The following is a 72,089-nucleotide window of genomic DNA, read 5'->3' on the forward strand; positions in this document are numbered from 1 at the left end:
AGATATGGCCCAGGGACTACACAGTCTTATTTTTCTCCAAGCTGTTGAACCACCGTTCTTGGGTTTGAGACATATTAGAAAAGGCTGTGTTTTGGTCCCAGTTGCACGGTGGTCACAGGTTTACCAAATTAAACTCGTTATATCCCAACTTTCCACTTTGTTCAAGCAAAGGTTTACAGCTGTTGGAGAGGAATTTTCTGAAAAGCAAATAACAGAATAATTAGGCATTATTATGGTTTAGGTTTTCATGTCCTCTCCCCATCCTGCTCTGTAATAGGGAGAGCTTTGATCTTTTGTATAGGAAGTCGATCTATATCTAGGATGACTCTCCCTCAGTTTGAGCCTTGCTATCCTTAATGACAGTGACAAAATTTTAGTGTGAGAGTCCTTCTCTGTATGAAGAAAGATATATGCATATATAATGTATAAAACTGCACTTGCCCATAGCTTTTTATATGAACCCATATATGCATGTACATACACAGAAGTCACTCAGACTACAGAACTGCACCTCTGAAGGCATTCCTCAATTAATGTGAAGGAAAAGAACATTGTGAAAACATGGTCCATGTTCCTAAAGCACCCAAAATAGTCAATATGACTTAAGTGGGACAATTTTGGCTTTTCCATTAGGAACCAAAACAACTCTGGTCTCAGTGGATCTGCACAAGACACTGTCATTATCACCGGATCATTGACACGATAGACCAAAACAGCTCCAGTCTATCGTGTCAATGTGCACTTAGGGAGTCCTTAATCCATGGATCATTGGCATACGATGCTGTAAAATCTCTGTAGGAGATGTTATGGTGTAGCAAGTCAATGCACACTTAGGGACTCCTCCATTTGTGAATCATTTACAGTGCATCATGCCAGTTTATACTCATGGAGCCTTTAATCTGCAGGTTGGTGCTTATAGCATAGCCCTGTATACTGGAAATACTTGCAGGCTAGCTGTTGTACCGTAAACATAAAGTTCACTTACATACATTTTGGTTTGTTCAAAAAGGAGGTCCTGAAGGCATATGAATTTCAGTGGCACAATGATGTAACATGCCATGAAAATTTGTAGCTTGCTGGGGTTCTAGGGAATCTTTCAAAATCTCATTGTAAGAACAAAGGCCAAAAAAATGCTGCTGCTGAAACCTTTGTGGTTTTGACCCTCCTGTAAGTTTTTAAAAAATGCTTGAACCAGTCTTTTTAGCATGCTGCTTACAAAATAAATTAATCCCAAGGGCCTTCTGTGCTAAAGGATCATTGATCATTTTCATAAGAGCACAGAAAGTATCCTTTTCTGCAAATAATGAATGAGCTGCTGATCCAAAAATAAGACTATCAAGGCAGCTAAATATTTACCAGAATGATGAATTTTTTTTAATGGTCTTCAGTTCCACAATGTATATTTGACAACTTGCAGATGCTTACCTACCTACTGACATGTCTCCATTAAGCCTAGAAGGTATGATTGACTCCTGCAGGCTTGTGACCACTAGTGGGTCCAGTTACTGAAAGCAGAGAAAAGGAAGGCTTCCTTTTAAGTATCCATTCCCCAAGCCTTCATCCTGGTATAAATCACTGTCATTCCATTGACTTCAGTAGGTTTGTGCCAATTAACACCAGCTGACAACCTAGCCCCATATTCAGTAAAAGCTAGTTTCCAAGGCTAATGGGGTTGAGTCAAACGTTTTGCTTACCAGGCAGCTTTGCCACAGGGAATTTTTAAATTTTTTTCTCCCCAAAATGGCCGTAAAATTTACCAAACTCCAGTTCTGACTGCCTTGTTATTATGATCTCGTGGTTTCTTTTATGAGGACAAGGTAGGTCTACAAGGCCCTTTGCCAACATCCCCTCAGCACTGGTGAACACAAATGCTGTGTACCACTTGGTTACTGTCTCTCTTCCAGCTGCATGCACAGTTTGCATCATGCTCTGCCGCTGCACAGCAAAAGGGCATGGTAGGCATGCCAACCACGAACATGCCACCTCATTTAGAGAATCTACTGAAATGTGAAGCCTTTCTCTTCTGTTTGACCACAACAAAATGGCCCAGATGTTCAAGCTGGGATAAATGGGTGCCCTGGGCAGCTTTCCCTGCAAACTCGGCAGGACTGCTGCTGCAGACTTGCTGCAGGCAGGGCCATGGCATGACTGTCCAGGGCACTTGCCACTCATCATCAGGCAGCCCATGACACTCCATGTGTGCAGGCAGCATGGTGCACGTGGGCCAGCGTGGGAGCGCGGGCAGCAGCGCACAGGCAGCTGAAGCTGCCTGTTCCCTGACTTGGAAACAAAAGCTCTTGACAGGGGCAAGAGTGCAAGCACAGTAGAACTGGGGAGCCAGTGAAGCAGTAATCCAGGGAGTCAGTAGATCAGCTGTGGGGATGGGGGGAGAGCGGGGAGCAGAGGGTGGTGGCAAGGAGGGGGGAGAGCTGGCAGGTCTATTTGAATATCAGGCTCTGCCACACTCGAGGCTCCACTGACAACTTCATTACCTACACATATAAAAATGACTGCAGGGTAATGCAAATGGCTTTTGCGTTGTACACTCGCCTGCATTCTGCTTGCTGGCTGCAGGCTCAAAAGACCTGGCGATGGAGCCTGGAGGCAGATGAGCTTTTGTCCAATTTAATAGGATATCTCTTCAAGGCATAATCCTCCCCTCCCACTCCCCATGCATTATGGAGTCCGGTCACCTGGCTTTTCAGGCATGGGGAGAGAAGGGGGGCTGCCTCCATCTTGACCTCATCTGTCAATCACAGAAGAAAGAAAGAGCAGGGGGAGAAGGAGGGAGGGATGCCTATCTATCTATAAGAAATTTCTAATGAATGTTAAGCAAATTTCTTACAGCCTGACATAGTGATCTAATTAATATTATAGAAATGTCGACGGAATATCATTCTGCAGATAGGATTTATCACCTTGAACTGCTGTATAACTGATGGTGAAGGAATAGGCACCCCCATCCCCCCGATGCTGATTAAATTAGACATAAGCATCAATATGTTACTTATTGGAGACTAGAATTTCATGCTATTACTCTTCAGTTAATCAGAGAACTGTATCTTTTTTTAAAAGATATCAGACTCACAGTTCTGCTTGTCTGATAAAACAGATGAACAATTTGACTACGCAATGCTCACTGTGTGGGCGAAAAATTCAAAAAGAATTCCTACCTAAAGCAGGCTTAAAGGTCTTGCAACGACTTTGGGTAAGCTCATCCTGAATCCACTCAAAATTTGGAATGGCATTGATTCAAATGAAAGGAGCAGGAATATAATAATTATTGTCCCTTTATTCAGCATGAAGAGACTGTTGAGGAGGATGTCTGCCATTCATCTGCCCAAGGTGTTTGGAGACAAGTCTTTTCCTGCTATACAAGATGCACACAAGCCTTATTCCCTGAAGCAAGGCACCTGAGAGTGCCTGAGAACACTGGGCTGCAACAGAGTTCTGCTGCCTCTTGCCTGAACCAGTCGGAACCCACTGAGCTCTGACATTTACCTATCTACCAAAACCTCAAAATACAGAGTGAGCCTTAAGGTCTTCTTCTGAGGAGTTTAATCTTAATTATTTTTTGTTAGGGGACTCATGTGTGAGCAGCAAACTCCTCTTTCCACAGTAGTACATAACACCTGAAGTTGGTGGGTTTTTTTCCTAGTCTTCCCTTTGTTCAGCCTTTATCATCCTTCCTCAAAGGATGTGTGCAGAAAACTCTTCCTCTTGGAGCAACTTTGTTCAGTGCTGAATGATCAGGGCACCTCAGCACCTGAACATCACCAATAATGATACCAGTGGTTGAAATAACTGACTTTTCCTTTATGTGTTTAGTGGCCAGGAATCATTATACAAAAAAAAAAAAAAGGCAGGCAGGGAGGATGATGCTAGCTCTCATTACGTTTTGCAATGATGTGGCTATGAAAGAAGGTAGAGCTGTTCAAGAATGTGTAACTAGGCAAAAAGGGATGAGTCTAAGCATAGGAAAATTGTGACAATATCAGGAAACATTTCCTCACGGTGAGGCCTTCAATTGTGTAATGGTCACCCCAGGGAAGTGATAGAAGTCTTGGCACTTGAGTAATTTAAAATTAGAGTGGGTAAAGCACAGGGGAATATCCTGTTGGGAGCAATCCTGTATTGATAGTTGAATAGGCAGAGTCACCTAATTGGTCTTTTCAGGCAGAAGTGGGAGTCTGTGATGACTGATCTGTCCCTTAGGCATTAGGTTGCAGAATGACCATTTTGCATCACTAAATGCCTGTTCCCGATTTTCTGGTTGGACAGTTTAATGCATTTCTAAGCTTGACTAGCAGAGATGAATATTGTTGCATCCTATATGGGGCATAAAAATGTTAAGCTTGAAAGAAGCTCTTACGGCAGATAAGAGGATTTGTGATTCTGATCCAGAATGTTGTGATTAAAATCTAACAGCGTGATACAAAATTTAATGAATGGCTGTCAGCATCCTTTTGCTCAGGGTTCAATTTCACAATCCGTTTAATTTTGCACTGCTACCAGCAGCAGCAACCCTGCCACTTCACAACACTGGCAACTGCTGCCTTCCCATCTTCTTTCTCCCTTGTGCCAGCACTAGTGACTGTGGGGCTGCGTGGTCAGCTAGATCTCTAAAAATGAAAAGTTACCCTGCGACACCTCCCAAAGACTTGTGCTCAGCCAAATCAGCTCTCAAAGCAGCTGCCTGCTGCGCTATGTGGATGCTGAGGCCAGCAGAAGCGAGGGATATGGATATACAGTTATGCAGCTTCAGGTTGGGGGCTTTCAGTGACAGCCCAGACTTGGGTCAGCCTCTGCTGATCAGCAAATCCAGTCTTTTTTATTTTAATGTTTTGGAGAAATAAGGCACAGCCAGCATAAGCACTTTGCTGTGGTTGCATGGTCAGTCTCCAAGAGCTTCAGTTACCTTGGGGTCATCATGTCATAACCTTCCCTTTAAGATCATGGGTAGAAGTCAGATACAGCACAGATGCATAGTGTGGGATTCAGCTCATCTCATTTAGTTAGTTAGGCTTCCAGTATCAGCTTTCTGCAGCCCAAGAAGAGACACAGCATCTCCAGAGAGTGATTCACCTCCTGTATCTTAGGCTTAGCCTCGAGCGCCAGTTTCAGGCTGCGATGAATCTCAATGAGTGTAGAGGGAGCCCAGATGACTAATTCAGACTAGATATCTAATTTTCCACAGCAAAAGTGAGCTGGGGTGAATGCCTATCCTTGGATATAGAGAATTAGCCCATGAAGTGCTTGTGATAATGATAAGCTTCAAAATGATATTGAAATATTGTTTTAAATATACATTTAGCAATCAAATATTCTTTCAGAGAGGGAGCTCTGAAAAGTACCTTTTGGGATTGAGAAATGTTCTTTGTGGTCCCACAATGACAGTTCTCTGTCTCAAACAGGTGTTTCATCTCTCTCAGACATTTTTCTCAGACCCCAGAAGGAATAAACTCGCAGATTAATTTTGTTTTGTTTTTTATTAACTAGAACCATTTTCCCCTTAATCTGCAAAAAAGCAGAAACAACTTGATAGCAAGCTAAGGCAAAGGGGTGGTAAGAGTGACATGGGACATAGTCCCATTGTTAAAGCCTATTAGTGTGGCTTGTATACTCCTGGGTCCAGGCGCAGCCACACAGCTCCTCGCTCAGGTCACCACCCTTGGCATTAAGGTTTGTGATTGTGTGGACCACACAAATCACCCATGGCCCAAAAAGTACTCAGATGCACCACTTCACTTGTAATAGATGGTCTCACAGTTGTTACAACTGGCTACGAACTTGGACCTTTAAAAGCTGAGCTTTTCTAATACATGTATGTTCTAGGCAGACACATTGTGTGAAGACTATGGCTGTGTGACTTCTGCTAATGCAGGAGATGACACACAACACAAATAAACACGGGCTGGATCACCCACCATTTTGTGCTGTCTATGTCCTATCCCCCTTACAAATGTACAGTCACATTTGTGGTTGTGTATAAGCATTCATTCATCACCCTTAGTCCTAAAGTACCAGGAGGCAAATACAGTGCAGTTCATCCCCTTTAAACATATAGGAACTCCTGTGTCCTAAGGAAAGCAAGGCTGGGGTATAACATTATGGGCTTTAAATTACACAAAGCTGCAAAATCCCTCTACTTTGATAGCTGTCTGTTTGCAGAGTGATGACAAAGTGCACCTTCCCAGCACAACTTAAAGACTGATCTTATACATTTACAGCAGAGATGAGGAAAATATATAAGGATTTACTAACATTCTGAAATGATGAAATGCAATAAGAGAGGAATGATAACTTTCCTTTTCAGCAACTGCTCTAACCTACACTAATGAGTAGACTGTTAGGAATTTTCTTCACTTAGCATTTCTCATTATTAATAAATTTTGCACTGACAACTATAAAGTGAACACTCTGGATTTATGCACCTAACCTAATTACATATGCTGCATGTACGCATTTCATTATTTACTTGACAGATTCATTCCTTGATACCATAAATAATTAAAGAAGGATCAAATATTAACAATCAGATACATGTTAATTCTCCTCAAATCTGGGGAAACAAACACATTTTATTTTCCATCCAATAAAAATGAGGTAAAATAAAATGCTTTCATTAGAAGGATTTAAAAAAACAGGTAAAGTTCTAAAGTGTCATTTTTATTTTGTATAGACTGAAAATTAAAATGTCCAGCTGCTCTCTAGTTCCTTTACATGAACACATATAGCAATTTTAATAAGTATAAAATGTTAGTAATTCCTTTTTGACAGTTTCTAAATGAAGCATTTGGGTTTAGTGTTTGTCAGGCAATCTCAGAGCAAGGCAGCTTCAAATAAAAAGTCTGATCCTGTCCCCATGAATGTCAACAACAAATTTGTACTGAACTTCAGGTAAAACGGCATCCATTCCATTATTTCCTATGTATTAGAGGTTCATTTCCTTCCAGACTGGAAAGCCAAACTTGCCCTCTTCCACCAAGCACTGTCAGCTGAGCAAGTGCCTGATTCTATTCACTGGGGAGGGCCGACAGTGCCCAGGGGTAGCCAAGAGCCCAGTGTGTGCAATACCTCTGGGATTCAGCCCTAATGTGAATAAAAGGGGAAATTCTGCTCCTACCCCTTTCTGCTGCTGTGTTACATCCTCTCTGGAAGCATCCTGCTCTGATTTGGTGGCATTTTCTGTAGAGGGTGTTGCACAGCAGGAACCAGGCAAGGCAAGGAACTATGTGGCCCTTCTTGTGCCAGCGATGGCTGGGGGGCAAGAGCTGCCAGACAGCCCCAAGAGCTGTTCAGGGCCTCCAGAGTAAGGGCTCTTCTCAGAAGAGTTACTGCTTAAGCTTTGAGTTATAATTAAATCTGCAGGCGAATTATTTGTGACGGAAAGCTGCTCCCAGTCACAAACCCGTACAAACTGTCTTGCCTGCTGTGCAATTTAAATTGATGTTTAAATATTTTTCTACACATTATTCAATATCTCCATTTGATCAAAAATATTCTCCAATTTGAACAAATTTACTTTTGGATATCACATCCCACAATTTTATCATTTTAAAGGTGTTAAAAATTCATAGATTGCCACATTATTCATCATGCAAGATTAATGCCAGCCTGACAGGTTTTTCAAAGATGTGGGTTTTTTTTTCCTAAGTGCATATACCATATCTGTATGAGATGTACCATGGTTGTTGAATATTGATTATTCACATCCCCTTTCTTATTTTTGATGCTAAAGAGAGAATATTAGGGTGTGATTGTCAGGGTTAGCGTCTCTCTGACCTACACATGTACTATTAATAATTTATGAGTTGATTTGAAATAGATCTCTGCGAAATGAGCTGGCAATAAGCAGGGCTGTCTAAGATGACAAAGATTCAGAACAGGCCAACTCATGTACATTAGCTTCCTGGTTTCAGATTTTCAATCTGAAAACAAAACGAAACAAAAACTAAGTGTGGCTTATGCAGTAGTTAGGAATTTATTATTTGAATACACCAAGAAATATCAGTGCTACATATTAAAAGCTAAGTCTGGATGACGCAGCTGATATATTGATCGAACATTCTAAAGTATTACGCTTGTTCAACTGTATAAATATATATATATGATGCATGAAGAAGCAATAAAAAGTATGGCAATCTGTTGGTCAAGTGGATGAGCATCAGCTTACAAATACAGAGCCAGCTCATAGACTCCTAATTCCATTTAAAAGTTGTCTCCTTGAACCCAAAGAAGACAAAAATAACAAAGGTCAAGACCTGCAAATGCAGCTGCTGGATTGGCTTGCGGTTGCCAGCATCTAATGGGAGCTCTTCAAAGATTAATATCACGGATTTTTTACTTTAGAAGCCTTCTTTCTTTGCACTTTATCTCTTAATTTAGAAAGCAACCCTGCTTATGTCCACAGACTTACTGAGGATGCCCACATTGCATTTAAGGGGTGTCCTCAGGAGCAGACCTGGAAAAGGCAGCCTGTCCCCTTTCACTGATGTCAGGCACACCCTGACAAGGTGCCTCTGGCAGAGCTGAACCCTGCCACAGCTCTCATGGAGAGGAGGGTGAACCCTGGCAAGGGACAGTGAGAGCACAAAGTGTCCCACCAGAGCAGGGCAGGGGTGGCCACACTCCAGGACCTCCCAGACAGGTTTATGTGTGATGGCAGCAAGTGAGACATGGCTAAGAAACCACAGCAAGGGTGCCCACTGCTTTCCAAAGGGCATTCCTATCAGTTTTGTAGTAAACAAGTAAATTCGTCCAGCTCCCCCAAAAGAAACAGATCTAGTAAATGTCAGGCCTCATCACCTGACATTGGGCTTCTCTACGTCTGCCTTTTTTTCTTGTCTACTAGACTAAGTGTTTTTGTTACTCACTGACAAAGTGTATTTCTGGTTTCCTTGTCACACACACTGATGTGATCCTGAGCCCTTAACCTGCATGGAAATATAGCACATAAGGTTGAAGTTGTTTTTAAAATGTGATGCAAAATCAAATGGCAAAAGCAGAAGTCTAGCTGACCTGAAAAGGAAGGATACTGTTACTTAAACCGCTAACAGCCAACAGTTAGGCAGAGGGAAACTAGTTAATACCTTGTTACAATTCTAAAACAAAGATGTTCAACCAAGGAAATTACATTGAGCAGCACAAGCTAGAGCAGCACAGAGCAGCATGTCAAGAGTCACAGGAGTGCTGCAGTGACGCAGAGACAATGAAATGGGATGACACCAGCTCTTCTCAGTGGGAGGGTTTTCTCCATCTGTCTCCTGGGAGTTTTGCTACACATCCATTGCAGGAAACCTTTCCACCAAAAGTGCCAGCAAGCCTTTTGGGAATCTTATTAATATTCTTCCTCAGTGCTGTAAAGTATGCTGCAGACAGGAGATGACAGTTGCCTTACCATGAGCAAGGGAAGAGCAGGAGGCTAACACCAGCGCTGACATACTCCAGTAAAACTGCACTGCTGGTATCTCGAAATAAGAAATGAATCAGGAGGGAGAATTGACTCATAAGCACAAGCCCAGCCAGCAGCTAAAGTGGTTATTTATTATTTGCAGTATGGTGCACTGAACACGTGCTTCCCAGACAAATCGCAGGGCAAGGTCCTTGCCCTGAAGAACATACAATTTATGGAGCCGACCCTGCAAGATGCTGCAGGCCCTCCCGGGAAGACCAGAGCAATTTCATCTCAGGATCATTTTGGCACATCTTGGGAGGTCTTGCCTCTCCTGCTAACACAAATGGTTCTTTTGACCCCAGGGGATGACTTCTGTAAGTGGGGGTGATTTGGTTGTTAATCTGTGATTCATGAGAAGTAAAATCTTTTATCTGTCTGTAGAGTTTCTGCATGTGCACAGTATTAATACCTGCCTAAGTGAGAGGGAAGCTTGAACTCTCCAGATCTATCATGGGAGCTGCAAAGAGTCATGCATTCAAGTGGCAGAGTTCAGCACATGTCTCTCAGCAGACCTCAAAGCACCATTTCCTGGGGGGAATCTGGGCAGGGTGAAACCACATCAAAGTGGTGCAAACAGGGAATGAGCAAGAGAAGTGACTTTCCTGCTGCTGACATGCCTGACACTAACCCACAGCCAAAGAAGTCTCCCTCAGCTGTGGCAGGAGGGTTTCATCCAGGGGCTCCTCCTTGCCTTCCCAGCTATGGCAAACAGAGAAACAGAGAACTGCTGGAAGATCCTTCTCTAGGAACTACATTTCACTTTACAAAGCCAAATCTTTGAGGTCTCTCCTTCTTGAGCTATTCCCACATGGGAATTTGGACACTGCCTGCAAAGAAATTTCAGGGCATGCAAAAGTTGATAGTTATGAACTAGTGCAAGCACATCACCACCACGGTCATGAACTGGCTCTCCAAATTATGTTTCACTAAATTTAACATTCAGGACTCTGCTTCCTTGTGTTGCATCCAGAAAAACACCAAGAACTTGGTTCTCAGACCAGCAAAATTCTTTGTGGAATCCCAAGCCCTGAAGTAGCCCAGAATACTCCTCTCCTTACAGGATGCAACACATCAGGGCACATCCAGCTCTTCAATACAAAGCATCAATGAGTTTGCCATCTTCAGAAGGAAACATAAGCCTCATCTTTTTACAATGGCTCCAACATTATCCAGGAACAAGGAGAGACAAACTAAACCAAGGAATTTCCTAATGGCTTTCTTCTGTGGGAAAGAGGAAAGATAACATTGTACTTCTGGCTTTTGGAAAGGACAAAACTTTCTTATTTACAGGCAGTGGCCTGTGCTGATAAATGCATTGTAGGAAGCCATTGTGATTAGTAAGGAACAAAGTGGGAGGGAAGATCCAGTAGCGCTCCAGCACAGCACAATGCCCTGTCCTTGGCACAGTCTTCGTCTCCTTCTCAGAAGTCATTGACTCTTTCTACAAACAATGCAGAATTAAGGATAGGCTTGCAGAGACTTCTGGTGAAGTGTTTCAGTCACCAGCCACCTCAAGAAAAAGATCTGCCCAGAAACTAAAATATGAACCTTAAAAGATTCTTCTTGGTTTTAATTAAATGAGCTTTTGTAATCTAAAAAAATTGTATTTACCTATAATGCTTATATTTTAAGTCAATTTTTGAGACTTTTTTTACTTATGAAAGGTCAGACCATACATCCCATCAGCAGAAGAAATTCACACCATGAGGATATCTGCTGGAATCAGCTGAACCGGCAACACAACTTTGGTAAGGGAAGTTTGCTGTGCTCATTCACACAAATGGTCTTCACTCATGCTAGCGGCTCCAAATTGTTTTAGTAAGTACTGTCATGGATGGATGAGTAAAGACTGAAAGATCTGGCCAAAGTCAATCTTTCTTATACTTTTCAGTCAACATCAGCTCCACTTCCTTCAGTCCAGTTCCAACGTTAACACCATCTGATGGCAACAAAACCACAGCACTTCTCCAAGTATCCCTCAGAGAAAATCCTGTCAGTGCTGCTTATTTAACCAAGCTAAACAAGGTACCCTAATTGCCTCTCTTCTCTCCTCCTGATTTTTTAATTAGTGAGAAGACTGAGTAACTCTCTTTTTACAAAACAGACATAAATTTCTGTTCTGAACACTGCAACCCCAAAGATAATTAGCCCAAAATTTTCAAATGCAACAGATGCCAGAGGGAGTTTGATTTCCAAGTGCTGGCGCGCACAGTGCTTGGAAGTAAAAAAAAAAAGCCTTTCAGGTGTTTTAAATCAAACATCAATAACTGGGACCCCTCTGCTACCTCTTAGAAGTGCTTCATGCTGATAGCTGGGGTGAGATTTTCACAAAGAGCATGGCACTTTGTCTTTCTCATCAGGTAAAGCAGCGGAGCCCAGCAGCAGGAGGAACACTGTTCTTCCCTTATCTGTGAGAGATGCCTGGTACATCATTGTGGTCACTTCACTGTTCCTCAGTTTCCTCAGCTGTAAAATAGTAGATCCTGTTTATTGTAAGGATGAATTAATTCCTCATCACAAAAGGCTTTGAAACTCTGGATGGGGAAGCTTTATCCTAAACACAGACAAATTATTAACTTCCTATATCCAGCCCACAATGTGCTGACTCTGGTGCCAGGGTGGAGCTTTGACTTCCCAGCAAAATTCAAACCATCCAGGATCAAAACTTGCTTTTATACTTCTTTTTGTGCGTGACCAAATTGGCAGCATTTTTATGGGTAGACAGTCGTATCCCACCTCCTCTCCCACTGCTTTAGATCATTACAAGTAGCAAGAGTTTTAGGTCTTTTGGAGAGCAGAAAATAGTAATAAAATAGAAGATTCATAGAAACAGCACTTAAAAGGCATTTCTTGCCATGCAAAAAGAAGCTATCCTATTACTATAAACAGGTTACTCTTCCAATGAAGTTATTTCTTGTAGCTAAGTACTACTGTTCCAAGGTGGACATTCACACGGTTACTTTTCTGTCATAGGACTGGGTCTTGAACATCAAGACCCTTGAACATCAGGGGTGTGGTGGGCTTCTTCAGGGAATGAGTCAAAGCAAATAAATTTGTTTAGGAACCAATCTCCCTAAGCCAATGTTAACTTCTGAGAAAAGCTCTGCCCACATTTTTAGTGCTTCAGTCTCATAATTCAACATGCAGAGCTTTCAAATGATCATTGGAAGTAAAAGGTGGTGTGCAGACACAAATGGGAACACAGGAACCCTGGACCTTGTGGGTTAACTCCTGTCCCACATTGAGATCTCTCATTAAAGCCCAATTTCAAGGGATAAGCTGGATCCAGATCAAGTTGTATCTTACTACCTGACAGCCATTGCCTTCAAAAAAGCAAGAACTGGGTCAAACCAGCAGTTACTGTGACTCTGAATCTGCTTTCAGACAGGGGCCACCAGCAAATGCTGAAAATAGACTGCAAGGGCAAGACAGGAATAGGGAGAAGCCTCCCTCCTGGGAGACCTGCCCGTCTCTCAGCCCCACACTGACTGTTTTCATCCCCACACAGGGATAAATACACAAGCCCAAAATTTGGGAAAAAAGCCTCCAATAAGTAATCACATATCCAGATGAACACAACTCAGGGAGTGAGCTGCTAAAATATCTCAGAGCATCCAGGCCCAAGTGAGAAGTGCTCTGAAGAACTCAGGGCTGCATTTTCAAGTTTTTAACACCTTCATCCAACTCAAGCTTTTAAGATGTTTGGCCACCTATGGCCGCTGACTGCCTTTTCCTCACAGAAACCTGTTAAGAATGTATTGCTTAAATAGGAAATAAAACAGAATCAAGATTCCTGATGCTAAGCTCAGAGGCGTGACTTCAGAAAAATCACAAGTACTCCCTTTCTGAAGAACAAGCAGATACTGTCTTTTGAAACAGTTTTCATTACCTGTTCAAGTAACAGGAAACAAGAACCTGTGAAAGGTTTTAGCAACTGGAAATACATGGCACTTTAAAAGCACAAACATACAAAAAAGAAAGGATAAACTTCATAGTCCACTTTATCATCACTATTATTGATCAGTTAGGACAAGGGGTGATGGCTTTAAACTTAAAGAGGGTAGGTTAAAATTTGATACTAGGAAGAAATTCTTTACTGTGAGGTGGTGAGGCACTGGAATAGGCAGCCCAGAGAAGTCGTTGACGACCCATCCCCCAAGTGTTCAAGGCCAGGTTGGATGGGGCTTTGAGCAAGCTGGTCAAGTGGAAAGAGTCTCTGCCTGTGGTAGGGGAGTTGGAGCTAGATGATCTTTAATGTTGCTTTCAACCCAACCCATTCTATGATCCTATGATACCACACATTGAAGACTCATGACTTAACATAAGCATAAGTACACCAAAAATAGAAAATAAATCCAGAACTTCATCTACTACCTATTATCTTTCACAAACAAAAAATGAGTTTGCACCATATTTGAAAATGATTGTTTTAAAATGTTGTCTATTTCAAAGCAGACATTTTTCTGTTTTGAGGGAGAAATTAACTATAGCACATTTTAAAAGGCCACCTATTTGTTCAAACAAAAATGTCATTTTTAATCTGAGTGCCTTTCAGAAGATAGAATGTTTTCACCCTCAGCATAAGAAGCATGAAGTTTTTACCATTGACTTCAACTGAACCAGCACTTGATATGTCTTAACCAATTCTACTGTGAAATTTGCATTTAGTATTTGTACTGGTATTGTTGTAAGTTACAAAATATCTGAAGCAAATATGTTTTTATTCAGAAGGCTTAACTGTTTTTTTTTTCTCTATTCAGTTTTCTGTATCATGTTTTCGCTTTGTTTTCTGATTACCCACGAAAGAATGAAAATAACGTAAGAATCTGACAAAATATTCATCTCAGCTGATGACTGTTTTCTTACTTACAAGCAAAAAAAAAGAGAAGACACTACGAGTAATTTTGCAAGCACTCAAAATCATCACTGCCACAGGAAAGTTCTACCACTCAGGCATGTTTTAAATATAACCATGGGAAAAAATCAGAGAAAGTGCAAATACTTGTAATTACAGCATCCATTTAAACTTTACAATGTATTTTATTGCTGTTAGAAATAATTCTAAGCTCAGGCATATGCTGGCACATTTAACATGGAAATTAGTTGTGACTGATAAAAATTTAGTACATTTTAGTAAAACCTATAGCTGCAGCACTACCTGAGTAGTTTGCTCCTCCTGATCATTAAAAAAAGCAAAGATAAACTGAGCGAGACAATGGTTGAGTTTGGTGTACCATCACAAAAGATAAATTATTCCCTACCTTTGGGGAAACGTGTGATAGCTGACACGTGTGAAGATTTTTTAATTTATCAGGAGACAGTAAAATAAAATACATTCTTTGAAGGAGCACAATCAAATTGCAATCTCTTGGTCTGGATTGGGTTTTATTGTTCTTTTGAATGGAGGAGATTAAAACTATGATCCAGATTATTAGCTGACAACTACAAGAGCAATGTGAAGTGTACAATGGAGCTAGATCTATATGCCCAAGACACAGCAGCCCTTCTTCAAAGAGTTTACAATGTGGTGAGGACTCCAGCACTAAGCGCTTAACTCTTGGAAGATTCCCAAATTTAGGACTGAATGCTCAAGTTTTGGTACTGTGATTTGTGTAACCATTCCAATACAATGATGGACAACAAGACAATATGTATATGGCCAAAGATGTCCAGAGGACTCAAGCCACATAGGCCTTATTAGTTGTGTTTTATTTTTAATCTGCATTTGCCCTTACAGTCGTTGCAAACAATTGTGGTTTTACTGTCCAAACCCCTGTTTTACATCTTTTCCTTTCTCCACAGAAGCAAATGGCAGATCTAAGCAATCGTGAAGGGGAAATGTTCAACTATCAAATGGCATAAAGAAAAGAAACAATAAGAAAAGGAAAAATACCCCTCCATCTCTGCATAGCATTTATCACAAGAGTAGGGAAACACTTAGCATGTAGAAATATGATGATGCATCCTGAAAACCTTTTAATGTCTTGGCTAACAACTGTATTCACTACCAGGGCAGTCATTAACAGGTTGCCAGGAGAGAAAATAAAAGCTCCTAGACTGTTTCCATACTGTCTGCACTCAATATTATTACTATTATACCAATGCCAAGAAATTATAATGGGATGAGGGCCCGCCCCAGCCAGGCACCATGAAAAACCATACTGAGAGGTTGTCAGGAACCAGTGGACAAAGGGAGTTTTCTTACTCTTGTCTTGAAGTTGAGGCATATCATGTGCAGAGCCACCCTTGCCATGGCTGCATGGAGGCCTGTCCTTGTCCCTGGACCTGGTTCTTACCCACCCTGAGCATCCTTTTCCCCACTGGGGAGGGAGTCACAGTCCAGGCTGAAAGAGAGGTACCTCCCACTCCTGCCTTCCCCAGTATCATGACATCTCTATCTCTAAATCCCTCCAGCTCTTGGCAGCCTAGACCCTGTTACCAGAACCTCTGGCACTGCAGTCAGGTGCTTAGTGGCTCCCAGGAGACTCCATCTGAAGGTCTGCCTGAGGCAGCAAGGCCCATGCTGATGCTACAGACCTTCAGGTACTTTCCCTATACATCATCCCAGGGCTGCCTTTGTGGCATTTTCATTGCCACGGAGCTGGGAAAATCCAACTCTGGTGCCTGTGCTCTCCAGGATATATCCCTCCTCTCCCTCCCCTGCTTTGCTCCATACATGAATACATTTCTCTCTCTCTTTTTTTTTTTTCTTTGGGTATTTATTTTTTTCCTCTTTCCCATTACCCCTTTAATGCAGAGCAGGGCTGTTGATTACAAAAGAGGCAGTTTGACTTGAGCAATAGGTCTTCTTCACTAATCCTCACTGTCATGGAAATTCCAGCTGCTACAAGAATAAGAGGCTCAATCCATATTTGCCAGCTCTAATATGAAATCTGTCAGGGCCCAAATTAATGAGTTCCAAATTCCTTACATCACGATAACAGGTTAAGACTGGTCAATTAATTACATAAATCCTTCCCGATTCATTGTGCATTTTCAGGAGAGATTGTGTCTTACATAACTGGGTGACACAAGGCCTTTTGGTTCTTGCTGTTCCGCAGAAAGGCCTCCATTTAAGAGCCGCCTGCCTGCCACCTTTGCTCTGCGCTGCGCCCTAATTGCTTTTGTATAAAAATATAAATAAATAAACAACATGTAAAATATATTTTAAAAACACAGCAGAGCCGTGGGGGGCAGGTGCAGCCCCTCCCTACCCCGGCTGCGCCCCATCCCCAGCGCGGTGGGCACCTCCCTTGTTTCGCCCGATTGCGGAGCTGCGCGGCTGCGGGAGGGGCTCAGGGGTGGGGGGCTGATGGGGAGCATAAAAAACTAGAAATAAAGGAAAAAGGCTCGGTGGCCCCCGCGGAGGGCCGCGGGCTCGGAGCGCGCACGGAGCGCGCAGCGCGGGGCCCCGCCCGGGCCGGGCCCGGCGGCGCGCTCCCGCTGGCGCACAGCGCCCCCTGGTGGCCGTGCGGGTGGCGGCGGGGGCGCGGGCGCGGGCGGGCTGTGCCGCCTTCCTTCCGCGGGGCCCTCGCCCCCCCCGCCGTTGCCATGGGCTGCGGTTGCCACGAGTTACCGGATGGAGGCTGGGAGGCCCCGCTCCCTGCCTGGCGGGCGCGGGGCGGAGCGGGGCGGACAGCGCGGCGGCCCCAGGTAAGGCTCTCGCCCCGCTCCGCGTCCCCCGGGCAAGGCAGGGCAGGGCGCGAGGAAGGGCCGGGCCAGGGCGCAGCGGGGAGCGCGGTCTGGGATGCTGCCTGCCTGCCTTTTCCCTTTTTTCCCCCTGTTGGTTGGGTTTTTTCCCCCCTCCCTCCTTTTTTTAAGTCCTGCCCCGCGCTCACCGCTCGCACCGGCGGCAGAGCCCCGCGGGCAGCCGGCGCTGCCGCTCCCATCCCCGCCGGTACGGATGCTACGGGCGCCTCGAAGTCAAACCCGCGGGATTCGAGCCCAAAGGCGAGAGTTCGATTTCTGTTTTACAAGGCCACTTGAATTAATTTCTAAGGAGGTTTTGTTCCAGAAGGCAAAGAAGCGAGCTAAACCGTTATACAGCATTTTTAACGCCGAAGAAGAGAATAGTTGTGTCTTTCCTAAAGCGTTTAGGCCTTTCGTGAAAAGAATCAGTCTGAGACTGGAAATCATTATTTACATTTTTGCAACATTGTAAAAGCTAGAGAAGAAGGGTAAAGTCCCGTCCTTCGCCCTGTGCCTAGTCCTGCAATTACAGGGAGACGACACAGGAACATGGAAGGTTTATTCTTTTGACTTTATCTGCACTATGTAATTTACAACAGAGCGAGTCACAAACACTGTGTTTTAATAATTCATAATAATTATAAAAATTTAAATATTCCTCTGGAGAAAAAAAATATCGGTATATCACACGTCAAAAAAAGACCTGGACACTGAAGTTTGCAGTGAGGCATTTTGAGCATAATTTTTTCTCAATGCTACAGCTCTACATTGCTACTTTAACATATTTCATTCCCAATACACCATCTTTCTCATCTTTCTGGTGTTTTTTTGCTGTTCTTTTTGTAAAAATCGAAATGAAGTGAAAACCCAAGGACAACAGTGTGGGTGTGTGTATATACACAGTGTGTGTATCTTTCTCTCTCTCTCTCTCTCTCTCCACACACACATATATACACACTGTATATATATAGCGTATTTACATATGTGTGTGTATATATATACATATTACAAAAATAATTGAAGAGTAAATCACACATGGTAAGTCATAAGGTGATTAGGATATTGATATTGAAATAAAGGAAAGCTCACTGTCAGGTTTAAACATGAGCTAGAAAGTAGTAACTTGTTTTATTTAATTACTTAAAAGCTTTTAGGAAATCATCATAAAAATGAGGATATAAAGTTCTAAGCAAAAGATAAAGCACAGCTTTTGAGGGCAGAAATACTGCAATTAGATAGAATGTAATCTGATTACTATTTCTAATTTATAAATTAGATATTAGCCTGTTAAAACCAAAATAAAACAAACTAGCAGGAAATGTCAGCATTATTTAAAACTAAAAAATGAGAATCAAAATACCAGTGATCAACTGACCAAACTGCATGCCAGTGCTGAGAAATCACCAAATCACTGAGGTCACAAAGGACATTAAAAATCTTTTTTTTAACATTTAAATTTGTAATAGTTATATTTAATGTTCCAAATGAAACAAAATGTCTTAAAGCATTTATATGCCATTACATACAGCTGATACGGAAAGTGGACACACTAGAGAGCATGGAATACTTTTCCTCACCCTTTCATACAAAAAATTCCAGCAATACTAGCTACATAAGCAACATTCAAAAGATAAATATTTAAACAAATCTCTGGCAAAGCTGAGAAGAAAGTTCTGTTACAGTAGTCTTAAAATTTTTTAACAGGGTGACGAGAAAATAACAGAACAACAATAGAGCTATTAGAAAACAAATATTTATTTCAGAAACATCTTCATTTGAAAAACACTCACTGGCCTACAGATAAGCTCCTAGAATTAAAAAATCAAAAAACTACCACAAAGGCTTTCCAAACCTTGTGTTTCTGTAATTTTTTGCAGATCTTGAAGATGTCCTAGGAGGCCAGAACTGTAAAGTGCTTCAACAGTTTAGCTCAGTCTTTTAAAACAAAAGAAAAAACCACACTGTGTTAAATAAAAACATTAGTATCCTTCTCAGACATTATTCCAGTTTTTGTTTTTATATCCTTCCCATTTTTTAAATAAATTCGCTAAACAATTTTTCTTGTAATGTGCCAACTTATTTAAAAAAAAAAAAAAAGAAGAGAAGAAAAGTCAAGAAATCAAAATCTGTGCCTGGCAATAACAGCTATTTTTAAGCTACTTTTTTATGATAACTTGTTGCTTTAATTGTTATGACTTTTAGATTAAAATAACATTGCTGCTAACTCACACACAAGCTGAGAAAGTGAATAGATACATTTGTGCAAATCAGTAAGACCAAAGGAAAAGAAACATGGATATTTATCTTTAAAAAGTGCTGCCATCAACAAAATACAGTGGCTTAAAGTAGTTACCTAAGAGATGTTATTCTCAAGGCTATTAAAACACGGTTCTAAAATTACACAGATTCCCATCTGGATGCTTTAAAAAAGCATGCCCACACATGTCTATGCTAGCCCTTATTAGCTGGCCATTTAATAATCCATTGTTTCTGTAATTCACAGGTTTAAAATGTTCCTTCTTTGAAAGTAACCACATAATTCTTACCAAAAAAAAAAAAAAAAGCAAGCATGTATTTATATCCATTTCTAGGCCGGTAACTACAGCACTGAAGTTAATGGAAGCTTTGCTAGGGTGATCAGACCCCCTAGCTCTTTTTAATAGCAGTTAAATGTCAAATATAAATACAACACCACAGTGAAACATACTCCTTTGACAGAATCTGGGACAAGACACTACGCAGCTGCTGTGAACAATAAAGAGCAAAACTGACATTTAATCAAAATAAGTGTTGGTGGTTACGAAGTTGTGTTTAAGCCTGCCTTTTGTTTGTGAAAAAGTCAATATTCCAACGTGTTAACTACAGCCACAATGAAATAAGCAGCTCCTGTTACTCCCAAAGAGTGGAGAGGACAACATCCGTACAGCGTGTTATAGCTATGTGATTATCATCACCTCTCCATTTCAGCTGCTAAACTAAAACATCTCTCCCAGCATCTTCAAATATAAGTGCCAAAAGTAAAACATGTTGGGTGAAATCCTGGCCTTAGCAAGGTCAGTGCAAATTTCAGCCATCGGTTTCAATGAGCCTTATCCAGGATTTTCACTGAGAATGAATATCCATAATTCCCTGGGAACTGAGAACCTCCATCAAGCCTAGAAATTATGTAATTTTTATTTATATTTCTAAACTTCTAAGCAACCATACTCGAAAATTTTTTACCTTCAGTACTCGCACATGATAAAACCAGGCTTTCTGTAAACACTACAGAAAGACCATGGAAACATGTATTTATTTATATCTCAAATTGTCAGCAGCATATAGTTTGTATGAATGTTGTTTTGCTGATGTTGCTGAGCTACTTTAAAAAGTGAGTACCTTGGTGGGGTGTGTAATTTCATCACCAGTGTTAAATGACTTCTAAAGATGAAACTTCTCTGCTGCAAATTACAAAAAGATGCTTTGAATATGTTTAATACGATATACCAACTTTTAAGATGAGGAATTAAGTTATCTTTATTTTTCTGATCCAAGACATGCACTCACTGAGGGAAATATTTTAATTGCCACGTATGCCAGCAAAGGACTTACCCAATACTGAGATTTTAATAGTCACAAAAACATAAACAGGTAACATGTAGACCTGAATCAAGGTACATTAGAAAAAAAAAAATCAACAAAAAGATAGTATCAAGGTCTGTTTTGACTATTTCGTAAGGACATATGGTTGTATTGATGATGGGTCTTTTAGGTACGCGTTACCAGACAGCCCTGCTTATGTGGCACACGTAACCAGTAAACAGAGCAGGAACAGCTTTGTACTGTCCTTAAGATAGTAATAGAGGAATGATTTTTCATGATTCTTCAGAAGCTGGGCTTGCTTTACATCCACATGAAATGCTGTCATCACTAGGTCGGAGCCCGGAGGATGAACTGCAGAAAAGGGGAGAGGGGGGGAGAAAAAAAAAAAATAAAAGGAGGAAATTGGTTTTCACAACACACTCAAAGCCTGAGTAACAGAGGAGAACTTTAATTATCTCCAGTCACAAAGAGAGACAGGAAATTTGGACTTTTAATTAGCCATTTGGAGTGCAGTTGGATATTTTTTTAGCAAGATAATTTAAACGCGAATAATTCAAGTCTGACTAAATGAAATTCACATAATCAGAATGCAGATAATTGAATTTCTACTGCATTCATTAATTCAGTGTGGAGGTGTGTGTGAAGACTTCTATGATGAGCTGTCACAGCTCAATAAAATCTCAGTCAATTAATTTTTTCATTATCTTAGTATTACATCAACAAAAAAAGTGAAGCATGCGCGTGTGTACGTATGGATATATAACCTCAGAAAGTAAGGAAATACAGAAATCACCTCTCTGAATCAGAGTCTGCATCATTTTTTCCTTTTTTTCTCTCTTCATCTTCTATAGGAAAACGTCTGTTCAAAGAGGCGAACTCGTGAATCGCATCAGCAACAGAATATTTGGTCTGTCCAGACACACAAGCCTCCATATCTTCTGGGCTAAGCTGAGTCTGTAAGAAGAGGTGAAGTCTACTATCTGAAAGTAATAATGCGTCTTGTAGGACCCTGGAAAAAGAAAAAAAGGCAAATGTTTATATATAAGCTGCGCACAGACACACATATTCTAAACTGTTTTCTCAGAACAAATTCTAAATTATGTCCTGCTTTTAAGTTTTCAGATGAATCCTAAATCAGTAACAGAAGGTAACGAACATATTAAAATGATTAGGTGCGTGTTACTTTCTTATTGCATTATTTGGAATTTTAGGTGAGTAAAAACACGAAGCTAATAGTTAGGCACATCTGCTATTAGAATAACTTCAAGGACATTTCTTCCATTTAACCATCTGTTATTACCACATGGATCAATTAATGAATTTTAGGCAGTTGGAGGCATATACTCTTACGAAAACTTGGTCTTTTTTGTTTGTTGTTTTTTTTTTTTTCTTTTAGTAGCTAAACTTTTATAAAAATTACAAGTCATCAATTTGTTTGGTGGAATAAAGAAGTATGTAGAGAGACTGTGTAGACAGAACAGATTTCATATACATGCAACATCAAGACTTTGGCATACCTGTAAACAATAGAGCCAACATTAGACAAAATTATTTACTCTGTTACAAATATGCATATATTTAAGCTAGAATGAAAATGTTAATACTGAATATCGATTTTAGTTTACTTGCAAACAGTTTTCAGGGACTCTTAAATTTTATTTCATTCCAGCTATGATTTTTAAAAATCCATTTTAATATTTGGTTCATATATATTTTAAGTCTCCAAATAAATTTAGCACAGTGTATTTACTTAACACACATGAGAGTAAACAAAATACAATCCATTCCAGTAACACAGAAAGTTGCAGAGTTACTTTTTCAAAGCCTCAGAATTGAGGATCATCATCAGTATTTTGAAAAAAAAAAAGATATGCAACTCTTCTCCAACATTTCTTTACAGAAGGAATTCTTTAATATGTAAATCCTAGAATGATTAACAAGAGACTTCTTTTATATGTGCATGTAATTTTACTCATGTAATAAAGACATCAGAACCTATGACCATGCCAAAGAGTGCTCCACAGAAAATTATTAAAATATCTTTAAACAACTCAAAACTATTGTCAGTCAATATTTACCTATTTCTACCCATTTAGGCAACAGTTTTTACCAAAAAAATATTACTATGCAATAGGAAACAAGAGATGATATTAATGTAAGAACTAGTAAGAGCAGAAAGAAATATTGCATTTTAAAGGTACTCTGACTAAAATAAAAAGTATAACTGATTAGTTCCTTTGCTTGAATAAGATTAATGGTGTGTTTGGACTGTAATGTTTTAAAACACAAATACGTTCTGAAAACTGTTCTCTAAAGTGGCCAACATTACAATAGTGTTTAATAAACACACAAAAGGATTTTTGGCTTCATTCAAGCCTATAAAATCTGTCAAATTAAAAATAAGTAATAAGAGGTATCCGCTTGAAAACACGAGATACTTGCACACATGCACATTTCACTGGCCTAGGTAAACACACACACACACACACACACGCAATCTCAAACAAATAACTCAAACTCTTACACCTTCCAGTGAGGAAATGTCTGCAATGACCCTAACGATCTACCCAGGTACTACTGAAATTCAGTCTCAGAAAGACCAGATTTTGCTGAAGTTCAAAATAAGCACACACTCATACCTGGAGAAAGACTTTTTAATCCAATCTAAATTCTCGCAATTTTACTTAAAAACAAACATAGCAAATAGACGTGTAAAAATCAAAGCGTGTAGTGTATTAATACACAGAAAAACTTTGTAGTCTAGAAGCCAGCAAATGCTGTGTAAAAATGATTCAAAACACAGAATTTAGAGGTCCACACACCTTGACAGCAACAGCTTCATGATTACAGTTTGAAAAGCCATCATTCGGCAGCCACTAAAAGAGGATTTCAGCCTTGACTCTTGATAAACACACATTCCAAACAAAGACAAACATTGCAACAAAAAGTAAAAGTATCATTCCAGACAATAAATCCACTTTTACAGTTTATGCAATCGGGGCAATAAATATCCTCCTTCCTCTTCCTTTCCCCTCAAAAAGAAAGAAAAAAAAAGAAAAAAGAAAAGAAAAATATCATGCTGGAGTTTACTGTAGAGTAACTCTACTGTTACTGTTTTTCACAGGCACCATGAGGGGATGCACATTTCTGCAATTCTAACATTTGCGTGTCTAATACCAAGTAACCAAGCAAAAAGCGAAGTCATTAAATTCTGTGGATGGCATTTAGTTTCACAGATTTTCCTCTTGCCGTACCTTCAAAAGTTTCCTGCCAACCAGCAGAAACACAAGTAACTAACTGTTCATGAGATTACACTACACTTACAGCTCTGTTGCTGTTTGAAATGTATTTTATTTTCTTTATAAAATAACGGCTAATCTTTAAAATTGATTTAAGATGGTTTGAGGCATTACACCAGAGAAGTAATGAGCACTAATGTCAATGATATTGGACACAAATTCATTTTAGCTTTATTTCATGTCCAGTACAATTCTGCTAAGCCTTGAACTGCTAAAGCACTGTTATTAACTCGGCAGTAACCTAACATATGGAACAGCAAACAAAAGTGATAAGAGTACAGACTGATCAGGACCTCAAGGCTACTTTCCTTTTTCTGCAGCTATAATTCAATTTCCAATTTTACTTTACATTGGACTCATTATTTCACAGTAATTTTCTTTTCTGCTTCATAGTGCCATCTGGAGGCGAAGGGAGTGAAGAGAAACCAAGGCGAAGAAATGGAAAGATCTTTATAAAGCTAATCACACACACACACTCATATATATATGTGTGTGTATGGGGGGTACATACATATATATATGTGTATGTGTGTGTATGTGTTCACAATGTGACCAAACACTCAATGCATTTTGCAAATCTTTTAAAACCATCCTGAAAGCAAATATATGAACATCTTTCACCTGGTTGTACTCTTGAAGCATTTCTTTTTTCTCTTAATTAAAAAATAACTCCTGCTTTTCCCACCCCATCTGAACCAACAGGTTAGACTGCTTTTTAATTGCATTCTCCAAGCAATGAAAATGAAAAATAAATTCTGTGCTCCCCATAAATGTTATGCTTTCCTGTTCAAAATATTCCTTCTTCAAGGAAATAACCATATATTTGTCACCAGATGGTACTAGTAGCATTAAGTGCTGGTATAGTAGTTGCACTCTGGGGCTTTCACTGTCCTGGGGACTCACTGTGTGAAGGGTTGTACATCTGAAAAACAGATTTGGCTCCAAGGACTTTAAAAATCAAAATTACAAACCACTACCTAACAAATTAAAAAGGCAAGAGGAAGGGAGGAGCATCATAATATTAATATTGGGATGTCTTCACAGAGGCTGAACGCGTGCGCAGTCTCAACACGACCAGTAGCACTCCCAGTGCTTCTTCAACACTTTTATTGCAGCCAGTGTCAGCACAAGGCTATGGTTACAGTGATGTAAATCAGCACTCGCTGCCGTTGCGCTAATGGAGGAGTCACGGCTCACGGTCATAATTCCTATAAACTGACTGAGCATATTTAGGAGAACAACAGACCTTCTATGCAAGCCTGGAATAAGAACGAAAGGCTAAATCCTGCAAGTCTTGATCCCATCAGTAGTCATTACTTGTCAGAGATCTCACTCCTCTTGGCCAGATTGCTCACATGCATAATGACTGCTTATGTGATTAAGAGGGCTGCAGGATAAGGCTCTACATTAGAATTAGAGATAATAAAATCATTTTTTATTCACAGCCTGTGAATCTTTGTTTGTAAGCTTTCAGTAAATGCTCATGATCTCTAGACCTTTAAGGAAGCAGGGCCGAAAAATATCACTTCACAACCAGAAGAAATAATGTCATTTTTGAGGAAATGCTGGATACTATACAAGGAATATTTCTCTTTCCCTGTGTTATGGTAAAAATATTTACAAAAGACAAAACATGTGTTTTGTCTTATTTGGATAAGGTCCAAAATCTGGTTTTCTTCAACATGATTTTATTAGGTATATTATACACTGTTCTGCTGGAGGAGAACAACATATGGCTGAACAGTACAACTTAATCCTAACTAAAGATTTCCTGTATCTCCTGTAACCTAATACAATGACAGATGCATGCTTGCATGTGTGTGGAAGGTTAACACTCTGGTTTTGTTTTCGACAAATTTACTCTGCCCATTTACATCATATCACGAGAGCAGGGTTAAAAACCAAGGAGCTGAGAGGCGAGGGATGACGGCCTGTGCTGTGGTGCCCTCTGTTGAGCATCCAGCCCCTCAACCCCAGCCCACACCAAACAAAGCCCCAGCTCCCACTTAGAAAAAAGCCGACTCTGTTTCCTCCTTCATTTTTTATAAGGGAGGAAATGTTACTGATATCAAGCAACTGCGAAGCAACTGTTGGGTATCTGATAATGTGTGCGTTGAGGAAAAGATTAAGTGACACATGCCTGCTAGACATTATTCACTCACCAGATAGGAAATACTAGCAAGGCTCCACTGGAAAGAGGCAACCACCACTTGCCGAAGGAGATCCACCTGCCCCACAGCTGCTGACACTCCTGCCTGAGCCCCTGGCAGGAGCAAGCTGGCATCCATCCCTTTTGGAGCCAGCCTCCCACTTTCCACATCCCTGAGAGAGCACCCAGTGGAGACAACTCCAAAAGAAACCTCTGATCCTGTACCAGCTTCTGCTTGTGGGATTGCAGTGGGGAAGGCAGGGAGGTGGGAAGAAAAGGGCAAAACACCAGCCACCTTCAGGGAATAGCTCTGCCTTGGGCAGCCAAATTTTGAGTGGCTTGCTCAATCCAGTATCAAGCAAGCCCAATGCATGGCCCTCTGGACCACCAACACTGTGGATGTCCTTTATCTCCTGTGGATCCAAGCACTTCCTTTCTCAAAACTCCTGCTATGTCTTCCACCCCATCATAAACTGCATGTCTGAAAACTAATTGAAGAGTACTCCTTTTTCCTAAATCACTTAATTTTTTGAGATCCAACTATATTCAATTAAAAAGAAAATAAAGTCAGTGATTGAACCCAACTTCATTCAAAATATCTTTGTTAATTAGTTTTCTCATAAGCAAATCCAAATGATCTTCTGTGGGGGTAATCTAAATCCCAAAGTTAAACCTGTACAGCTACAAAGGGATGAAAGCAAAGAGGATCTTACAGAACCTAGTATCACAAGACAGTGTTTTAATATTGACCTCTAGTTTAAGAATAAGCTTTTCCTGTGAATTTACAGGCATCCTTGAAGTATGAGGATACTTACCAGGAAAAACACATAATTTTCCTTATTCTTACTGAGTAATTCATAATTGAAAAGGGGCTAGCTGACTTCCGTTAATGCAAATGGCCTCTTGAAATATTAAATTATGCCAGACAAGAAGTGAGCCTTACAGCTCTTCATCACTCAGAGATAATAACCTGTAAGACAAGTAGGTCTTACCCTGCATTTGCGCAGCAAAACCAAATCTAAATGGGACACCTGTTTCCAGATTTCACCAAAATCTAGTGCTTTGCTTAAGTTTCCAGCTGTTGGCCCAATTCTTATGCTACTGTGCTCAGCACAGAGAGGCTTCACAAAGGCTCTAAGTATGCACCTTGCCCTTTGCTAACTTTGTCCTGGACTGAGATGCCAAGGAGGACAAGAGAATTCTGTAGCCATCCACATACAGGCAATATGGAGGTGTTCCCAGGGCCAGAAGCTGAGTACTAGAGAGCCTCCAGCTGCTCGATCCTTGCTCCTCAGGCACATGACTCCTGCATGGAGATACTACAGTAACCTGCTCATGCAGTAACAGGCAAGGGGCACAAACCAAGACTTTGAAAGATCTAACCCCCCTTTTCAGAGATGGCTTGGATCCTGATAACATCAGAAGGCACCTAGTGCAGAGACGAGCTGGGATTCCTGCATCGCATGCGGGCATTTAAAACTGTTACCTGCAAACGTCTCCCTTGACAGGTCCACATAGGCTCGAATCCCATTTCTTCCTGCTGCCACAAAGAAACACTGGTGGGACTGTGAGCTTGTGCACAGTGACTGCTGGGGCGAATGGAGCTTTCAACTTTGCAGTTTTGGGTTACACCGCCTTTCCAACACATCAGAGAGGTTCTGCTTCACCTGGCATGGCCACACCACAGAACGTGCAGCATCCAGACCCACAGCTTCAGTAAAGTCAAGTGCATATAGATATATAGATATATATATGCATAATATATGTATATTATACCTATATATTATATATATGTACATTATATATATACACACAGTTCTTAAGGAGTCCCACAAATTCAATTTCAGAGAAAGAATCATCCTTTGATTCAGAGTCATAAAATGGGGGCGGGGGGGAAGCATCATGGCAGCACGGCTGAGCCACTGGAAAGATGCTTCCTGTGAAGAGCAGCAGCACGCAGGTGCCAGCCAGCAGAGGGCAACGGTACAGCATGTAAGGTGCCAGGCCAATTCATCACAACACAGTCTCTGAAAATTCCTTCCAGTTATTCCCCAGGGCTGAGAGAAAGCTGATACCTTTCTAGTAGTCACATTCAAACATTTAAATCCTTACTTGACAACTGAGTTTGCCTTTTTTCCCAGTCCTGGACTAACAGCAGCAAAGTGAAATGCTCCACATGCTGCCAGTACCCACTTCAACTGCAGACATCCACAAAATTGGAGCATGATGATGTGTTTTAAGAGACTCTACCTCTCTGTTTTGCCTTTTAAAGCACTGACAGTGGTTTTGAACATTTCTGATGCTGATATACTCTACCTTGTTACCAGATTGGCCTCTTTGCTATTTTAAAATGAGAGTGTTTTTTGAAATGCACTACTCCATGGGGCAAAACAGCTAAGCTAGACCTGCTCGGACCCTGGAACTTGAGCTACCACACCCTTTGTATCATCATTAATATGCTTCTATGAGCACAGTCATTCCATTTCACTGTTTTTCTTTCCTGAGATGCAGAAAAAAACCTCTGATCATTTTCTGCTTTCCCTTCCCTGTCTCACATGCCTTCAACCAGTATTTATTGGCTGACCTTTTGGCCACAGATCCTATATAACTGTATACAGAATCCTATTCCTGCAGCAGTTAGCTCTCCCTGCCTTCAGCTGTTAAGCCTAACAAATGTAGCTCAGGACCAATGATTTGTAATCTGTTAGGGAGGCTTATAACACATTGACTGGAAAGAAGATGAATAGTCTCTACTTGCAGTGTTCCACCATGCCCTTACCCCAAGCAGCAGCGAGACAGCCTGCAGATGTATGCACAGTTCCTGCCCCAGCAGCTGTGAGCAGCTTGCTCTCATACCAGCAGTACCAGGGCACTACAAGAATGGCAGAGAAAAAGCAGAAAATTACACCAACAGGGTCTCTGCCACTGCAGAAGGTGAAGTGGTTACAGCAGTGGGACTGAAGGATGCAGTACTGAAACTCACAGTACTGCCTTGTAACACAGGTCAGGCTCCAGCTAAGCCTGATGAATGATTTTAGACAGATTGCAGCTATACTGAAAATCGTCACAGCTGCTAGAGGTTGCTTATATTAGCGGGACTGGTAAACAAAGTAATTTTCATTATGGAAAAGCTCTGTGTTAGGAGATCTCACTTGAGAATTTTCCCAGGTTCCCAGGGGTTTAGCCCACCAAAGACACTGATTTTCCATGAACATAAAGAGGGAGACTAGTCTGCATCTTTGCATGAGAATATCTAGCTCATTACTGAAAGCTAGAAACACACATCACAGTGAAAGATCTCCCAACCTCAGTACACAATTGCAAAGTGAATTAAATCCAAAGCATTGCATTTATAACCAATGCAATGAAAAGGAACGGAAAAGCCCCAGTTGATGCTTCCTTATAACCAATAGAGCTGAAGTCACATGTATGAAATATGACAGTGCAAATAAAAAATATAACCAAATGTGTAGCAATACAGATGACCACACGGTGGCTCTCAAGTACCAGAGATGAGCTATTTTGAACCAGAAATTGATGACCTCATAAAAATTCCAACATTTCTAAGATAGGCTGTACTTACTTTTCCAGGAATTCTTGCAGGCCCTGACGGCGATGGTCCACGTGATGAGGATTGTTCATATTGAAAAAGGGAGTCTTAGATGGCAGTTCAGGTAGCTGTCTTTATTAACAGGAAGAAAATATGCAGTTAAAACCAAATGTGAAACAGCAGAGAAAAATGCAATAAGCAAATGCCAACGCCAAGCTGGTGAAAATCATGGGCCATATTCCAGAAGCTCTTGAAATCAATTTGGGAACACAAGGTTGAGAAACTGGAGGGCTTCTCACACACCTCAAAGGGGAAAATAAATTAATCTGATTTTTCTGGTCCAGTTGTTAAGCCTGCATGCATGTCTGGCTGGGTCTCTTATGGTGCTTGCAAAACCTAAGCAGACCCAAGAAGTGCAGAGAGGAGGTGCAGACACCTATGCTAGATTGCTATTTCTGCTACCTGTGCACAGCAAAAGAAAACACAGATCAAATCTCTTACAAATTAGAGGGGACCTCACCAAACAAAGGCTATCAGTACAAACCACATTCTTCTGGGTTTAAAGCACATAAAATGCCTTGTACAGAATGAACTTGTCCAAGTAAGAAACACAGGACATTTTTCAGATCTGATTTCTGTGGTTCTCAGAATTAAGATGAAACAATCCTACCCTTCCTTGCCTGACAGATTATGCAATAGCCATGTATAAAGTTGCTCACATAAGCACCGCATTGCTCTGAAGCCTCTGACGAAGCCAAACAAATTCTCTAAAGCGACGTCTAACACAGGATGTTTTCCTTGTAAAGCACATACTGTTTGTCTGTTGGGAAATAAAAAAAAACATTTTATTTTGTGAATCAGTGCAGGCATGGTATTAAAAACACATCTGAGATTCTACAGTAATGCCCAAGACACAAATGGAAAGCTTGACATTAATTCAGTTTATGTTAAGGACTTTGCTTTATCTCAGGCAGGACTGGTGACAGTTTCTACTGCAGGGAAGTATTTTTCATTTGCTTCCTTTTTAAAAGGAAGAGATTTGGATTACTGTACAACTTACACTAACAGGAACAAAAAGACCTCAGAAAAAAAGTTTCAGCAGATAATGTCAATCTTTGCAGGGGAAAAAGATCATCTTTAGCTATTCTAGTTATAATCCTGCAAACAGCTACATAGAGGTCTTCCAGTGTGCAGTCTCACTTATATCAAACCAAAGAAACCAATGTGACTGCTCTCTGCAAGTAGCAGCATTTGGAAATTTTCCCAAAGAACACTCTTAGTTCACTGGAAAAATGACAATTCATCAAAAGAGAAACAATTTGTGGAAATTAAATACTTTTGTCAAATTTTCCCATGGAGTATACATTTAGCTGAAATCCCACCTACCACACAAGACTCCATTAGAAAACCACCAGCAGCCCAACCTACCCTCCTCGCCTGTCAGGAGCCATAGCTCCAGAAGATGCAGACTCTAGAGGGCACAAAGATGACAGCTTTCTGGAATAGAGGAGTATCCAGGATATCTCACAGTTTAAGAAGCCAAATGCTCTAGGAGCTGGGTAGAACAGGAACTCAGCTGGCTTAAGAGCATGGCAGATACAATAACTTAAATCCACTGAGAAGTCTGGATGGTAGGACTGACCTAGGGAGTTGGTCTCCAAAAGCCCTGGCATTGTGATGGCAGGAAGCTGAGCTGGTGCTTAACAGCTTCACAGATGCCCAGTGCTGGAGAGTTAATTTTCTTCACAGTAGCTGGTATGGGGTGTGTTTTGGATCCATGCTGAAAACAGCATTGATAACACAGGGATGTTTTTGTTATTGCTGAGCTGTGCTTGCTTAGAGCCGAGATCTTTTCTGCTCCTCATCCGTGAGCAGGCTGGGGTTGCACAAGAGGTTGGAGGGGACACAGCTGGGACAGCTGACCCCAACTGACCAAAGGGATATTCCATATCATATGGTGTCATGCTTAGCAATAAACTAGGGTGGAGGTTGGCTTGGGGCCGCTGCTCAGGGACTGGCTGGGCATTGGTTGGTTGGTGGTGAGCAAATGTTTCCATTTGCATCACTTGTCTTTCTTTGGTTTTATTTCTCTCTTGTTTTCCTTTTTAATAATGATGATGATGATTATTGAAAATTATGAAACTGTTTTTATCTCAACCCATGAGTTTTCTCACTTTTACCCTTCCAATTCTCTTCCCTCCATCCTGCTGGTGGGGCAGGGTGGGCAGTGAGCAAGCAGCTGTCTTGTGCTTAGTTACCAGCTGGGGTTGAATCACGGCACACTGGGTCTAAATGCAATCTCCCCAACTTAGCAACTGCAGAGAAAACCAGTAACACACTTCTATTCAGAGGCACCAGTGCCAGTGAAACTAATATAGCATTCACCCTGCCAAATCCACAGAATTTCTATTTACCAGAAATCAAAAATATAATTGATTTGGAACCAGCACTTGAAGCAAATTGCAAAATGTAAAAGTTTCACAGTTCTGATTGCTACACAGGAGAGAAGTACTTGTCACACAGACATTTAATAAGTCATCATTTGACTGCTTGCTTTCATTACACTGAATGCTTAACTCTTCCACACAGGAAGGAAATGCTTTTGGTATTGTGCCAAGCATTAACCATGTAACTTGGTGCTCTCCAATTCTTTACCTTTAGTAGATATGATTCACAAAAAAATTATTTTACACTGCAGTTAACATCCCTGGATCTAGATTTGGTAAACCAGGATAATGCCTTCCATACGTCATCCACCAAAGAACAATCAAGAAAACAAAATTAGGTATAGGACAGATTTAAGGCAGACAAGAACCAAAATTCTAGGTGCACTTCCATTACATATGGTGGACTACAATCATAAACCCCAATGCAGTTATCTGACACATCCAAGCACAAGTAAACTAGCATAATATGAATGTCAAGGTATGCTGAAAACAACCACCTTGCGGCAACCAAATAACTTGGCAAAAAGAATTGAGGAGAATTTGAAGTACAAATAACCAAATAATTACTCTAAAAGAAAGATTTTTCCCACCAATACATGAACATCAACATTGTTCTATAATGGTAAGATGTCACTGACTCTGACAGTCTTCTGGCTGATAAGTAAAGCTAAGAATCATCTCTGTTGCAAGACATAGTGGAATGCACACGTGAACAAAACAGGTCCAACTTCCAACCCTCCCAGACCTACTACATGGCTATTGGTCAACTCACCTTACCTGTTTCACTGCATCTCAGTTGCTGAAAGGACAATAATAGCCTCCAGCCTTCCAGAAGTAGTATACAGAAAATTCCACTAATATCCCAAAGACAACCCTGGCTTGGACAGAAACAGCAACAAGAGCACAAAGAATCTGTGGTGATATTTTTATACTTACATGTATAAATATCTCATAGTCTATGTAAGAATGCCATGAGTCTTCTTTCTGTGTCCTGGGGTCTCTCACCAAGACAGTTACAAATTCCTGCAAGGGCATAATAAAAATCAAGCAATTAATTTCAGAAAGCAAAGGCAGACTTAAAGACTCTCTTGATTGTTCTCCTGCTCCACAAACTACTGTGCTCAGATTAAAAGCTGAACTGCTGTTTTATTGAATTTTGCAACCCTATAAATGGAGAAGCAAAAAGCAATGAATCATCTAAGCTACACCATGTGTCTGGGAAATTCCCTGCCAAACTGCTATCTGAAAAGGAGTATTTCAGATTAAGTAATACTGTGAAAACTCATACATGTTTCATGCATGGGAGATGTGTCTTGGTAGCTACAAACTAAAAACCTAACATTCAAAGTTGCACATGTAAAGGAGAACTATGCAGGTACTTTAGGCTTTCCCCACACTTGTAATCAACATTTACAAAGAGACGAAGATGCAGCACCTGGGCACTTCTGTTCCAATCTGCCCATCCACCTGTCCAAGGAAGCAACACAGCTGCACTGTAGAGCATAATTCCCCATTTCAGGGGGACAATGATATAGCGTATTTGTTGTAGAAGTTGTCATATCTTGTCTATTACCTTGTAATTTCTACATTTATATAATAACTTAGAGGGATTCCAAAAGAGAAAAAGAGGCCTGTGTGCATTACTGTAATGTAACTGGTCATACCTAATGGGAGTGAGAAGAGACTGAAGAATTAAATGTTCCCAAGTATCATCAGCTAATGATCAAAACTTGTATTTTAGAAAAAACAGAAAATGAAAACCAAAAAGCCTGATAAATCTGTATATTCATACTAAGATGGAAAAGACTCCTTTCAAATACAAAGGTCAAAACTGTGCTTAAGTACCCGTTATTCCAAAGCAAACAAGCAGGCTGCCCTACTCCAGTTGCTTACATAAGTTTTTCACCCAAAAAGCTAAGCCAACCACTTAGCAATGACTCAGTTAAAGAAAAGCATATCACTTTAAGCTGTAGATACACTCCCTCCCAGAGAAAGGCACTGCACAAGATCTCCAGGTACAGGATTCAGCTGTGGGAGGAATGACAGTGTCTCTGGTAAATAACATGCTTTTTTAGTACATATTTGCATAAATCAAGAAATCTTGAACTAGAAAGCTCTCAAAATGTGTCTTCCCATGCCCAAACCAGAGACATCAAAATAAAAGCTTTTCTCTTCAGACAAGTCTTCTGCCCCTGCCACACACTTCAACACATCACCAATGGCAACCTTCAATGGACCAACAGGGCAACAATGACAACCTTGAAAGGAAAAGATATATTTTTCCCTGAACAGCCATTGCACTCAGTACATGGCAGGGAGGTATTCAAGGTCTGGATTAAGTTCTTTACTACTCTGATTTCCAGGTGGTACTGCTTCAGGCTGTGCCTGATGGCTGGACACAACCCACAGTTTTATGTCACTTAGTCCAGCTCCTAGTCACAGCAGTGCCATCTGTATTATTGCTGGATACCATCTTGGTGAGTAACATGAGTACCTTGCCAAAGAAAGACCATTTGAAAGGCTCCCAAAACCTCTGCTGCTTCTTTCCTCACCGAAGAGCACTGGAGGGCCAATTCTCCTCTGCAGCTTTTAAACCCCGTGCCAGTGTGAGACAAGAGGAACAAATGAACAGAGTTGTAATCATTTCTACCAGCTGAGGGTCATGCCTTTACTTTTACGAAAACACCAGTGGGAGACATGAGGAAGTTATTCCCACTCCTGAGATGATCATGAGCAATGTGCTGGACACGGGAGAGATGACCATTTTTTTGGTTGCTTTTCTCCACCTGCCTCACTGTCTATCATATTTGGCGTGCATATATAGACAGAACATACTTTCATACCCACTGTAACATCTTTTCATATCCAGAGTCTGAGGTTCTCCCAAGTTTTTGTCTTCCCCAAACTTCTATTTCCCTGTGTCCCACTCCTCTCCAGAGCTACAATCACTTCTAAACATACTGTCTTTTCTTTGCTGAGCACTAAATGCATCAGTCCTGCAAGAGGAAGAAGAGGAATTATGCCAGGAAGCTTCCAACAGGATGCTGCTTTCCTCCTCCCTTCAACTGCTGCAGCCCTGGAGTCATAGCTGCAGTCAGCCTGCTTATAACCTGATCTCAGTCCCTTTCCTCTCATCTACTGCTGTATCAGCTTCTTGTTGACCTTCCTTTTGACCAGGTTCCCCAAATTACTCCATTTCCATGTAACCTTCTATAACCCTGTCCTTTGTATATAATCAAAATAGTCTTTGAAGTAAAATACTTCTTTCAAACCTTTATTATACCGAAGTTGCTATCGGATATGCTGTGGGTTAGCTATGGCTTACCTTGCAAATCATTCCAGACCACAAGATTTACACGAAAAGTTTTGTACTCTTTCAACTCACACTTAACTAATCACTGAATTTCAATACAGAGGAAGTTAAAGCCCTTCACACTCTACCTACTAAAGAAAAGAGACCTGCTGTAGGCACTCTGGCAGGCAGGTGTCTAAGCAGTAAAGCACTGAGCCACGAGCAAAAATGATCTGCAGAACAGCAGAGCACCTCAGCGAACTGCAGTCCTCATACAGTCATTGTCAGCTCTGATTTAACACACCAGGATTTCAGCAGAAGTTCCTTTTTCCCCTTTATTTACCAAAGAATGTTAATACTAAGTTTAGAATGAAGCAAGATAAACATTAGGCAACTAGAAATAAAAAATAATGTACAGCCTTTCTCAAGATCTAGGGTTACTTCCCCTAGAAACCTCATGAATCTAGGAAGTGTTAATCCCAGTTCCTCTTGCAAAGGTTCTGCTGCTCTGAAACGGTGTCATTGCACATGTAGACTACTCCTTATCTTTTGACCTTTAATTCTTCTCCAGGATACAAGATCCCTCAGGGAAAACAGTATTGATTTAATCAAAGCAGACCTAACTGTCCAGTATAAATGACGATCCACTCACAGAAAAGGTGCTTATGCTTTTGCATCCCTAGAAAAGTAGGCTTGTAAAGACCAATATTCACATATAGACTGTGTTAGGGTCCAAGCAGAGTCAGCTGGCAGAATATTCCTCTGTGAGATTGCTGTTTTATGCTCAGTCCATCCTGCATTCACTACTCACAAACAATCACAAGATTACAGCAGTTCTGCGTAATAATTGCCTTTATCCTCTGTATATACTCCACTCCCTCCCTATCTTGCTATAAAAATTAGGATACTCTCAACAGACACATCTATCCTCTGTCCACCTGGGGGAGGTGATGCTGACCTCTTCCTCCCACAGCCCACTTGAAGACTAACTTAATTATTTGTCACAAAACTGGATTGCAGACCAGCTGTACAACATGGGAAGCTCAGCCCAAAGAGAGACAAGGTTTCAGGGACTTTTTACTTTTGCTAGCTGCAATCCTTTCCAAGGTGCCTCCTTCTCCTGCCTAGTGCTGCTTGGTTTTTCCAGAATTGCAGATCTAGTTATTATGCAACACTACATATACTTTCAGTTTTGTTTGGGGTTTTTTGCTTGATTGTGCTGTTTTGCTTTTTCTAATTGAGGGGCAAAACACATGCATATATATCATGCATTCGAGAATGATATGCGACCTGTAACACTTCAGTGCAACAGTTCTCTCAAACCAGAATTTACTGCTGACACTTCAAAGTGTCCAAGCTTGGGCACAGAGGCCTACTGCACTAGGCACAATATAGACTCAACAGAAAGCTACTGAAGTGTCATCTCCATTTATTCCTTCTCCCTGCAAACTGCTAAATTAAACACAAAACATTTTCTGTCCAAACTGCTAATGCTATAGCTTTGATACGGATCCCAGCAGCCATGCTGGCCTGGACATCCTCATGAATATTCAGAATTTTCAAATCTGCAGCAAAAGTAGTCATAACTACTTAACAAGCAGGAATTGCAGAGCAGTTTCTTTGACTGGATGTGCCTTTTAATTCCTGGCTAAAACAGCCAGTTTAAGCCTGGCACTGATGGTATTTTGCTACCTTGTCCTCAAGGTTGGGAGTAGTCCAAGCAGTTAGCGTCACTGACAAAATGGCCAAAGTGACACCTAAATCTCGTTTACACCTTCTCCCTCATGGTTATAGATCTGTGCAAAGAACATGAGTGCTGATAGCAGAGTAAAAGGGCAACACTGAGGTCACATAGACACAACCATGGAAAACCGAAACGTTCCCCTTTGGATTTGCCTCAAAAGGAAGAACACACCAAAAAGGCAGCTGAAGCAAACACAAGAAGTCTTCTCTTTTAGTTTTTGTCTTTTTTTTTCTTCCCCCTCTCTCCCTTCTCTTGTTGGATATATTTCTGCAAAATGCAATGAATTGCTTAGAGACAAGGGTAAATCAGAAGCTTTATTATATAGAATTTGACCACAAAACTTGTCTTTCTGAAAAGTCTCTTTAACATTTTCCTACTAGGAAATAGGAAATCTGACATGGAAATATCTATTTTTAATATGAGGGAAAAATCTAACACAAGGAGGTGGAATAAAAACCGTCTCACATTGGTTGATTATTTACATTAATCATTCCAGCTGCATTTTAATTCAAATCTCTGTGCTCGGGACTGTATCAGGTGATAACCTTGTGCTCTTGTTACACATTTGATTAGTCAATAATCCCTGAAGAGTCATTTTCCCCAAAGCTTCCAAGAAAAATAGCATATCCCATCAGGTTTCCTGACAGTAAAAGGATCAGCCACAAAGGACATGAGGCTTTTCGCACTGGGGGTGTTGGCATCTTCACTCCACACGTGCTGTGTAATAAGGCTGATAAGAGACTATAAGATGAGATAAAATAATTTGTTGAAACTTTTGGTGTTCATTGGAATGAGCAAAATAGAACAGGCAAGTATGATAATTGTGGTCCACACAGCTGGTAGTCAGAGTTCAGACCCAGCTCCAACCATTATGTCCTAGAAAATATCTAAAGACTGATGAAAAAAAGACTCCATACAAGTCCTTCTCTCCTGTCACTGTGTCTGAGCCCCTTATGCACAGTCACTTGCTCTGAATGAATATCTGATTCTTCCATCAAACTTTAACACAAGGAACTGGCACTGCATCACTTCAGAATATTCTGTATCCTGGCAACTAAAAGGATGAAGAATGCAGCCAATTTTCTCTGATCCACGTGAACCTTAATGAAGTTCAATCCACAACTGCCAAACTTCAACCCTTTTTTATTAAAGCTTAGACATGACTTACCTGTTTTTCATGTTTTGGTGTCATCCTCACTGGTACGTAGCAAAATAAAAATCAACCTGAAAAAAAAAAAACAGAATAGACATTAGATTGGCATTTAGTAGTTTTTTTAAGGTCATTTTGCTACTTACTAGTAGACTGTGGAAAGAGCCAGGCTTAGTGCCATATATACTAGAAAACATGCTTGCATTAACTGAACCTCAGAAAGTATTCATTTTTTTAAAAATCCCACTTTAGAAGCACTGGGCCCAGTCCCTTTCTGTTTGTATTTGTCATACATGACAGTCCAGGGATGCCTGTCCATCTCTGAAGTCACTGCTTTTCTTCATTGCTCCAAGAGCGCTCTCAGGGCTCATCCTTGCACCCACCTCCCAACATCTCCGCACAGCCAGCGTTCCCAGTGCACAAACACAGCTGAGGCAGTACTGCCTGAGCCTCATCCCAGGTGCCCAAGCACAGGTCTGCGTGACCGCAGCTGAAGCCCAGAGACTCTAAAACATCTGAGTCAACAGAATCAAATGCCCCTCTCAACCATTTCCCTGAAATGGAGAGAACTGGAGAGACAAACAGGCTAGCTAAAACCCAGGCTAAATTTCACAGTGTCTGTGGTTTTAAAACCTTCATGTAGGGAAGTGTATAATTAGATCAAATCAAACCATCCTGTCATTAATTCAAGTTTTAAATCTACTCTTTCACTGAAAATCCCAATAAATTTTTAACTACCTCTGCAGTCCAAAAAACCAGACAGTTTGCTTAGGACAGATATCCACATGGGAAGACCGGGACAGCTTTATTTACTTGCCAGCTTACATACACATCACTTGCCCCAAAACAACTGCTGTGGGAAAAGGATTTCCAATATATTAGCAATTTGCCTTTACCCATTACCTCTCCCACATGCCAGCCAGCCACTGCCAGCTAACACCTACACTGACCCCCAGCTTTAGAAATATCCCATTGCCTCCTCAGCTGTTAAAAGTCAACCTCCTCTTTCCAAACTGACCCAAGCAGGATCTCCCTTTCACTTCAGGATTATAACTCCCTACACTGATGCCACGGTCAGGATGGATGCCGCTCGAGTAGGAGAAGTTGAGCAAAATCCTCCTGCACATCCCTCCAGGCAGGCACCTCGCACTGGAAAAGGTGAATTTGCAGCTTTCTTTAGGCAATCCCTAGAGGTGCTCTCAGCCACCTGCAAAATGTTCACATGTGCCAAGGCAGACACACGGCTGTATTTTTGGACATGGTTATCGTTAAGGTTTAGTGATACAAAGCTTGAAGACGCTCTTGTTATTATACAACTAGATATTTAGGTCAATCCCAGCTAAGGAGTGCTGGACACCCCACCACTGCCCAATGCCTCTTATAAACAGCTTAACTTTCAAATTACAAACTCCACTCACTTTAATAAAATACAGAACAAAGATAGGCACACATACATTTCTTACACCAGGAAATTATTTTGGAACAAACACACTGTTGCTAAATTTCTAGAGGATCAATTGTATCAAAATAGGATACTCTGTTTTCAAATCAAAATGTCCATACACAGGACTTCAGACATCCTAAGGGTGCCATTGTACAGTTCCCATCTCCATGAAGATAAGTCACCATCATTTCACTTCTAGAGCTAGAATGATGCTGACAAAAACACAGAGGAATAGCAAAAACACACTCCAAATAAATTTTCCTTTTTTTTTTTACTCAATGTATTTATGATTAACTTGCATGTATGTTCCGAGCTGAAGGCATAGAAGAGCACTCAGACACTTCCTGCTGCACAGCTCAGCAGCACCTCTGCAAGGTGAGGCTAAGAATTTGGCTTATTGGTTCTAACTAATGTTAATACAAAAGTATATTAGGAACTTTCCTTTTTGGGACATAAATAGCTTTTATGTTACAGGAGAGCACAAGCCCACATCACAAACCAATCTCTTCCCATTTGGTATAGCTGTAAACCTATATAGTTTGAGGTTAATTTCCCCCCTTTCTGCTTTGGTTGAATATGTTGTGGTTTCTTTCAAAATGACAATTCAATTTTTTTTCCTCAGTAATATAGCTTTATTCCATCAAATGCTGCAGCGTGTTTCTCCCCTGTCTCTAAACTGATTTATGTAAGAAATTATGCAAGCCCAAAATACCTCATTCCTGACACAGCTCGTGAATGACAAGGCTGAAATAATACATTTCATTTTTTCATTTGTTTCTCTAAAGACTGAGTTATGTGCTAGTGCAGGTTAGAAAGAATAGCTTAAACTCTGAACAGCCATCCCACTTTTAAATCTTTAGTGACAGAAAATTAATATTTCAACACAAAAAAGCTTCCTAAAATATTTAAAATACATCAGTTCTTCATCAAGTAATTTGAAAAAAAAAATCAATAATGGAAACGCAAGCCCCCCAAAGCTGCCTTTTTCCACTGATTTCAGCGAGATTGCCTAGTCATGCTGCAGCCGCTCGCAAACACACCGAATGCAACATTCTGTCTGGTAGCAAGATATATATTTGGGGACTTCTTTAACACACAGAAGCCAGTGAAGCAGAACAGTTCAACTCTCTGCTTAAGAAGTTGGTTTTTTTTATCTTGAGAAAAAAACTACCCAAAATAGCAGTGATGGAGAGAAGCAGCCATCAGAAGACAAATAGAAGGCTGCTGGTCTCTTTAGTCATTAAAAAAAATTTCCTCTGACAGAGAAATGAAGGGCTGCCAGGAAAAAGAATCAAAAAAGGTAGTGGTAGATCTGTAGTTTTGATAAAACACTTTCTGCTGTGACTGGGAAAAAACCCCATTGGTTTCTGTATGTTTTTGTTCTGCTTTTGATCCATTATCAGTCTGAAGACTTCCTTTTTTTTTAAGTTAGTTTTATATACTTAGTATATCAACTGCTCCTTGCAGTACATATTTTTGACGGTTCTTAATTGCATAACCAACAAAACTACCAGGAAGCAGCTCCACAAATGCCAACAACAATCACCCCAAAGCAAAAAGATTATGTAGGATGAATTGCCATACTTCTGTTGCCTAAAAGAGAATCGTGAAGAAGTGGGGAACAAACCCAAGTACTGCAGTGCTTTTCTTGGAGAAAACAGGTAAACTGCTGTGCTCTTCTTCAGGGTAATAGATAAATAATACTGAGTATTATATTTCATTAAATATTTTAGAGATTATTTTATATTTTAAAATCTAAATTAAAACAGGTAATTTGATATTACTAGGGGAATACCCTTTTATCATGTAAATAGATTGCTCTTAAAGGAGGAAGTAACTTGTCCCCTACATTGCCAAACTGCAAGATGAAAACTGAAGCTGTAGCACCGACAAAATCCATGACAACAGAACAGCATGCACAAATGAAATCCTCCTGGCTGCCTCACTAGTAGCTGTGTTCAGTTGCACTGAAATTTTTATTATTTCATTCCTTGCTGGGCAGCGGCCTGTGCAATGTCCTTGTCCACTCTGGGAGTGCTGATGGATTCCATGTGGCCAGTGTTTCCCCTCAAGGATGAATGCTGAGCTTCAGCTCATCCATCCACACACCTTTGGTTATTTCTAATCATATAACTAAACGACCACCTTCAGGCTTTAATGGGGAAGTGTGATTTATTTTCAGACCTTGGTGATGACTGAAAGCACTATCCAGTCACAAGCAAAGCCCTCAGCTGCACTTTCAAGGTTGTTCCCATCATCAGTATCAAATGAAACTTTTACTCAGGGCTTCAATATGACCAAGTGAGAGAGATGAAAATTGAATCTCTAAATGCTTTCAGATCTTTCCTGTATTTTATGTTTTGCTTATTCAAGACTCAAAAAGTCATAATAATTTTAATCTAAAGCCTGTAGAAAGTTCAGCTGCATCCATACATTGAGTTCGTTATCACAGAACGCACCAACATGCACCTGACCACACTATGTTCCCGAAAGGCAAGTAATCCATACGGATTTATATGGAAGATACACATGCAGGGGTGATGGTGGGAGGGGGAGAACAGGAAGAATAAATAAGAGAAGATATTAGCTCTGTAGAGTTCAAAAAAAAGACCATAATAAACTCAATTCCATGCTAAAACAAAACTGCTACTTAGATTTGGGATAGGATAATCCTAATTTCTTTGGGGGAACGTTCACTGCATTTGCAGAAGCATCAGGTTCTGGACTAATTCCTAAAGGTCAGTCACTGGCAGGGAAAGTCACTGATGCAGAAAGACCATCTCTCACAGCTCCTGGATAGATCAGAGGACCCAAGAGGCATCTGTGCCACTGCTGTTGCAAGGGAATAGGAAATAAAGGAGCTAAATCCCCACTTAGTACTAACTCAAAGCTAGTCAGAAGCATGGATGAAATATTACTATAGGTTTCAAATGAAAGGATAATAAATGGGAGAAAGCAATGTTAACTTGTTTACAGAAAAAAACTGCCTGAAACCATAAGATCAGACATAGTGCATATATTAGTGGAAAGGTCCATCTAGTCCAGCAGTGACTTAGATGGTGACTCACAGTGGAACCTCAGAGTACAAGAAACTGGCAACACTTTGAGTGCTTATTCCCATATTTTGAGGGGAAAATTATGAAAACTATATATGTATAAATGTATGCCGCCTGTATAAAGTGTACCATTCTGTGATGCCAAACTGACCACATCATAACACAGCTTGGCATTTACAGCAATTGTGTACATGGCTATCATGGTTATCCCATCTTGTTGATGGGAAAAAGTCTTATTCAAATGCTGTTCCCCAAGCAAGGATTTTCAGTCCATCCAGAGAAACTCAGTCTCAGCATAAGCGAATGTCTTGTACTTCACCTGGTCCACTTTAATACCTGGGGTCAACCCAACTGTGCTGATCAGAGTCATGTGTTGCCTTCTATTCCTCACTGTCCATGAACCAGATGGGGAGGACTGAAACTCCAGACTGAGCAGGTCACAGAGCATCTTCCCTTCTTTCATCTATTCTGATGACCCCTCACCCTCCCTCAGCAAATCACCATAGGGGTCTGCTCATCAGAAGTGAAAAGAATATGAAAGACATCAGCATTTTCATCTAATCTCTGCACAACAGTCAGGGGTGCACAGATTACTTAGTGAAGTCAACAAAATAAGGTACCCCTTTAGCAAATCCATCTCACTTTCCAGGATCAAGGTACCCCTTTCATCAGTGTTGTAGAACAGTAGCAGAAGAATCACCTTGTTGCTGAGCAGGAAACAAGCACACCGCCTAAACTGCTTTTAAAAGAACAGAAGCTTTCCAAACCACTGACAGAATTCACACACCTTCCCTCCAACCACAACACCACAAAGAAACATACTGCCAAAAAAATCACGGGTTTGCAGCTGCACTTGAAATTCTGACTTCCAGCCTCCACTGCCAAGAGGCTTAGTTAACTAGTCTTTTCCTATGGGATTTCAGTCCATTTGGTTGCTAAATGCTTGTTTATGGCCACGAGGTATGTTATGCTAATATAACCATCAAGTTAGCATTTCTCCTCAGTCAGCCATTCCCTTGTCCTGCAATCTTCCTAGATATTAAGACCTGTTTTACCAAAAGAATGAATTTGGTTCATTTAAAAAAAAAAACAAAACCAAAACATTATACAAGAAATTTTAATTTATTGCAGAGGAAATTCAGAATCAAAGAGTTAATCAAAGATACTAATTTCCCTTTCCCCTCCAAAATAAACACATCACATGGATTACAGTGTCAGGTGTGGATCACAGATTTCCAATTACCTTGGTATTATACCACACTTTGAACTGCTTCAAATTAACACTGTATTGCTGGACAGCAGCATGACTCACCCGCCAAGCCTCTGTGAAACGTCTAAAAGCCTAAACAAGGAATAAGTACTAAGAAATCTGTTCACAGTAGGAGAGAGCATCAGATGTTTCCTCATCATCCTCTTTTTCTTTTTTTGTTTGTTTTGTTTGTTTTTCAGTCTCAAATTGCAGACGTATCCTCAACCAAAGGACTTCATGAATATTCTGCAGTTTTGGTGGGTTGCTGATCCCAGAGCAACTATTACTTCAGTTTTCTCATATTAGAAAATACTGATAAGGCTAACACTGGGAGCTAGGACTTTTAGGCAGTGGCTAGCGAACAGTAATTGTAGGTCAAGACACCGGAAGAACAGTACCTGTCAGACTTCCTCACAGCAAGTATCTGATGCTTGCCACAGTTTCTGCAGACAACCTGGGGACCACTCAAAACTCTCCTGCAGCTTTGGCTCTTGTGTTTTCCAGGCAGCCTGTCAAGCTGGTCTGACATGTGAGCCTGCCTTTGCTACTCTTTCCAGTTATTATGGTGCATAGTAAGTAGCTTAAACTACATGAAATGATTTTGTGGCATAAACGATCACAGGTTTTGGCCAGTTTTTTGCTACGGCATTTTCAGAAGGCCAATAAAGAAATAAGGCAGTCTTTGAAGGGAAGCATTGGTGACTTTCAAGGTGAAGTTTCAGAAAGCATGCTTGCTCCAGAGAGCTTTTGAGATCCCTTGAGCTAGAAGAAACCATTTCAGAAGAAACAGCAACCTTAGCAATCTGGGAAATTCAACCATCTTTTAGCTACAGCCGTACTTAAGATGGAAAATACTGGACAAGCGCTAGGCTTCTTACTGATGCACAGAAAGGGCACACCACTGGCACTGAAACTACTTTTGAAAACAGAGGGGAAAAAAGCAAGTAATTTCCAGGCTAAAACCACTTGCTGACATAGTACCTGTGTACTTTCCAAGTGAGAGTTCTGTTCAGTTACAAAAGCGATGAGTGAAGATGTACATATTGTGCACACATAAATGACACCAGATTTTATTAGAAATACCAACAGGGACAGACAAGCAACCCCTAGGTATTTTTTACATGATGCCAATTACAAAAAACACATCAGACAGCTTTTACTTTACAAGCTGGATTACAAACCAACAAGATGGGGGTTGTAAAGAGAAACTAAATTATCAGCATTTCAGAACACAGATGAAATTCCTAAGAAAAATATTAAATGTTTCTTCTGAAGAAAGGTTCAGAGAATGTATGTCTTTCTCTCGAAAATTAAATTGCCTTAAAAATAGCATCTTCCTCCAGGTATATCTCTGTAATAACTAATTTTTGCTTATCACAGGAAAAGAAGGGCGGATGGAAGCTGTATCTTTGCTGCTGAGTAAGCAGAGCAAATTCAGCAAATGCCATGCAGTCTTATTGCAACATTTCTTTCTCTGTCTCTCAAATGCTGCCATCACCTGATCCTTCCTTTCCTGACTCACCTGCTGGAACATTTTGAATCTCATGTGCCGGAAAATTCTCATTTTTTGTTAATTTCAAACTCTTTTAATTTATTATACAATTTTTGTCTGCTGATTGAATTGTTGTTACTTAGCACTGCGTGTTTTAGCTTGGCTTCCTTCCTGCTGCAGATTTCCTTATTCTACCAAAACGGTTGGTTTTGTGACATGCCACCTAGTCCAATCCAGGAAATGCTAGGACTTGGTCTTGTCCCCAGAGAGGAAAGTGAAGCAAAAGACATGTCTTGGCCATAACCACAGAATTAGAAGTCCCAGTCTCATGACGTTTGTCTGGGGAGATGGCTGGGAAAGACCAAGCACAAATACAGACAAAACCAAAATGAATAGTTAAGCAGTAACATCCTGAGACAGATCGAACCTAAGCAGTCTGTATTACTGCAGCTCAAAACAGGTGGGTAAGATAGGAAATACTGCAGTCAATACAGTGTGCCCATAAAACTTTTTGATCAGTTCTCTTCAAACTGCTGTGTTTCTTGTGTCTTTTAAGTTGACCACGCCCATGAGGGATCATTACAACAGTGCAGCTGGATCAGATGTCCAGTCTTTCACAATGTGGCAATTCACCCTTCAGGCTCTCCTCCCCTGAAGAATGTATCAGATGGCCCACTGTTACCACAAAACCTTACTGTTGTTGCGTATCTGTGTAGCTGCATCCACATATTGCGCTAGTTTGTGAGCTGGATGTATTGACCATCAAATTAACCACTTATGAGTATATTAACAATGAATTCAACTGGGCAGTTTGCTTGTTCAACAGACTTTGTTCATTTTCTGTGCTAGCCTATGCCAGTAGCCTGAAAACAGTATTTTAGAAGTAAACAGCTTCTAAATAGTGTTACTTATTACTAAAGAAGACAATTCTGAGAAGCAAACGCCATTTGGCAGGAGGAACTTTTCATGAGACTGACCAATAAGAAAAACAGGTGGAAAATCAGTGATTCATCCATGTCCTGGATTTTCTATTTCTTGTTTATTTTGTGTCTACTAAATCTCAAGATGTGATTTTAGTTGTTTTTGCCCCACTGCTGCAGCATGACTTTATAAGGCTGACATCACCTTTTGGCCAGCTCTTGGCACAGAAGGCACATTTCTCGTATGGTAAACTTTTTTCAGAAGTTGTGAGAGAACAGCAGGAGACATGTCAAACACACAAAAATGGGAGGGAGAGAGGAAAAGCAGCACTTGGGTTTGACTGTTCTGCCATCACAGCCAAGTCAAAGAAGTTGCTGATCAGCCTGGAACAAACCCTGGTTCAAGGTCAAGTGATAAAAGAAGGAAAGACAGAAAACTTAATGCCTGCAGGACAAATATAACCCACAGCTTGTTTTCACAGTGCCCAAACCCATGTGATATTTTTCCAGCAATTAATTCAGGTTGACCAAGTGGTCTGAAGGACAACTTCTGCCTTCAGTAGGAGAAAGACTTCCCACTCATGGAGCAGATGCTGCCTAAATGAGCAGATTGCACAGATTTTGTATTGGAAGATTTGGATCAGATGAAACTGGTTTGTATTAAATAAGGCTTATTTCAAGTTCACTTAAATATATCTATTTCAGGCCAAAAAAAGCACAGTTCAGTCTTAAAATAGAACAAGTGTCAATTTATATAATCGCACCCTTAGCTATAGCCAGTTGAAACCTACACATTCTGTATGGACATATTTAAAATACTACTTTGTGGTCCTACAGTTAAATCCATAATAAACATCTATCACACGGCTGGTGGGATCGGACAACCACCAAGAGATTCCATCCAGCTCTACTGTTCTGTAGAAACACAGTAATGTCGCAGGGGCCACAGTTTCTCAGCCCAGGGCTGAACAAAACTGCAATCAAGGGAACTCAATGAAACAAATGGCCCAGATGAAGAGGAGCAGAAGGTACCAGTTACAGCACATCCTCTGCAGCTGGAAGCCCACAGAGAAAAGCCCCACCGCAGGTATCCAGCCTACTCTGTCACTGCCTGTAAATCTTCTGTAGAACTGACACAACTGGGTCACTACTGCAACCAGAGATGTAAACAGCCATTACTGAGGACGCATTCCACCTTATAGGTGAGTTTCAAATCCTGCACCACTTTATACAAAGGCAAGTGCCTTACATACTCAGAAAGCACTATATAGGGATAGCACTGTCCTTTACAGGGTTTGTATTATTGTTCCAGCAGGAGAACAGGAACAAGAATGGTTGTCATCAAGCCTAAAAACAACACAGCTTTTGCAACTGTAAAAGCTAGCCATTAAATGACTGCTGAAATCCAGAATTTAACACAGACTAAAGCTATTCAAAGTTTGAAAGTTATCTAGTTTAGCCGAGCTCATGGAGAAAAGAGAGTTCTCCTTAGAATTAAGTTTTGGTAGAAATCCAGTAAAGGATAATCATATGCACCAGACTCAATCATTTTTCCACACCGCTAGCAGACCTGTATTTCAGATGTCTAGGACAAGTCAATTACTATCCAAGGTTTGAATGACAGAAGCTCTAGTGATCCTCAGGCAGTAAAAATAATTCTGTAGTGTCAACTAGTGTTTGTTGCAGTGTTGCTCAAATGCTGTAAATCCCAAAGCCTTATGTTTCCAAACAAACCTACTACTCTAAGAAAAGATATTTAATTTGCAAAATTCTCCTTGGACAAAAAGATCTGTGGCTCTAGAAATCCTGGAGAAAATGGAAGAATCATTTTTGAAAGAAAATCACTGCTTATGAACATATGCTACAATGTACTGTTTTTTTCAACCTGACTGAAACCTAAGATTGCCTTTATGTTTTCTTAAAAGTAGTCCATGCTACTCCAAATAATCTTTACAGTTGTTTTGCATTAGTTACAAGGTTTGATGCAAGTATTGATGGGTAGTTTTTCTGATAAAATCTATCTGCTTTCTTTGTAAGGTGACCTGCACTATTAACACCAACCTCCTGGGGTTTGCATTAAACCCCTGTGATTCGACTGTGGAAAGCTCATAGAAAAAGACCTCAGCTGGATCTTACATGCCTACTCTAAGATTTAGCCTTCAACTACACACTCAGTGTAGACATCCTCTCCTGGCCAGCAGGTCAAACAGATCTTCCTTCCAAATGTATATGTGATGACGACAAAATAGCAGCTAGAAAGCTTCCTTGCAGATGAGCAGACTAGGAAGGCCTTGTTTCTGCACAAGTATTTATGTGCCTCAAACAGTTCTTCATAAAATCCCCAAAATAATATTTTGGCCATAAATTCTCTTTGACTCTTCAACCTTATTGACCAAACTCAGTTTCATGGTCTGGGAGGTGGAGGGACTGTTTAACACAGGCACTTAGCTGCCTTCCTTGACATCTGCACAGGAACCCCTACCTCTGTCTACCCAGAGAGGGCAAAACAAGGGACTTTACCTCATCTGGAATAAGGGATTTGCCTTTCTGTCTCCCCAACAACCCTGTCGATTCAACTCCAAATAGTCATACCTGCACTCAGTGACCAGAGAGATCTAACAAATCACAAAATCCTTGGGGAGCAGACCAACTGTTGTCACAGGCGTCAAACATCAGACTCATTATTTCCCATGTCTGAAGACACGTGAGGGAATCTTTGGGCTGTGTCATGAGAGACAAGGCTATTAGATCCAGCTGTTCTCAAGGCAAGCATGACCACATTGACACTACACATCAATGTGACTATTTATACACACGAGTACCTGGTATGTCATAGGCTCTGGTATTATCAGCATGTCCTTAAGGGCCTGAGACTTGCAGATATCTCCTTCTTTCTGTAACCACTCACCAACATCACCATTACCACCTCATCTTTTCATACCTCATTAGTAGAAATTCATTTCTTCTGGGAAAAGGTACACTGCTCTTGGGAAAACAAAGCCTTCCCCTCTGGGAAGACAACTGAAGATCTCATTAAAACAGAAGCTAAAGTTATGGCTAATTTAAAACCATACATCACCATTACACAATTAAAATGATGAGACTATTAGAAGGCACAAACTTATCATCAGGTGACTGTTGCTGTATGCAAGAAGCAAGGTAGGTGAGCAGTTAGGACTTCCCTGAGGGAAAGGAGGGGCAGGAACTTGAAGGATGCGTTGGCAGCACAGAAACAGAAGTCAGGGCAAATTACTCATTGTCAACTCCATAGTACAACAGATGCTTTGCTACCAGAGCAGAACATCTGTTTTCCTTTGAAGAGTCGTTTTACCTATAAGTGAGTGTATCTTCCTAGACATCTCTGGTAGAGAAGAAAGTGAAAGGAAGAAGTCATTTTCTTAAGCCACAAATCCTTTCAGTACCAAGAAACAGGAATTCCTTCATACCACAAAAAAGCAGGCATGCAAAATAAATGGCACTCTCTTTATACACAAGAGTTAACTGAGGGAAGATCCATACCAAAATCATTGTTGCTTTATTTATTCTCAAACAAATCAAATGTATTGGTGTGCACCCTGCTTATCAGCTCTGTGACAATCTGTAATGCCAGTCACATGAAGAAGCTGGAACAAAAAGAAATTCCCTTCAAACCAATCATGTACCTCACAGGGTCATGCTGACTTGCAAAGGTTTTTTGTAAGGTTCATGTCTGTTGAGGAACTCATCTGCCACACTAGGAGACAGTTTGAAATAAATCATGCTGAGGTGCCAGTTGGACACTGTGCAGTGCCCGTGTACTGGGGACACCCAGAGCACGGCATCTACCCAAAGACATACCCTGCTCAACTGTAGAATTTCAGCAAAACAGAAGAAAACAGGAAAGAATGTAGTATGTACGTTATTTATGTGACTGTCCTTTAAGTACTGAAGGATATTCACAGAATATTCTGAGTTGGAAGGGATCCACAAAGATCATTGAGTCCAACTCCTAAGTGAATGGCCCACATGGGGATTGAACCCACAACCTTGCAAGTCCAGGGCCAGCACAAAGCTGGCAGACAGTGTGGGCTATTGATTCCTTTAGAGCCCACTCTGTGAAGAACACGCCCAACAAAGTCAGAAAAGAAACTGGTTTCTGAAACCAGGAGCCCTGAGGACATTTAAGGATTCTCTGAAGACATATCACTAAGTAGACCTCGAGAAGATAACTGTTATTTTGAAGTTCTCTAAGTTGAAAGAGGATCCCTGGAGGAACACTGTGAGAAATGCAGGATCATTTGTGACTATATCATGGCACTATGTTCCATTAAAACTACCACTGTTCCCCCTGGTCTGCAGAAATCTGGGCAAGTAGGATTCAGATAGCTAGACATCAATATTCTGTGTCTTTGTGGGTGCTCACAAGGTGTCCTACTTACTCTTTAGCTGCTCCCCCAAGAAAAGGGGGATCAACTGTAGGTCATGTGTCAGGGTGCCAGCCTCATAAAGGTGTCTTGGACCCCTCTGGATGGTCACCTTGAAAGGCACCAGTCACCCACATCCAGGCAACCGATCCATGCCCAAGCTGCTGGACACTGCACAGGCAGCACTTTGGTGCTACATGCACTGGGGAAGGATTGCTCAGGAGACACTGCTCCATCTGCAACATCTCCAACCATGAGGTTTGGTCTGTGCCAGGGCTGTTCCAAGTGGTTACAGCTCCAAGCTGTCTTTGCAGTCTCTCTGGTTGTTCTTTCCCTCCCACAGACACTCGATTTTAAGAGCACAGAGAGCTGTTGACCAAGTGTGTGACTCAGTGAGAGCTTCTGCCAACAAGGAAATCACGGTGGCAGGCTGCTTTCTGTGAGCCACCTGCAGCCACCAATGAAGTAACATGATAAGCTTTTCATTTTTGCTTCCTTGTTCTTCAATATCTATATACAAAACATGAACATTTTGTAAACACAAGGATTCTCTTGGGTTTGTTTTTTTCCTCTAAGCTGGGGAAGAAGAATGCTTATGGAAGGTGTTTCCATTCTTGAGTTCTGTGTAGAGATTTAGCAAGCAATGCTACAAAGATCCAAAGCCAAACATTACACGCCAAACTTGTGCACATAGTCATGTAGCATGATTTGCTTCTCTGTTCCAAGAATTATCTTTCCAAGAAGTCAGGAAGTTCCTGTAGGAGACACAGCTATACATCCCCCTTGTATTTTTAGTATCAGAAGAACAAAAAGGTCGCTGAGGTTTGGGTTTTTTTTTTTTTTTTAGATATGCAAAATGTTTAATGAGAAGAAAGAAAAATCACAATATCCTAAATTAATGAGCTCTCTATTACTTGTCTGTTTACAAAAGCCAAAAGCTTATGCATGTTGCATACCATACACATGGAAATAAGATCCATGTGACACACTACAAAGATATGATACACCAAAGACGTCACCTGTCTTATCCTACCTACCTACTTCCAGGAAGCAAGAAACACCCCCAGCAGTCCATCCTGCTGAGTAAATGTTTGCTTTGTGATTTATTATAGCGTGGGGTTTGTTTTTTTTATTTCGGTTTGGATTTTTGTTTGCTTTTTTTTTTTAAATCAGCCTGCTAGAGAAGTGTTTCCTGCTTTCATATGATGAAATTATAAAATTGCAAAATAAAAGCAGAGAAGGTTGCAGTAACCTGAAATTATGACAATTTGGAAAAGTGCTGAGCAAAAATTGGCTAAAATGAGGCTGCAAGATTGATTCAGCCCTTTACAGTCAGAAAGGCCCTACCTTCTGAATTGATACCCTCGACCCTATCTCTCACTCCGCAGGATCAGAGGACCAGGAGATGGGTGGCCAGAAGGGAACACCACACTGAAGCAAGCACATTTTGAACCAGCAGGCTTAGCCCCGTGGGCCAAAGGCAATGCTGCTCTATGGCAGGGATAAATAAGCTACCAGGGGAAGAAGGAGGAAAGTATGAAGGAAAGGTGCTCTAGGGTTGCTTAGCTAGAAACAGGATACAGGAATGTTTCAACTGATGACTGATACAACATTTTTCTGGGTGGAAAAAGTTATTCTGTAAGACATCCACATGCAGGAGCAGCAGCACGAACTCTAAAATTTCTGGGAACATAGCCTTCAGCCTTATCATGCTCTGGTCCTCATCTGGTCAGTGGTACTACTTTGCACTAGTCACATCACCAATCCAAGAGGTCACATCACATGTTTACCAATTGCTAGCTTGATTTAATGCTCCACTTCCTCTTATGTCTGAGAATGACACAGTTTGACCCAAATCCTCAGTAGTTTTTGCACTGTATGGCACTGTGCTCAGGAAGGGAAGTCCCAGGACATTTGGAGCCAGTGGCACAGCAGGGCACCACTGACATCTGACCTGTATGCTGCATCTGGGCTAAAAGCATCACATCCCTGCGGGCATGCAATGATCACAGAATCACTTTAAGCAGGTACACCAGGGCTGGTTAATGACACTGCCTGAGAACAGCCGTTCTTCAGGAGTTAATGTGGAAAAGCACAGCTGAAAACAACTTCTAAGTGTATGAAAAGATGAGAGAGAAAGGTCTCGATGAGTAAAGGCAATGTTTATGCAGGTCTGCCTGCAGGGCAGGGAACAAGGGAAAACCAAAAAAATTAAAGTCTGCTGAGAGAGGATCGAGGTAGTATTTCATGAAACACAGTAACACTGTGAAGTGATGCTACTCCAGCTTTCTACTGAACTATCCCTGACTGTTTGTACCACAAATATCCCCTATTAATTGCATAATCAATGAATAAATAAATTGACCACATGGTTCAAATAAATTACTATCTTATTCAAATATAAAAACTACTACAGCAAATTCTATCATAAACCAGCTAATTTTAGAAAAGCGCATCTGCAAGCTGGCAACTGCTGTTTTGCAATGGTACACGAGCACAAATCTTTACATTTTAGTAGTAATATTTTCAGAACATTTTTCTCCTTTTTCAAAAAATACTAAAATATAATTATTTTCCAAATAAAATTTAAAGTAATAATGATAATAATAATAATCTATAATAAAGCTAATACTTAAAACTATTTATATGAATAGAAGTATGGTGTACCAATGCAAGATTTTTAAATTTAAATTCATTAAAAGGTAAATACTCTTTAGAGTCAACAAAAAATATACATGGTAAACAAGAGGCACCTGGATTTCAAGTCAAGCATCATAAATAATACCCTAGGCTAAATCAGTCATAACTATAATTTGCATCTTCTACACACGGAAAACAGTGGCATTTCCACTTTTCTAAAGGAAGTCCAGTTTTGTGTCATTCAGGAAAGCCCTGCCTTGCATTACTTTCAGTTTCAGTTGTCCTTAGCACAAACAGGAAGACCTTTCCCTTCACTTGAGCTATTTCTGTCAATGTGAGAAGCAGAGTGGGCAATGAAACCTCCAGCCGCTGTTTCCCTTGGGCAATGGGTGACGTGGGCACGTGCCAGGTGGCAGCCTCAAACACACCCGAGCGGGCCAGACCCTGATCCTCCATGGCCTGGCTCCACACCTCCATCTCCCTTTATCCCTTCGACACTGCTAGCAGAACTAGGCAATATTTACTTAGAATTGCCACATCTTTGAAGGGCTGTGAGAACACCCAGCCTGTTGTGCTGATCTGATGGCGACTGTCTGTCTCCACGGGGATGATCCCAGTGAGTGTGTATGAGACAAACAGCAAACACAGGCGCCTCAAGGAAAAGCACAGGCAGCTGCCCCTGTGCCTCTTGTGCCCAACTCCAGAACGTATCCCATGGCAAACCCACCAATTCTCAGTCATTGGAACTTCCTTTGCTTTATAAATTGGTTAGTTTTAATTGCACGCTCTGTTTCCAAAGACTGTCTTCGTATGCACCTAAAAATTCTCGCGCTGTTTAATTTAGATTAACACAGAATTTAAAACCAACAAGGCAGTCTTCTGACTAAGAAAACAGTACAATGAATATGAATACATTTAATACAAATGAAGTCATGATATAGGTGTCATTATAGATTTGTATATTAGTATACAAACTAATATGCATGAGGTGTATACACAATAATAACAACGTGTGTGTATATATACATATACACACACGCGGAGCTTTTGCACATCCCTGTAAAAGTCACAGTTGCCAAAGGCGATGGATTTGTCATAGCGAAACAAAAAGCGGCGGTTTAAAACAAGCTTAGTAATTACTTAAACCGAATTTTCCCCCGCCCGGCGTTAGCCACTGCTCAAACCTGTCATTTACACCGCCGTAAACCGCGGCGGAGCCCTCTATCAAAGACCGGGGGAACAAACACACTTCAAAGGGCCGGGTGGAGCCGAGCGCCGCCGCCGCGGGCAGCCCGGCGAGCGGGCTCGTACCGGGGCTTCTCCAGCCGCTGCCCGGACCACGGCCGATGGGACCGAGCTCAGGCAGCGCCCCACCGTCACCCGAGACCGGAGGAGAGCGGCCCTACACCACCGCCCCGCCGCTTCCAGCTGCACACAGACACCCCCCCACACACAGAGCCCCAGCAATCCCGCACCGCTCCGGTGACCCCGGCTGTCCGGAGGGGCTGACACCCCCCGGTCCCGCCGCCGCCCCGCTCACCCGCCGCTCCCGCCGCCGCCGCAGATCGGGAGAAGCCGGTGCGTCACTGGCAGCGGGCGGGGCCGCGATCCCCCGCCCCGCCCGCACCCTGGAAACTCGGGACGCACGGAATGGCTCTGCTCAAACGGAGGTTTTCTTAGTCGCAAAAGCTCGGGAGATGTGTGTATGGGGTGCTGAGTCCTGAGGCCCCGCTGATGGAACAGGGCGTGGAGATTGCCTGTGATCTGCATCCTGATCAGATCTGCATCCTGTGATCAAGTCACCTCGATTGAGTTGGGCTCTTTGATGTTTGCACCTTGTAACGCCTCAGTTGAAGGCACCCGATGTGCTTTATGATGTTGCACCCTAATCACGCACCTTACTCAGAATGAAGAAAGCACAGGTTTTACTGGGGCTTTTTAGAAGCCTTTCGATTCAGAAGGGGAAGAAAATAAGATTACACCTGAAGGTGTTCAAGAAATGAGTGGATGTGGCAGTTAATGCTATGGTCTAGTTGACAAGGTGATGGCTCAAAGGTTGAATTTGATGACCTTGGAGGTCTTTTCCAACCTAAATGATTCTGTGACTCCATGACTGATAAGTTAATTTTTAAATTTTTTTGAAGACTGAATAAAATCTACCATGAAGGTTTATTTTCAGCTTTACTTGATTTCTCAGGAAACCAAGATACCAGTAATTTTGTTTCCTTACTGACTAGATGCTAAAGATCCCAGAGGGATTTGAAATACATAACATCATATGCCAATGTTTGGAGATCTTCATAATAGTATGGTGATTTTATGCCAACATGTCCAGAGCCTTTGGAATCTGGCTTATGAAAAGGAGCTTAGCAAGCTGGGGGAAATAATTTATCTGAGAGAATGCTTGTCTCTTGATTTTGAGGCTCTTTCTTAGTGCTGAAATTAAGAGGAATAAATGAAAGCACCTTGGGAAACATCCACTAATGAGAGTGCAAGGAAAAGAGTCAATTTTCTGCTACAAGAAGTGGTGTTTCTGCTTCTGAAAAGCTTGAATGATCTTTACTTATCTGTGTACTGATAAGAATCAGCAACTTCTCCTATTTAAAAAAAAAAATAATTTTAATACCATAATACATATTTACTTTATTTCTAAATACCGAAACCCCATAATATTTTCTTTTCTTAGCCTTTTTCTGTAAACTGTTGGGTTAATTTTTCCCATGATATATGAAAATATGAAGCAAATTCTAAGACAAAAATTCTCAAAGAAAATAATTATTAATTTGCCTTGAGTACCCCAAAGCTTTCATTTGATAAAAGTCCTTAAGCAAAACTCTACACAAACAGGTAGAGGTCAAAATTAATAACTACTGAATCACAGCAACAGAGTACAGAGAATTACGGGGGGTATTACATGAGGTGGCTACATCAGCCTTTTCCACAAAATATTTGCCACTTTTTGTAGTGGTGGTTTACCATCACTGGCAGTGGAAACCCCATATGGGTGTGGACAGTGCTCCGAGTGGCACTTGTGCTGTAGTGGCAAATTTTGTGGTAGGATGGTGAAAGCGCCAAGACTGAACTTCACTTTTTTTTGCTATTACTGTCAGATGCTGTGCTGAGCAGTGGCACTGAGTAACCACCCTGTCCAAGAAGTGATTCACAGAGGAAGGCCAGCATAGAAGAAGGCTGAAATGAAAGGGAAAAATGAGGCTAACTGGTAATTAAAACACTCTCTGCAGATTGCCAGTATAAACTCATTTTCAGAAATCAATTTTTTCTTATATTCTAGTATTAAAAAAATATTATCAATGAGATTTATAAAACTTGGTTATCTCTGCATAAAAGTGAATAGTGCTACCTCTAAGCCACACAATTTTGCCAACAAAAGAAAATCATAATTAGATATAGTTAAATTTAGCAAAGACAGGCTAAACTGGCAAGCATTGTTAATGAAAAAAATCTAAAGAACGATTATGAAGGGAACAATTTATTTTTTAAAAAAGGTCTGTTCAAACTTCCAAACCACTTATTTGTAGGATTTGATTCCTTAATTCCTTTTCCAGACTGTTTTTGTCCTATCTCACTTCAATGCCATACTGAATTACCACTTTTCATAAGCATATGGTGTGCAGATATATTCTAGTAAAGAATGGAAACTGAAAGACATCAGACCTTACTAAGATGACCGTGGCAAGCAGGAGAATGAACACATGAATGATGCTCCTACAGGACTTTTCTTCCTCCCTATTTTGATAGGAAAGCTTGCATCAAAAGGACCAGATGCCAATCATCATAATATCTACATTTTGTGGTTCTGAAGTGGAAGGTCTGTCCAAGACCTCCTTGACGAACTTCCTCAAAGGGGTGGATTTCTCTTTCCATAGCTTAGTTTAGTCAATGTATCAGTTTTTGCTACCAGAGAACTGGTGTTGCCGATTTAGTTCTGTTGAGAGATGAGAATTTGCATAAAGGAAATTCCTGTGCATTTTCTGTTAAGTTCTCGTGCTACTTTTGTCCAGTTTTTTTGTGCCAGTAGAATTGTGTCCAGAGATGATGTCCAAGAATGCATTTGCTTCAAGGTTTTTTGTGAGCATTCCTCAGGGGGCAGCTGTGGTGCTGGTATGAGTGATACAGCCTCCAGCTGGCCTTGGCTGACCTGCTGGTCTGGGGGGACTTCTTCCTCTATGCCAAGAACTTCCTCCTCAATGTTGTGATAAACTAATTGCGCTTTAGGGAGTTATTGAATCTATGTAAAGTATTTTCTCCATGTTTCAGGCAAAAAGGAGGGGAACTTCATTCCACAACAGCTCTCAAAATTTCTACTGAAACAAGGTTTTATTCTGCTATCTTTACATCAGTTTGATTTATTTCAGATTAAACCTACCACAGCTATGGCCATCCATTTATTCCTATGGATAAACTTAAATGTGCCTTCATCTACATTAACATTTTGTTTCAGATGAGGTATGTATTGTTCGAAGCAAATCTCTGGTTGTCTTCCCTTCCTGCTCTTTAATTCATTTTGTAGAGCAGTCCCAGAAGACACATAAGAAATGCTTCACCTGAAACATAACAAGAAGCTGCACTCCAATCACTGAAGAAGCCAGACTGGAGCAAACCTTCCAGAGCATGTGGAGGGTGAAGGTCACATCCTCCACAGAAGCTGGTTTGCACTGCAGAGTTTTTCCTGTTGGCATCATGCTGCTTGCTAATATAGACCTATCCTAAGTCATAGAGTGATTATTTCATTACATTTGAATAAATTTCTGCATTCAGAAAATGCTACAGGACTCTCTGGATCTTGACTGCTTGATCATATAATGAAAACTTAGAGATAAAAAGAAAGATTCTTAAATTTGCAGAGTGCACTGCTTTGAACTAGAGAACTAGAGTTAAAGAACAAAGACACATGGCATACTATGAACACAAAATTAAAAAAAATATTTTTAAGATTTTCCTATAATTTCCTTTCTGTGGCTAAAGAGAGGAGGAAATTATGCAGCATTAGGCTGCAGTGGGATTTTAGGTGTTACTATCAGGAAGCATCAATAAAGAGTGCAGAGGAGTTGTGGCAAGGACTGCAGTTCTGAAAAACTCTTAGTAAAGATGCTCGCTGTTTTCATCTTATTGAAAGTGTAAGGATTAAGAAAACAGTGAGAAGAAGAAAAGAAAGAACTCAGCAAATATTTCCCCTTACTGGTTTGTGTTCTGTGGTGGAAAACAAGTTGTCCCTCAACTGTGATGTCACATTGTGTTTGGCAAATAGTGACTTCTTTGTAGCTTATTTGTAATAAAGCATGAAATCCACACATTTGCCGATGTCTTGCTAATAATTTGTATCCATTTTCCAAGCATGTATGGTGATAAATACTTCTACTTGTGAATAGGATGTTCCCTCATGCAGTTTGGGCAGATGTCCTGATATCTAAAATTGCTCAAGGAATAAAACTCTTGGCTTTGGCTTGTCCATTTACGTGAGCATGGGTAAGGCAGGACTTTGGTTCGAACAGGCAAGCTGCCAGTACACTGGACACTTTAGTGCCATAACTGCAGTAGCTTGAAACTTGATTTTGCAAGTGCTGTGCTCTCATATTCAGTAGTATCTGCTAAGTTTGCAGTCTCAAACGTGCCTGGCTTAGAAGCACAAAGTCTGCCCAAGCAAAATTGGGTCAGACTCTGGGAGGGAGGGGATTATTTGGATTTGCATGTAATACGAAAAAGGACTGTTTATTTTGTTTCTTTTTTTTTCTTTTTTACTCATAAGTAATTCCAGTTTTCTGTATTATATCTGATCTGAAGACATGGTAAAATGAAAGACCTCAATGTTTCTAGTGTGAAGAAGAAAATTACAAGAAAAAGAGGATTATTAAAGAAATCCTATGCCATCTTTTGAACTTGAGTGGAAGCCAAATGCCTTATTAAAAACTGAAAACCATCAGAAAGAGCTGTGATTCATTGCCACTCACTTGGTGTTTCATAGAGTTGTCTAGCCAGGACTTGCATGATATGCTGCAGTAAAAATAAGCAAGGATGAAAGAAAAAGAAATATTTTAAAAGAACTCCTCCTTTACACATTTGATAGAACCAAAGTAATACAGACTCTCTTTTCCTTTTTCCTCTCTAACTTTGCTTCTTACAAGGGTTTTCTTGTTTACTCCCTTTATTTCTAGGCAATTTTTATTCAGCTTAACTTTGTTTCTCTGAGTTAGGTTTAATAAAATAACATAGACCCACTGTGTTTACTTTCATGAATCCTCCAGACTGACAAATTAAAATCAACATCCAGGGAAAATCCTAGAGTAACAAAATATATAGCCCTCAAATTTGGCTTGATATTTGTGACTATTACAGAGAAGGTAATAACAGCATAAAGCAGTGGTTGACTGGAAGAGCCTCAGGCACTGGTTTTGCATCTGCAGTTTCTTACTGGGTTGTGTGCTGGTTTCTTGCAGAATATGAGACCAGAACAATCTTCCTCTTGAAGGGGATTCCAGATAAGTGTTTCCCAGTTTCCCTTCCTATTAGTGTCCCTTTTTACTGGGATGAAAGGCGCGAAGGCCAAGGAGCTGGCTGTCCTATTTTCCCTGCTTATACTGGTTACTTGGATGTTTGTAGTCAAGGCAGATACAGACATCTCTTTTAGACAATTCAGATTGCCTAGGATTTAACTTGTCCTCTGAGAACTCCTGTGCCTCCAGGGGCCAGGGCAGCAGCTGAGGGCATTTCTACACCTCAAGTGGGAGATGACTGGGTCAGGCTGGCTATAAAATGGTAGTTTTGGCCATGAGCTGGCATTTGGTATTTGGTTAGCACAGAAAATGTGCATGTTATACAAAAGACAGTACCTATGTGGACTACTGTGTACTGCCACCATTGTCCTGATACATTCATAAAAAGGGTGGAATAAGAGGAGGCTTGTGATATTCTCAGTCCAAATACTCTCAGTTAGTACAAACCTTTCTGGTTTTAATTTTGGTGAAAGAAACCTGTGATAAACTCTCATGTACCATTTATTCCATGTTTTGAAAAATAAAATGAAATTAAAAAAATTAGCCATTCTTTATAAACGTTAGAGGGACCCCCGCTTTCAGCAGGTTGTACACGTGTGTTTCCAAATGATCATCTGTTTCCTTTGGCAGATTAGCCCACAGTTCTCACCACACTCTTGAAGTCTTGGAAATTTGCCTCTTCTGCTCATGGTACTCCAAGACTGAGGGGAAGGTGGGTCGCATCCAGTGAGGTGACTTCTGCAGTTGACTTCTAGATAGTGTCTGTGCACTGACCTGCTAAGGTAACTTTTTGTTCCCCTCAGGCAGAAGGAAGTTGAAGCGATGGGGACCAGGGGTGACAATAAAGAAGCTGGGAGGAATTAGTCATTCTGAAAGGTGTTTGGATTGACAGGTTTTTTTCTGAGATGAGTACAGATGGGAGGGGTCAAGTTGGTGGTGAATATTTTAGGAGAAGTTGCAGCCAGGTGTCTACCAATGGAGTTAGAGGATCAAGAAAGCGAGAGGCAGTTAGGAGAAGCAGGTTTTGAAACACCACGATTTACAGGGTCTGGCATTACTGGAGGTGGTTGGGTTACTGAGGAAGGGACCCCTTTTCCTAACAGCTGGAGGGCTTGTTCTAGTCACACACCAAACAAACATTTCCCATTGGTACATTGACAGCAAAGGCTCAGGGCTTACGCCTCTGCCAAAGATATGGCAGCTGAACAAGTTATTGTGCATTAGCCAAGTTTCACTGACGCTGCTGTTGGTTCATGTAAATGCCAGAGCATACAATCTCCTTTAGGAGGCAACAAGAAAACTTTAAGCTAAAGCGTGTCACCTTGCTTTCCCAGTGCTCTGACATGGATTTCTCAGGCCAAGGAACAATGGGAGCTTGCTCCTGTGGTGGATTTTTCCTGCCATTATCACCCCTTGGCCCTGTGGCCTGGTTACATGCAGGGTTTGTGCTGGCGTAGGTGCCGTTTAGGGCGGTATTTTTTTACCAGAATAAATATACTGGTACAATTCCTACTATTAATGTATTATGTTGATTTAAAGCTATGTTACCTTAGTATAACTTATGCTCTCCCCCAGCACAATCATAAGCTTACACCCTCCTAATGCTAATGTAGTGAAATCTTTGACAAGTATTTATTATTTTAGACACACCTGCTTTGGCCCAGTCCCAGAGAGATTTGACATCATTGGCATAAGTGAAACCTAATGGGATGAGACCTGTGGCTGGAGTGCCCTGTTGGATGGTTACAGGGTCTTCTGGAAGGACAGGCAGGGCAGAAGAGGCGGAGGGGTGGCACTGTGTGTAACAGAAGAGTTGGAATGTATGGAGCTCACAGTTGGCAATGGCACAGTTAAGAGCCTCTGCATAAGAATCAAGGGGCAAAAAAATAATGTGGATGTCATCATGAGAGTCTGCTACAGACCTCACAGCCAGGATGCAGATGCCAACAAATTATTCTTTGAGGAACTAAGGGACGTTTCCAAGTATACTGCCTTTGTCCTTATGGGGGCCTTCAACTTGCCAGAAATTAGCTGGGAGCATCACACAGCTGGTACAACCCGGGCCAGAAGATTGCTAAAAAATCTGGATGACAACTTTATGGAATAGGTCATAAGGGAGCCAACTTGGAAAGATGCCCTCCTTGATCTACTGCTTGTCAACAGAGTGGATCTCATGAGAGAAATGGAGATTGGTGGACATCTTGGCCACAGCGACCACGAGGAGATTGAGTTTAAAATCTCTGTTGACAGGAGGAAAAGTGGCAGCAAAACCTCAACTGTGGACATGAGGAAGGCAAGGACTAAGGATTGGACTTGATGAGCCTTGTGAGTCCCTTCCAGCTCGCATGTTCTGTGATTCTATGATAGTTAGAATGATACTACTCCCATGTGATGATATGACTCTCATACATAGATAACCTCTAACTACAGCATTTAACATGTCAATGGTTGTCACTTTTAATTATATCAATACCTTGTTGCTGCGAATAAATTTTACAAGTACCTATGGCTGAAATCTACTGAACCAGCTGGCTTGTTCAACAAAGCAGATGGGTGAGCTAACCTATCTGTTGTTCAGAATTCCCTCTTATATTTTAGGGGGTCTTGCTTAGTTCTTTCAACAGTAAGTCAGGTGGATCAGATATCTCCTACTTCCTGGTACAGCCACGTAAGACAGGCTTTGCCCTCCCTGTTTACTATGTATTCTGTTCCTTTTAGAAGAGTATATCTATTATCTTTTAGTTAATATAGTGAAGAAATGCTGCTATTTTTTTCAGACTAGTTCTAAAATCTATGTGGAATAAGCAGTCACTGCTATGTAATATTTAAACTTACAATATGAATTATACTGTATTCACTAGTACATTTAAAGCAGCTTCTTAATTGACTTAGAAACACCTGCAATGCCATTTACGGCCACAGAAACACCTTGGAGGGTGTGAGTGCTGCTGGACTATTGTTGCTTCTTTGCAGTTGGCAGCCTGGACTTTGTGAGACTAAATGTATTAGTTGCAGCAATAGCTCAGCACCACAAGCAGCTTCTGGCTAACTATTACCTCATCATAAATCCATGTGGTCTATTGTTCCATTTCCTTCAATTTGTACATTTACAATGAAGGAGTAGTGCACTTTGGATTGATCTGTGTGAGATGGTTACTGGGAAACAATCTGAAGTGCGGAATTGAGAGCCCACCAGTTATGGTGTACCAGTTCCTCCAGTAGATGCACTTATTTTCCATGATGAATGCCTTTGTTTGCTTTCAGCATAGTTCACTTCTCATGTGTATTAAGCTAAATCACACAAATGCATAGTTAGTGCAAAAAAATATATCCCCTCGGGGAGCTGTTGCAGAACAGATACTCTGCAGTGGTTGTTCTGAGGTCTTTCCTGTGTAGACAAGCCCTGTGGTGTAGATCATTGCTTTGTCTGCCCTTAATGTCCTCGTGTGGTTTTTTAAATTATATTACTTGGCAAAAAAAGCTAATGTCAAGGTCTATCTGAGGTGTGTTACTTAATTAAACATGCTTTTGGGCATTTTAGTGATTCTACTTTCCACTTGGCTTTATTCCCTCTTCCTGACTTCAAATTCTAAAATATTCAGGTTTATTTTTAATTAGCTTGTAATCAATGTTGGATACTAGTGTAACATGGGAAGAATGGTAAGAATTTTTAAGTTAAATTTTTACAAAACTCATTGGTCTGACCTTCAGATTTGTTGGTAATGCCTCCTGTCTCATCTCAGTTAGGGATGTGGGACTGCCACACGCTTGCTGTGATTTCAAGTAAGTATTTTCATGCTGTACTGTGCTGTACTCTCTCACTTCATTAGCGCAGTTAAGCAAAAAAACAAAAGCCTTTTTGCAATAATTTATTTGTTTTCTCAGAAAGTTTTTGTAATACTAAAACAAAATAAAATAAAATAAAAAAGCACTATGTCCATGTGAATGGAGAGCATGGTAGCTGGGCATGCTGTTTTCCTTATACAGATTATATTCTGATTACAGATACATTGTGTAATATCTGGGGAACAGGCAGAACTAAGATTTCAAGGGAGCACATAAACAACTCTCCCTTGCTGTCACTCTCACATGCCTTTCCATAGCATGTATTCTTTCATGTCTGCAATGTCCAGCCCTTGATACACCAAACTCCACTTAGACTAGCCTCAGACACTATGGAATTCGTTTCTCACTAAGTATAGGAAAGTACAGTTTCTCACTAAGTACATAAATTTTAAATGAGAGCCTGCCAAGTTGTCTTAATAGTGAAATGTGACTGGGTCAGACACAAAAAGATGAAGTTGGATCTGTTTTTGTGCTTATTCAAAATAGACAGAAGCAGTGGGTAGTCTGTAGCCACTCTAATTGAGCAGCCTCAGATGGCAAGGAATATGAAGGGTGCTAAGGAAGAGCAGGATGTTTGAACCTCAGTTTTGCTTCAGATGTTTAAGCCTCAGTTCTCCACTAACAGAGAGTATCTCTAGAGTTTGTAACTCTGTCTTCGAAATCTACTCCAGTGCTCATGGCTTTAGGTACATACATTGTCCTCTACTAGTTCAAGCTTTAGTATTGCCTTAAACTTCAGTTTTGCTTTTCCAAAGCACTATCATACCAGTTTGCCCCTCTTTAAAAATACAGCATCTCTTATTTTGGAAGCAGTTATTATTAATCATGGGAAAGAGTGAGGGACTAGGCATTAAGCCTGTCATGGCATTGGTACTATAGGTTTCTTGCAACTGTATTAAAAAAAAAAAAATGCTCCATGTCTGTCCTTTTCATGTAACATCCCCAGTATATATTCCAATAATTCTATCTGTATGGATAAAGTGCTGTCATTTATTTCCACTGTTTTTCCTCAGGCACTTTACTGCATTGTCAGCCTTGCATCAGCAGGTCAGCTCTGTGAGTCTAGTCCAGCATTTACTGATGTTACTGCAAAAGGAACTGGAATGTTTCAGTGAGTGCTGCTTCAAGGGCTTTTTCAGCACAACAGCTTTATTGGAAAGGTAGTAATTTATCAATGCGTAGTCTTTTAACTAATTTGAAATATTTGTATTCTGCAGAGGCAACACTTCCAACTGGTGAGAAAGTTTACCACCAAATCTGTTTACCACTATTTGATCTGGTTTTTCCGTTGCTCTTGCACGTAGGCACAGCAGGCAAACTGTGCATATCACTATGTACAGCTAGTCTGCATTCCTCCACATCTGCTCCCTCCTGCTATTCCACACCTGCCCTGGATGAAGTTAAACAACTTCTGCCTCCTGCCCAAAAATCAATAAAGACATTTGGAAGCCAATGAAGAAAATAGTAAGTTGTATCTTCAGGACATCACATCACCACCAGTGTGACTAGCAGCCATGAAATCACAAGCAGGAAGGTAAATATGACTCTCCCAAAATCAGTTTGAAAAGTTTTCTTTTTCATCAGAACTATTGGCATAGAAGAGTCCTTTACAGGATAGAAGAGTCCTTTACAATGTCTTTAGTAAGGGATTTTAATATTCTAATTCATGTTATCTTACATATCTATTCCACTTAATTTAATCCTTTTAAACTTTAACATTTAGTTGTCATTCATCCTAAAAATACATTTACAAACTTCAGCATGGATCTTGCATGTCTGCCATGAGATAAAAAAAATCGAAGTCTCTTTATTCAAACCCTGATCCATATTTAAGCCGTTAATATTTAAGACTTACATTACTATCTTCATTCCCGTGGTCCATTTATTTCCCTCTAAATGAACACAACATCCTCCTAATGGAGGCACTAATCTTCATGACAGCAGCTCTGACTGCTGATCTACTGGCAGCAAATAGATTAGTCACTAGAAAGGAATGAGCATAATTAGATTCCTGAAGGAGGTGTCAATGTCTGGAACCATCTTGAGGGAAGTCACTGTTCACCTCTGAAATTCTTTGGCCACTGCTTGCCATTCCATTCTCGGCACAAGCACATCCTAAGTGGAGCTTCACAAGGAGCTGCTTTCATGACCCTCTTTCTCCAGCGCTGTCTATGCTATGTCACAGTGGCAAAGAATCACAGAACAGAATCACAGAATGTTTTGCATTGGAAGGGACCTTAAAGGTCACTCATTCCAACCCCCCTGCCATGAGCAGGGACACCTTCCACTAGACCAGGTTGCTCAAAGCCCCATCTTCCAACTCGTCAAAGTTGTCCACCAAGATAAGGGCCGGTACGCCTGAAGAACAATTTGGTACTAGTGGTTGTCAGAAAGATGGTGCACAGTACTTTGAATTCGGTACCTAGAGAGGGCGTTAGCAGAAATTTACTGAGGAGCACTGAACATGGAGAAACAGTACATTGTTAATTTGACCCCAATCCTTACTATTCTGTAGGTTGGAAAACACATCCTACAGAACAGTCAAAAGGTATGTCATTGGAGCATAGCACACCAGCTAGGAATTCTTTGCAGTTATGTGGGAAAACGCAAACATCACCCCCCAGGCATCAACAGCTTCTGAAAGGGGAGGAACAGACTTCAGCAATCTGCTGTTAAAACACAACAGCTTAATATCCCTTTAGCCATGAAACTCTTGGAAGAATTAACAGCAGATGATGCCTAAAGATTTTTAGCCATTTTGTAAATTTTAATAGAGCTGTATAGTTTTCTTTCACCTTAGACACTTTAGACAGTTACTTAATTTTTTTCTCACGGTTTTGCAACATTCCAATGAATTTCTGTTTAACAATCTTTCCAAGGAAAGATATTTTAGCAAGGACATCCTCTCTGGGATGTGTACCTCGACCAGAATAAGAAGATATATTTTAGTCAAAACAAGATAGAGGGCCCAGAACCCTTCGAGCGGCTCCAATAGGGCACTTCTGAGGATGGTACCAAGGGCAAAATGGTTTTCAGGTTGGATGTACCCACTAGATATGGTAATTAGTTGAAGTTATAAAAGTGTGAGAATTCTGTGTGTGGGTGTGCGCCTGTGTACTCCATGCACCTGAAAGCTTTCATTAAAGAACTGCTCCCTACCTTATCTATACTAATATTGTTTGGAGAATTTTTTTTCCATTTTAGGCATCACAGGATGGCACAAGAGTAACTCACTCCCTGCAAGACCACAACGCTATTCAGACCATGAACAACCAGGTGTTCTCATAGGTCCTCTGTGGTTCCCCAGCATCTTCCCCTAGTCGATGCCCACACAGCCAGTGCAGACCCAGCCACTCCACCTGCTGGGGACTGACAGGGCTGGGTGCAGGCAAAAACATGACTCCCATGCTGGAGTGCCATCTATTGAATCACCACCATCATTACCGATGGCAGATGGGTTAGGGTTTGTTGATTTAGCCACAGCATTTGAAATAAAAGCAGCAATATGTGAGATATTTAAATTATGTCTTATACCTAACCACACGTTTAAATGCTTAAACCCAGCAACTATGCCTTCAACTGCCCCTGCAGGTGTAAAACCAACTGTAAGTCAACAACTCATTCAAAAAAGATAGATATAACTAGGATTTTTTTCTAAATTGAGATGATAGGATAGGTTTTCTAAGCAATGATGTGCAGAATACTGACAGACATGCCCACCTCTGGGTCCATGACAATTTAGAAAAACAACATAATTTCAACAGGAAGCCCATGAATTCTGCTTTTTATCTGAAGACTACTAAAGATACTATCTAAAGACTGTATTATTCTATAAAAGTGAAAGTTTTAAGCGCCTCCACCTGGATCATTAATGCAATGATTAACACCGTCAGGACACAAAGATTTCTCAGGTGACTGGAAGTGTGCCGCCTGCACACTGTTTCACCTGGCGTTTGTTCAACATAAATGTGTCTTGTCCAGGCTACCTGTGGTGCTTGGTGATGGAAGGAATAAATAGGTTTTCGGTTCTTTACCCTCCCAATATGTTTAGTATAAAGAGCATCTGGTGATTCTGGGAAACCCAGAGTCACAATTCATTGCCTGCCTTTTGATTGGTAATTAAAAAAGTTGGGTAAAGAATTTCAAGCAGCCTTTGAATTGCAGACAGTGGAAGAAAAAAAATACATTTAGCAGTCTCCTGTTGTCCAACTTGTGAGAATATATACTTCTTTATAGTAGCCGCCATAACAGTATTTATCTTTCTTGGTGTCATTCTCTTGGCTTCTTTTGAAATGGATTGTCCACAAAAATGAGAGATATTTTTAGATTGCTGACCATAGCATGTCCACACTAACTGCTTATGGGCAGTATTTTTCTGTTTTATTTGTGTTTAACTGTAGTTATCTAGGTTAAACTAGCTTTTGGTTGTCGTTAAGGAAAAAGAATATCTGACTTTTTAACATCAGTTACTGAATACTTGAGAATTTGCAGCTTAGTCTATTAGAACAGACATCACTGAGAATTATACTGAAAATCAAAATTTGTAACTCCTGGTTTCTTAAGGAAGCAAACCCTCTTTATTCACTTTTACGTATGTCTCAGATGTATCTTTGTGGTATCTCTTGCCTTAAATTTCCTCATCCAAAGTGTCGCACTGACCAATTTCTTTGTCAGATTTTATATTGCAGTGAGAGCAATGGTGTGGTTGCCAAATATAAAATCTTGAATTCAGAGAGATGCATTTACTCGAAATCAACTGTGCTGTGATTTGTCAAAACCAAGAAATGTTTACCAATAGCATCCAAAACTGCAGAGTAATCAGATACAACAGATGGAATAATACAGAATAATCAGAAATGCTGCTCAGTTAAAGACAGTGATGTTTCTGCAACAACTGTAGAATGTCTGTGAAAAAAAGGTGAGATGCTGTTTCTCCCTTGAATCTCTGATTTTACTGCCTTCTCAGGATTTATGGCCTAGTACAAGAGCTGGAGTATTAAGTTTGAAGGTTCAGCATATAACATGATTGCCTTCCTTGTCCTGGTGAAAAATTTCTTCTTTCTAATAGTTTTACAGGTATATATCTGGTTTTTTTTCAATTAATCAAATAAATGAAAATTAACTGAAAACCCAAACTGCAACTCTGTTCATGTGATTAAAAATGAATTAATAAAAGTACTATTTCTTTGTTATGCAGAGAAGACTCCATTATTTATCTATGATTTCACTAATATACACTTCTTTAAAATACTAGGAAGATGCTTTTCTGTAGTGCTTTTTGGTTTCAGGTCAATAGTTTCAAATTATGGTAAAGAATCCACTGAACACAAAGCCCTGAATTACAGTGGGGTCCAGTAGAATCATTAGACTTCAACATATGCACTATAACAGTCCCTTTCTTGTGGAGATGTAGAACTGGTGTGCAACTTGATGTGCAAAATGGATTCAGTACGTTGAAAAATTATGGAGAAGATCATGCTGGGTACTAAAAAAGACATTTAAAGAATAATGCAATCATCAGGCACCATCAACATGCACACCATCAGTTTTTTTTCTTAATATGTAATCTAAACCTATTCTATTCTATTGCCTGAACTCACAATTAGTTTAATAAAACTGACACCACTATCTGCATGAAATACCAGGGTTTTGTCAGCTCCAAAAAACACTCTCAAGCACACAGAAAGGTTACAAGTGGAAAAAAGGTTTTATTTTTCTGAATCTATTTCAGAGTCGATGCTCACAAGCACTAACACAATGCACATGAGTAGCCAGGGGCAGACTTGCAGCATTTCAGAAATCTCTTTTGCATTTGTTACAGAGGGTGTTAAGAAATTTGCCAGTGTTCATTAACATTAATGTGTCTAGTCTGGAGGTTTGCTTGTTGCATTACTACTTGAATGCAACTGATTGCTGCTTAATACCGTATTGCTGACAGATCGATAAAGCACTTTGATCCCAATTTGGTTTAAAGCTATGTGGACTGAACAGGTTTTCCCTACACAACTCAGGAAAAATAAGAGTTTAAAAAACCTCAGCTACGTATCACTTAAGGGTACTGTATAGAAGGTAGAAATTTAGAGACTGAAAACAAATCACCCTGGAAAGTTTGTTCACATCCTCAGAATGCAGAATGACTGCTGATCTCTCTCCCATAAGGCTTATTTCTTGAGTGATCTATCACGAGAAAAGGGAAAGTCACTGAGCTTGTTATTGGAGATGTTACTGTAGTCTGCAGAAGACAGACTCAGCTGGGTTCATATCTGAAATGAGAAAATTTTTGTGTTTGTTCGAACAAACTCTTCTTTTAGGCATAACACCATTATTCACATTCAAAACAACAGCAGAAAATGCTACTGCCTCTGCCCATTCCTGGAACAAAATAAGCAAAATCACTTCTTAGAAACCACCAGGAAAAAATGCCCACACTCAATCACACACATCTCTCTCTCTCTCTCATCTATGTCTATCTGTCTATAATCTATCTATCTATCTATCTATCTATCTATCTATCTATCTATCTATCTATCTATCTATCTATCTATCTGTCTCTATATCTCTATATCTACTCCTATCTTCTGGGAAAGTGCAAATAAATGGTGGTATCACAGTAGTACTGCTAAGTCCAGCAGAAGGCATGTGCTGAGGACACCAGTTCAAAACACCAGTGCTGCAGCCAAGGCAAAGGGAGACAAGCTGGAGGGAACTGCAGCAGCCATGCTATGGCAAGAGAGGTACATAAGCAAAGGCAGGAAACAGGAGAAGCCATGAAAGGACTTGTTGCTGATTTATGCTATGTCCTGAGTTGGTACCAAAGGGAAGTGTGGGCTCTACAAGAGTAGGATAAAGAAATAGTGACCTCCTTAGGTGAAGAAAGAGACCATTTTCTGATTGAAATAATTTAATCTAGAAATGATGGAGAAAAAAAAAATTGCCATCATCTTCTTTTCATTATGATTTCCCAGACCAGACATGTGCATTTGGATGTGTGAACAAATATTCTCAACTCTAGAATTTAAAATACCTTCAAGCTGAGAATAAGGTGAAGATTTGCTCATCTTCCATCCTAAGAGACATAATTCATCTTTGCTCTGTATGGGCAATGGTACTCCACTTACAGTCGTGTGATACTACACTGCACATAGTCTCCACATCCCGTCTTGAGATTATAACTACCTTTAGGATTATTTTTTTAAAACTCTTTGGATAAAATGAAGCACTATTGGCACATTTGTATCTTAGGCAAGTTGGTGAGTGAGCCAACAAGGGGAGGCACCCAGCTGGACCTGTTCTTTGTGAACAGAGACTTGTGAGTAATGTGATGGTGTCTTGGTTTTGGTTGGGATAGAGTTAAATTTCTTCCTACTAGCTGGTACAATGCTGTGTTTTGGATTTAGGATGAGAATAATGTTGATAACATATGGATATTCAGTAGTTACTGGGTAGTGCTTACTTCAGACTTTGAGTGTCTCATGCTCTCTCAACAAGCAGGTGCACCAGAAGCCAGGAGGAAGCACAGCCAGGACAGCTGACCTGAACTGGTCAAAGGATATTCCATAACACAGAACATCATGCTGAGTATATCAATTGGCAGGGAATTGGCCAGGAGGCACTGATCATTCCTTGGGGGGCTGGGCACTGGTCAGTGAGTGCATTGTGCATCTTTCTTGGGTTTTATTCCTCTCTCTCTCTTTTTGTTATCTCCATTTTCATCATCATCATCATCATTATTATTACCCTTATTATTATGTTTTACTTCATTTCAATTCTTAAATTGCTTCTATCTCAGCCCACAGGTTTTACCTTTTTCTGATTCTTCTTCCAATCCGACTGGGATGAGTGAGGAAATGAGTGAGTGGCTGCATAGTACTTAGTTGCTGGCTGGGGTTAAACCATGACAGAAAGTTGGAGGCCATCTTGGACATATGAAATGACAGAGTTTTTGATTGTCAGAGGAGTAAGGAGGAGGGTCAGCAGAACTGCACCTTGGACTTCCAGAGGGCAGACTTTGGCCTGTTTAGGAGACTGATTGACATAGTCCCTTGGGAGGTAGTCCTGAAGGGCAAGGGAGTCCAGGAAGGCTGGACACTCTTCAAAGAGGAAATCTTAAAGGCCGAGGAGTAGGCCATCCCCATGTGCCAAAAGATGAGCCAGTGGGGAAGACCAGC

General features: G+C 40.7%; 1 protein-coding gene and 3 long non-coding RNA genes across 6 annotated transcripts in view; 2 read left to right on the forward strand and 2 right to left on the reverse strand.

Annotated features, from left to right (window-relative positions):
- The first annotated feature begins 17,021 nt into the window (after positions 1-17,021).
- LOC108508419 lies at positions 17,022-24,998 on the forward strand. The gene is made up of 3 exons (XR_001878396.1): positions 17,022-17,110; positions 21,580-21,694; positions 24,421-24,998. It is a non-coding gene; the product is annotated as an uncharacterized LOC108508419 (long non-coding RNA).
- On the reverse strand, positions 18,259-55,138 carry SNX10 (sorting nexin 10). 3 transcript variants are annotated; one of them, XM_017837190.1, is made up of 8 exons: positions 55,096-55,138; positions 38,378-38,436; positions 33,110-33,196; positions 30,446-30,546; positions 29,760-29,858; positions 27,663-27,713; positions 21,522-21,737; positions 18,259-21,079 (listed from the first exon to the last, which is right to left on the reverse strand). In XM_017837190.1, exons 2-8 carry the CDS (start codon positions 38,399-38,401, stop codon positions 21,001-21,003), a joined length of 657 nt encoding a protein of 218 aa, XP_017692679.1. In that variant the 5' UTR covers positions 38,402-38,436; positions 55,096-55,138; the 3' UTR covers positions 18,259-21,000. The 3 variants fall into 3 exon arrangements, with proteins under 3 accessions (XP_017692679.1, XP_017692678.1, XP_017692680.1); XM_017837189.1 differs by having other exon boundaries at positions 27,663-27,716; XM_017837191.1 differs by lacking the exon at positions 27,663-27,713 and having other exon boundaries at positions 55,096-55,129.
- An 11,085-nt stretch (positions 55,139-66,223) lies between these two features.
- On the forward strand, positions 66,224-67,748 carry LOC108508401. Its single transcript, XR_001878390.1, has 3 exons — positions 66,224-66,339; positions 66,437-66,469; positions 67,126-67,748. It is a non-coding gene; the product is annotated as an uncharacterized LOC108508401 (long non-coding RNA).
- A 1,861-nt stretch (positions 67,749-69,609) lies between these two features.
- The window catches only part of LOC108508399, a 3,020-nt gene continuing 540 nt past the window's right edge, over positions 69,610-72,089 (reverse strand). The window contains exons 1-2 of the long non-coding RNA XR_001878388.1: positions 71,725-72,089; positions 69,610-70,184 (exon numbers count right to left, since the gene is read on the reverse strand). The exon at positions 71,725-72,089 is cut by the window's right edge and continues 540 nt beyond it. This is a non-coding gene — a long non-coding RNA (uncharacterized LOC108508399). The remainder of the gene's footprint in view (positions 70,185-71,724) is intronic.

The sequence above is a fragment of the Lepidothrix coronata genome, unplaced genomic scaffold, assembly GCF_001604755.1.
Source record: "Lepidothrix coronata isolate B3197 unplaced genomic scaffold, Lepidothrix_coronata-1.0 Scaffold294, whole genome shotgun sequence".
NCBI lineage: Eukaryota > Metazoa > Chordata > Aves > Passeriformes > Pipridae > Lepidothrix > Lepidothrix coronata.

Excerpts from the sequence above, each read along its gene's own strand:
- SNX10 (XM_017837189.1), bottom strand. The coding sequence starts at position 38,401 with ATGACACCAAAACATGAAAAACAG. Across the intron at positions 33,197-38,377 it reads CACCAAAACATGAAAAACAG|GAATTTGTAACTGTCTTGGT; the intron begins GTAAGTCATGTC and ends ATGCCCTTGCAG. Across the intron at positions 21,080-21,521 it reads GCAGACTCTGATTCAGAGAG|TTCATCCTCCGGGCTCCGAC; the intron begins GTGATTTCTGTA and ends CCTTTTCTGCAG.